A 66,749-nucleotide genomic window follows, 5' to 3' on the forward strand; every position below is an offset into this window, starting at 1 on the left:
AGCAAGCCAAAGGCGACAGCGGCAAAGAACCCTTGTAGTTTCAGTGGATACTGTTTTATTTTTTTAATGAGAGCTCATTTGTATTTCCTCACCATGTCATCTCTGATGTTGATTTGGAGAACTCCAGACCTGAGGAATGCATAAGCTGCTGAATTTACTAAGAACTCAGAGGCAGCCAGTGAAAGCATGGAGTTTTCTGCATACTGCACGTCAAACACGTTTGCAGAGAAAGGTGGTTCAGATGGAGAACTGCGGCTGTAAAACTCACCCTGTCACAGGAACAACAGTATCATTGGCAGGTTACAGTAAAAATTCCAAAGCCATTAAATAAAATCTGTAACACTGTATACAAATCAAGTAATCTACTCAAATTCTGAATATATTCAGAAAGAGAAACCTAATAATAGTTGTATCTCAGAGATGTCCAATCCTGCTCCTGGAGGGTCAATTTCCGGCAGAGTTTAGCTCCAACACTCCTGCCTGGAAGTTTCTAGTAGTGATGTGACGTTTGACACCGAGGCTTCGAAGCTTGTATCAAAAAAACGAAACATCTCACAGTGAAGCACTGTATCGGAGCTTGATTCGTTTTGCCATAACCACGTGATCGGTGACGTCCGAAGCTTCGTTTTCGCACACAACCACGTGACTGCTTCATATTCTGATTCACATAACATGAACCTTTGCGCAGATGTGAAGTATCAATTGCTTTTTAGCAAAAAATATGCCATAATACGAATAAATATTTACATGTGTTCAGTTTGTATTTATTCCCAGTTCATACTTCATTCTATAACAATCATTTATTTTGATAATATATGCCAAAGCTTGCCTATTTGTCCCCCCAAATTTTATTCAGACTCATTTATTCAAATTGTGTAAGTGAAATGACACATGAAAGACTTTTTTTATGTATAATAATAATTTACATTGTTTTATATGCTTTTCATAGCACAAACTGATTTATTACATGAAACTCCAAAAATAGCTGCGTCGTCTGGGACGCAAAGGCAGTTTTTTCCACCTTTTGACCACAAGATGTCGTTAGTGTGCACTGTGTTGAAAAGCTTCGAGTAATGAACCTTTTTACGATACACTTGAGAGGAAAGCCTCGGTGCTTCACAAAGCTTCATTTCGCCATCACTAGTTTCTAGTCATCCTGAAGACCTTGATTAGCTGGTTCAGGTGTGTTTAATTAGAGCTAGAGCTAAACTCTGCTGGGAAGGCCCAGGATTAGACACCCCTGTTGTAACTGTATGAATATGATTTATGGGAATAAAATGTTAATAAAACGTTAATTCGGGCATACACTGTGCAAATTCTGTCTGAATCGGAGCCGATTTCTGAGTTGTACGGTTCTTTTTTTTGTGTCAGGACGAATTTCAGCTTTGTCGCGCATTGTTTTTCATGCAGTGTACAGGGAAAAACGAGAGCCTCTCCCGACCAGCAATGGGATAATCAGATAAATTTCTGACGTCAGAAATTTTAGTTGCCCCTCATGAGTAGTGTTGGGGAAAGATCAGTAAAAGCAATGCATTACAATATATTGAGTTACTCCCTAAAAAGTAACTAACTGCGTTGGTTACTTTTTATGAAAAGTAATGTGTTACATTACTTTTGCGTTACTTTTTCTCACCTGGGCTGGGCTTGCTTGTTTGTTTTTTAATAACAACAAAAAGTTATATTTTTGCTAAATGTAAAGGCCCTTTCACACCAAAAAGTGAAATGAGTAAGCCTCAGGCTGAAGGAAATGCATATTTTCACATGCACAGTAGAGGGCGCATTTGTGTAATTTAATATAGCTAATTATTACAGGTTTGCATAAAAATTCTGGGATTGCATTTCACTGTTTTTTATTCATTTAAAAGGAATACTGAATGTTTTCGTGCAAGTGAGATAAATAAATGCATGTTCACATTTAGTCTAGAACTACAATAACATCATGTTCACACAGTAACACACAACCTCTGCACTTTAATTCAATCAACATGGGGACAGGAGAGCTGTCAGTCAATAAATGTGAAAAAGTAACTTGCGTTACTTATTTGAAAAAGAGACTTACATATTTTGTTTTAAATTGAAAAAGTAATGCATTATTTATCAAGTTACTTGCAATGCGTTATCCCCAACACTGCTCGTGAGGGTATTGCACAGTTGAAGCAGAGCTAAACTTAGTGTTTTCCCCTTACTGCGCCTGCCCAAAAACAGAAATTAAACCATGCTGTAGCTCGATGATTAGACTGTATTGATTGATTGACTTTGGCTTTACATCACATGCGATTTACTTGTACAGTGAGAGCTGGTATTTAACAAAAACATTGCTGAAATTGTACAGTGTATGTCCAGCTTCAATCATTATTATAAATGCTGAATCAAAAGTCCTTACCTTAATATCTAATTCAAAGCTTTGGTCTGTCACAGCCGGGGAGGATGTGAGAGGGATGCTCAGATATATATACTGACCCACAGGTACATTAACTAGGAAGAAATCATTTGTTAGTAGTTTCATTTGTCTGTAGTTTTCTAAGTAGTTTTCCAAGGATTTTGTATTTACAATGACGCCAATGACATTAATGTAATTTAGTAGCAATAGCTAAATAATACAGCCAAAATAACCCACAGTAGGGTGAGTCTCACAAAAATGTTCACATCAAATTCAAAGAAAATTGGGCCTATTTTATGATTTTTTTTTATTACCTTATTGTTTATGAAAATAATGCCACAATGCAAAAAAATTATTATTGGTCCTTAAAATCATTTTAGTTAACCATAATATGTCTTCTTTGATCTACTGTATATATAAAGATATATAATCTATATATAATATATAATTGTGTGATATTTTTGTGCCAGTACCAGGTGTTTCCTGTAGATGTCTCTCCAATTCATTGATTGCTTTTTGAATTGCTGGGCAAATCTAAAATAATAATAATAATAATAATAATAATATGACAATACAAGACATCATAAGCAGCAGATAATGGTGTTGGTTCTTTTGGTTAATTTGAATTGAAAAAAATGACAAACCTGCTTGCGTATCTTGTCTGATATTATTCCCCTGAAAGAACTTACAAATGGCTTGAAAAAAATGCTGCAGCAAAACAGAAGCATAAGTGATGGTTCTTATTGAAGTAAATGGGAACAGTGTGACTTTCGGTATACAGTGTTCTTTTAAAACATTCATTACATTTTAAGAGCATTTTAAGAAAAATATATCACTATCATTAGTGGTAGTCATAAGAGATATTCAAAATTGTTGCATGTTATCTTCAGGTAACATTTCACATCTTAGTCTTTTATGCTTTGTTAATGCTGGTCTTACCTAGCACCTCCATGGAACTGAATGTTCACACCTCCTATGTCAGCACTACAGGAAACAGTGGTGATGGAGAGATGGCCAGCATCATCTCCTAACTGCAGGAGGGTGTAGATTTTGATATTGTACACAGCCAAATCAAATGAGCCGTGATCATGGCTGCAATCATAGAACAAAAGACAATCTTATTATCCTATGAACTTCTTCATATTGCAAATGCTTTATTTAATACAATTTCTTTGATATGATGCTATCTATTGCCACAGCTCTCCCAAATTACATGATTTTTGAGCATGGAACTTTAGCTTGAGCTCCCACCATAGATTTTAATAGGATTTAGATCTGGGCTTTCAGGGGTCCACTCCAGGACCTTGATTGTCCCTTTAAACCATTTAGACCAACTTGGATGTGTGCTTGGGTTGCTGTCTTGCTGGAAGACCGAGTGGTGACCTAATGTTGTCCTTTTTGCCTGTTGATCATTTTTCCTTTTTTTTTGCAGTAAAATGCTATTACTTATGAACATAGTGACATATTGTTAAGAAACCCGTGTTGGAAATCTCAGAAGCATAGACCAGGAGACTTTGGGATATCTTTAAGCAGAAATTACTCTTTATTGAGAAACACGCTGTGCACCGCTGTGGTCATCCAAAATCTCACTAAGGCAGTGTACATTGAAGTTTATATACATTTTAGGGGGCAGTGCTTATTGATAGAGACAAAGCACCAGGGAGCCAACAAAGCATGCAAATGAAGTATTCAGGTATAGGAACCCGCTCCAGACGCTAGAGTGTCACAAATCCTAATCCAATCAGCATACCTATTCAAAGAATGGGAGAGGGGCTCCAAGAGCCATTAACGACAAAAGGTGAGAATCTCAGTAATCTGACTCATTAGACATACAATAAAGAGAACAGGAACTGGCAGAAAACTCTTGCTAGAAACTTTGCTAAACAGAATCATTCATCTGATGTGGTCATCTTTACCTTAAAATGCTAAATACAATGTACTTCACCTTAGTAATTCATGTGAGGTGATGTCAGTATGTAGGATCAACAGTTCCCTTTCAGTCGGTCACGTTCGACGTATGTCAGTAGTGACCGACGAATTGGGATATCGCTTAGAGAGCCCTATCAGCTTTGTGTAAACTAAAACAAGCCAATGGAATTGGCGTGCGATATTTGCATAATGCGCACCGCCCCCGACAGGTGTATATAAATAGGAAGCGGATGCAATCGCACTCTGTCTTTCGCTTCGGAGCCATACATTGGTGTCCTATTTTCAGAAGACTCCTTTGCTTCTTCAAAAGACTAAAACTGCCTCAGAAGAGGATCCACAGCAAACTGTGCGTGCTGGTAGTGAGGGCACTTCAGCGAGGTCGCGAGCTTCCGAGGAGCCGAGCTATAAGCTATCAACTGCTGTTTTCACAGCAACACGCCAAGAGTGAAGAGTGTGTGTTGCGATTTGGGCCGGTTCCTCGGTGTGTCAGGGAGTGGTGTACCTGACACATCTCGTCGCTCCCTGGGTGCTTCAGCACGAGTGAGTTGACTGTTTCCCCTTCTAAAAGAGCTTTACAGACGAACCCTGACAGTATGTCATTTCGTCTGTGCGTTACTGGGTGCGGTCGTTCCCTGGTCCCTGCTGATGGGCACAATCCCTGCATCTCGTGTTTGGGCGTTCAGCACGCTGAAGCAGCTTTTGTGGACGGTTCCCATTGCGGGAACATGACTATCGCTATGCTGAGGTCGAGACTCTCCTTCCTGAAGTCTCAGGAAGCGGGGGTCCCCTCCCCTATGCCCCGTTCGACCGTTTTTTCTGGCCCCGGCCGGAATGACGGTTCGGCGGTGTATAGGAAGGGTGACCTGAGGATTACGGTCAGGGCTTCCCCGCCGAGCGGAAACGCTCCACGGGCCCCTGCCGCCTCATCAGCACCGCAACCCATCGTGCCACCGTTGGTTTCTGCTGGGCCCTCTACGGACTGTCCAGCCATTACCTTTGGTGCGCCGGCGGCGGATCAGATGTCGATCTCTGCATCGGATGGTGAGCCAGAGTCCTCGGGGGAGGAAGATCCGGACGCCCGAGTCGGATCCCGAGTTGACAGCTGTGCTTTCCCGTGCCGCCTTGTGTGTTGGGCTCGAGTGGAACCCTCCACCCTGTCCCGGCCCGTCTCGGTTGGATGATTGGTACTTGGGGGGGGGGGGGGGTCGCGCTGGTCAGCTTCAGCGTCCCGCCCCAATGCCATTCTTCCCGGAAGTGCACGATGAGGTGACCAGGTCTTTGCAAACACCGTTTAGTGTTCGTGCGAGGCCTGGTCCTGCGTCCGCCTTCACCTCCCTGGACGGCGGGGAAGCCAGGAGGTACGCGAGGATCCCGCCAGTCGAGCGGTCTGTTGCGATGCAGTTGTGTCCAACGGCCACTGGCTGGCGTGGTGAGCCGCGCCTCCCGTCCCGGGCCTGTAAGTTCTCAGCCGGTCTGACTGAGAAGGCTTACAGTGCCTGTTGGCAGGCTGCCGGTCGGCCTTTTCGGCGACGCAGTGGAGAGCTTCGCCCAACAGTTCTCCGCTGCACAGAAGCAGGCCGAGGCTATTAAACATGTCATGCCACGGCGGTCCGCTGCTGCCTCCACCCATCCGCCCGTGGCCCAGCCTCAGCCTGCTCGTCGCCGAGGGCGCCCGCCTGCGTCATCCTCTGCCCCTGCTAAGTCGGCAAAGCAGCAGCCTACACCAGCCAGACAGCAGGGTGCCGGTCGCGGACGTGGTGCACAGCCCGTCTCAGCCAAGCCAGGTGGCAAACGAAAAAAGAAGTCACGGCCCTGAGACGGGCAACCTGGAGGGGAAGGTTCTCGCTCTTTGGGAGAGTATTCCATCATCTCTCCCACCCCCGGAGGAGGGCCAGGGGGAAATTGTGATGTCCAGCGGTACCCACTTTTTCACAAAAAGAGCAGTTTCCTCAAACTCCAGGTCACAACAGGGTGCATCTGCCAGTGTGCCAGGCCCTGCCTCGCCGCTCGCAGCCCCCTCCCATTCCGCCAGTAGGCGGCAGTATGATGGCACAGACCGCGTCCCGTGCGCCGTCTCCCATACGCACTGCTGCCTCGCAGAGTCCGACCACCCTCCGGGCCGCTCCCATGCCGTCCGAGTCGGGTCCCTCTCTGCCTTGCTGCCCCACCCCCGGTGCGTCTGTGGTGCCTTTGGTCCCGCTGGCTCGGAGTCTGGAGGCGTGGATCACGCTTCCCAGCCCGTCCTGCTGGCTCATTCGCACTATCAGACTCGGCTATGTGATTCAGTTCGCCCGGCGTCCCCCGGTTTTCAGGGGTGTCCACCTCACTCAAGTATCGTTGGACAGTGCACCTGTTCTCCGGGCGGAGATTGCTGTCCTACTGGCGAAGGATGCAATCGAGCCGGTCCCTCCAGCTGATATGAAGTCGGGGTTCTACAGCCCCTACTTCATTGTACCAAAAAAGGGCGGTGGGCTAAGGCCAATCCTGGATCTGCGCGTCCTGAACCGGTATCTTCACAGGATGCCGTTCAAGATGCTCACGCAGAAGCGCATTTTCGAATGCGTCCGTCCCCGGGATTGGTTTGCAGCAATAGACCTGAAGGACACGTACTTTCATGTCTCGATTCTGCCTCGACACAGACCCTTCCTGCGGTTTGCGTTCGAGGGTCGGGCATATCAGTACAAAGTCCTACCCTTCGGGCTGGCCCTGTCACCCCATGTCTTTACGAAGGTTGCGGAGGCGGCCATTGTTCCCCTCAAGGAACAGGGCGTTCGTATTCTCAACTATCTCGACAACTGGCTGATCCTGGCCAGCTCGCGAGAGCAGTTGTGCGAACACAGGGACATGGTTCTAGCTCACCTCAGCCGGTTGGGTCTTCGGGTCAACTGGGACAAGAGCAAACTCGCCCCCGGGCAGAGGATCTCTTATCTCGGTCTCGAGCTAGACTCGGTTTGCACGGACTGCACGTCTCACCAAGCACGTTCTCGTCCGCTCAGACAGCACTGCGGCCGTTGCGTACATCAACCGTCAAGGTGGTCTACGCTCCCGTCGCATGTCGCAACTCGCCCGCCATCTCTTGTTGTGGAGTCAAAAGCATCTGAGGTCCCTTCGGGCCACTCATGTCCCAGGTGTGCTCAACCGTGCAGCCGACGAGCTGTCACGGCAGCCTCCACTTGCGGGCGAGTGGCGGCTCCACCCCCAGGCGGTTCAGCTGATTTGGCAGCATTTTGGCGAGGCCCAGGTACACCTGTTTGCCTCCCCAGAAACTGCCCCCTGCCAGTGGTTTTATTCCCTGACTGGCGGCACGCTCGGCTCGGATGCCCTGGCACACAGCCGGCCCCCGGGTCTGCGCAAATATGCGTTTCCCCCAGTGAGCCTTCTCGCACAACTCCTGTGCAAGGTCAGGGAGGACGGGGAGCAGGTTCTGTTAGTGGCTCCGTACTGGCCCACTCGGACCTGGTTCTCGGACCTCATCCTCCTCGCGACAGCCCCTCCCTGGCCGATTCCTCTGAGGAAGGACCTCCTGACTCAGAGACGGGGCACCCTGTGGCACCCGCGTCCCGATCTGTGGAACCTCCACGTGTGGTCCCTGGACGGGATGCGGAGGTTCTGAGTGATCTCCCGCAAGCGGTCGTAGACACCATCACTTCTGCTAGAGCTCCTTCCACTAGGAGTCTCTATGCGCTGAAGTGGAACCTGTTCGTCGAATGGTGCGCCTCTCGCCGAGAGGACCCCCGATTATGTTCGGTCGGATCCGTGCTTTCCTTCCTGCAAGAAGGGTTGGAGCGAAGGCTGTCTCCCTCCACCCTGAAGGTGTATGTTGCCGCTATCGCTGCACATCACCACGCAGTTGAGGGTAAGTCCCTGGGGAAACACGATCTGATTGTCAGGTTCCTGAGGGGGGCGAGGAGACTAAAATCTCCCGCTATACCCTCTTGGGATCTCACCCTGGTACTTACATCTCTCCGAGGTCATTCCTTCAAGCCTTTGCAATCAGTTGAGTTAAAAGTACTGTCTTTAAGATCGTCCTCCTGGTTGCATTGGCCTCGGTGAAGAGGGAAGGGGACCTGCGCTCATTTTCAGTGGACGAATTGTGCCTGGAATTCGGGCCCAGTGACTCCTGTTATCCTGAGACCACAGCCTGGATTTGTGCCCAAGGTTCCTACCCCTCCCTTCAGAGATCAGGTATTGAACCTGCAAGCGCTGCCTTCGGAGGAGGCAGACCCAGCCCTGGCTTTGCTCTGTCCAGTCTGCACTTTGGGCCTGTACGTGGACAGAACGCAAAGCCTAGGACCTCAGATTAGCTCTTTGTCTGTTACGTAGGCCAGCAGGGAAAGGCTGTCTCCAAGGAGAGGTTATCCCACTGGATAGTGTATGCCATTGCCTTATCAGTCCCATATTGCCCATTCGGGTTCAGAGCCCACTCCACTAGAGGAGTGGCCTCTTCCTGGGCGCTCGCACATGGCGCCTCGCTGACAGATATCTGTAGAGTTTCGGTCTTGGCGACACCTAAAATGTTCGCTAGAATCTATAGATTCTATAGCCTTAGTGTAGGACCGGTACCCGTGTACTCGCTTCCAGCAGCCGGTAGACGCGAAGAGGCTAGTGTCGACTTGCAATGCCACTCCCGTCCCCTGGGCCAGATATGTGCTTCCATTACTCCAGTAGAGTTCCCTGCTTGGCGAACCCTGTTGAGTTCTTCCACCTCCTCTCGGACATTGTGGAGTGTCTGATGGTGAGCCCCTACGGTGAGCCTGTGTCTCTCCCTTAGCAGAGCCAGCTCTGCTGTCACCTGTCAGATGAGTCTCCCCCTATACTTAGGCTGGAGCCATCCCAGGGACTCCATATGTGTACTGCCCATGGCCAGTCCATATGTGTATCTTCACGTAAATTCCAGAAAAAGCGGGATATAAATAAACCACAGGTTGTTACCACTTCATGTTGAGTTTCTGATCACCCTTGTTGGGGTTTATTTGACTTAAAGACCAAAGAGGCATCAGTGTATGTGCATGGTCCTTATCATATAAGATTATGAAATTGTACAGTAAGATTTATAGAAAAAGTTATTTGTTTCCAAAATCATCTCAGGTAAAACTGGTACACTTACATGATGCCAAACTGTGTTGCCCAGCTGCCTGTGATGCTTAATGAGAGTTGACTGACTTTCACAGATACACCTGTTCCCTGTACAAACACCAGTGATGGGTCTGGCATGCGGCACTGCCTAACATGCATGCTGGAAAGACAAAAACACATCCGTTTACCATTTATGGAATATATTCATGTCAACACAGTCATTTTTAGTAAGCTAAAATAACAGTTTATTACATGTGATGCATATAGGAACTACTGATTGAATTCCATGTATTTATGTTTGAATAAATGCATTTAGTATCTGTGACAATTCAAAGAACAGTTTAATTAGTTCATTTGGTTTGATTGTCAGTGTACTGACTTTGATAAGACATATTTCACAGTGCCGATCTTGATGTCCACCCCACCACGGACCTCTGGGATTGCAGTACGCTTCAGTTCGCTTTGTATTCGGACAGACATCATCTGAGACACTGAACACACACAGAAACAACAACAGCACATATCACCTTTTTACTATCATCAGTATTAAAATATACAAGATTTCCTGTATTTTAACTCTGGGGTCTGAAGGTTTTTTTCACATTGTAGCAAAAAAGACTTATAATACTATAATACTCATTTTTTGTCATAGAGACATAAGTAATATATCAATTGAAACTATAGAATATCTTCTTTTATTTTTACTCAGAGTAAAAACACAATGTTGTGCTTTTTGTAAAATAAAGAAAACTAACATGATGCGTGATCTCTCGTCTCCCTCTAAACGAAGTCCAATCTGATAGTTCTCAGAAAATGAACTGTAACTTAGTGAATACTAATCACAAAAAACTAAACTTATGTCTAAAGAAATGTTGAAATGTCAGGTTTTAAATCGTGCAAGTCAAATCGAAAACAAAAAATCTGTGTTTATGTAATCTGTATGAAAAGAGACACATGACAGAAGTCCTTGATTCAGCTCATTATCCGCTAATGTGGCCACGCCCACGGAGCCAGTGCTATTCAGAGGCAAATTCTGAGGCAATACATGCATTAATCGTCTCAATCATGTATTTATTGTTTATCTGTATGTAAAAGCAATGGTTTGTGACATACAAAAGGGATTTGTTTTATTTATTTTGCCAAACTTCAACACTCATAATGCACTGGTTTCAAACCAACTAGTTTTTACAAAAGCCCTAGAGCTGTCAAAAGTCTATTTTTCCATCATTGTTAACTTACATACACTACTGACATTTGTAACAATACAACGGCATTTGAAAATTTCTGAAGTTACTCTTTAAGTACTCAAACAAAATAATTAAACATGAAATATTTGAGGGTTTATATTACATACGGTCAATAAACAGAATTTAATGCAGCTCAATAAATATTCATCAAGCAAGGAAAAAATACAGAGGCTATTTTCGATAGATGGTATTAAATGCCCATTAGGGGACTTATTTACACTTACTATGTAGCAAATTATTAGTTGCAGTTGATTGATATTGAATAATGATAAATATAAAGTTGTATTGATTATGATTGCTTTAATTGCTTTCTTTAGAATGCTGAGATGTTTCCTGTCTCATTATTTTGCTCCAAACTATTTCATAACAAAAATGTTCTTCATTTTTATTTAAAATAAATGCCTCTCTGAGTAAGATGATATGATATGTGATGGGAAAAGGGAGAGGAATGGAATTGGAAAAAGGCAAATTCAAACTTTGGATGGTCGCATCAAAACCTTTATCAAGTTTTCTTAAGCCCAGTTCATAACGCCAGTGACACTACATGTTGCCAGTGGCTGGTGTTTAGGTCGCTAAGGGGCGTTCCTACTACAGGTTGCCTACTAACATTTATAAGTTATTTTCACTAAAACAACATTTTGGAGGGAAAACATTATACATGAAAGGAATATGTGCATAAAAGTATAATATATTACATAAACAATACTGGTTTCATGTGATGCATCAAGCAGCAGAGAACTGTTAGATTACAAAAGAGAAAACAATCACACGTATTTCCCTGATGGACATGTCAAACTGAAACTCTCAGTAAAGAATGTTGTTAGATGTCATTTCAGAACAATGCAGTGAAGAACTTACCGCCTCCGAGACCCTTCTCTGACAGAAGAGTTTTTAGTGCCGGATAATCTGCATGTGTGTATGTTAATATCATCAGGAAATAAATGACCAGCTGCATCCTTCAACTCCTGCTGTGTAAGACAAAATATATTACACATGAGATGCTGTATTTTAACTTCTGCAGAGCTGCATTCTTGCAATTACTGATTGTACATTTAATTAGAATTTTGGTATTAATTATCAGACACATTTTTTTTTTTTCTTCGACAAGATGAAAACAATCTAATCAAAACTTCAAGTCAATTGTACTATGATAAAATAATCTGATGCATGTATTTTTTTTTTTTTTAATGTATGCAGTGTATTAATTGCATTGGTGAACTTCTTTTATTTTTTATCTTTATTTAAATGGCATCAGCAGCAGATAACACATCTAAGATGACTGTAGACTGTATGCCACATTTTCTGCATCCAAATGCCTCTTCAAGTGATTTGAACCGACACTGTCCATTTATCAGTATGTGTGTTCCCTGTAAATGGAACCCATGACCTTTATATTGCTAAATTTTCACACTGTATATTTTATTTTTTGCATTGATCAAATCATTGGCTTTACCAGAAGATCATATCAAATGACACCGTAGACATAAATCAAGTCGAATGTCAGTCATGATCCCTATATTCAGCTGCATAAAAGTCACTTCCTCAAATTATAGAGAACTGATACAAAGACCAAAACATATTTGCTTATTTGAGGACCCTGTTCAGAGACACACACATATATAGCAGTCATTATTCATTTAGTTTTACTGTTAATTGGTCTGCATTCCAACAGAAAAATGTCTTTTAATTACAGAGAATATATTTTTTGCTTTTTTCTAGTAGTGTTTATTTTTTATCCTAAAGCTATAGAAATGAATGCCTTTAAAATTGTTAATACATTTTAACAAAGTAAATTCATAGACATGCATGACAGAGGTTTGATTTCTTCACTTTCTGACATTGTGAACAGTAATCTGTATGTTGAGCTCTTGATGGTGCTCCAGTTTTCTCTTTGTATAAAACCCTTCATCCCTCAGAATGATAGAGGCTCCGTGATCTTTTGCCTTCTGAGCAGCACATCTGTATCGATTGGGAAGATGCTTTTATCCAAAGTGACTAACTGTGATTGTAAGTTTTACATTTGACAATGTATATTTCTTGGCAATCAAACCCCAGAATTTGTCACTTAATTCTACCAGTTGAGCTTCAACATATCTCTGTTTGGTATGTTTATATTTATAACCAACATGAATGCCTTGCAGGAAAGTTTGTGGAAAGAATATGAAATATTTAAGAAACACTAAGAAATATATTTATTCATACATCTAGATTAATTATAAATAATGTTCAAATTTGAACATGTGAAATTGTAAGAACGTACCTCAAATCGTACAGCACAGCAGATGTCTGAAGGGAAAGTGATTGTTTCTGTGAGAGTGTTAACTCAAAGCAGCTTTAAAGGAGCTCCGTTCTCAGAAGAGGGGCGGGGTTCAGTTCCTGCTTTGGGTGTCTGTGGGTGCTTCTCAATACTCTAATTGATGCTTCCTCATTTCCTCAGTCCTCCGTCCTCCAGCCCGTGACCTTAAAACCGATCAAACTCAGCAATCTTGAAGGACATCTCAAGATTGCACCGCTGGGAGGCGAGGAATGAGGAGTCATGAGCGAGGTACACAGGTGTGTCCTTCCCTTGAATCCTAAGCGGGTGGAGCTGAGACACGAGGAAAGGAAATGAGGGGAAGGAAACGAGGATGTACAAATAAGAAATGAAAAACACCCTTTAACATTAAAGGATAATTACTAGGGCTTTCAATCAATTAAAAAAAAAAAACATTTATTTAATCACATTTATATAACTAATCGTCATCTTCCTAAATGTGTAACGAAAATTGATTAGAAAACTTTAAGCTCTCGCTGTGGCCTGAGACTGAAGTAGAGAGAGAGAAGCTGTTAAATTATATAAAGTCTAGAGTTCCTCTTAACCCTTTCATGCACAGAGGTCACTACAGTGGACAGCTATTCAAAGAGCATTGTCTTGCATAAGCATGGGTTTTGATGGCACAGTTGCACTTCAACCTCTATATTGAATACAAGTGTATCATCCTATACATTGCCACCAAGTGGCAAGCGTTGTATGTCGATTATTTTTTTTCCTCCAAACCAAGATGGCCGATGGCCAGTCAGAAATGCCAAGTTGCTCCAGAATATCCATCCATTTCCTCTATCCTAGGAAACTCTTGCAGGTAAAGAAAAAAAACAAAAAAAAACGTTTTAGCATCTAGCAATATCTAGTGAGTCCTATCACAGTTGCATGTATATTTCAGCTACAATTCTTACTATTAATTAACTAAATAGCTGCAGTAACTTTTTTAAATGTAAATAAATGTATTTGTGTTATTAGAATGTAATTTTCATTCACATAAAAAAAGTAATGTGATTAGGTAATGGATGTGACTTTAAATGCATTACTTTACTCGTAATATCAAAAAGTAATCTAATTACATAATGCACATTATTTGTAATGCATTACTTTACTTAATGGGTTATGCATTATTACGTTATGCATGTTAGTTGTAATGCGTTACCCCCAACACTGCTCATTTCAGATGAGACTGAAAACACCTGGGTAGGGTTGCACCAGACATTCGTAAGTTCTTTCTTAAATTGCAACGTAAAGTCCTCACTAGTGGCTTAGTAACTACTAGCTAGTATTTTGTTTTGTAACTGAATTCTCTGTGTATGTTCGCTCGACATTGTGGACTTCCGTCATTCTTTAGCGAGAAGAACCGTTGATAAAGACTGTGTTTCAAGTTATTCTTCCGATAACATCTGTACGGACACAAAGACTAGATACACTCACATTATTTGCTGTTTGTTGATCTGAGCGCAGACATCATAGTGGTAACGTGAGAATCGTGAGTTTGACTGCTGAAAGTGAGGAGTTTGTGGCCCGCTTGCAGAAAGCGTGCAGCTGCATACCGGAGGAAGATTTCCCGGAGGCATACTACCGTGCAGAGGAGTTGGTGGCCCGTCTTTCAAAGAGCACTCAGCCGCACACAGGAGGAAGATTGCCCGGCGATTCCTACAGTGCAGCGGATCTTGGTTAACTGGTTATTCCATAACGGAATTCAGGTAATTTTGTGTGAATTTGTTTTTCCTGCTCAGGAGAGTGAAGAGGCCAGTTTGCTGGTTCTAAGGCCACCACGTACTCCAGCAACATCTCAGGGCTGCAACGGGGTGTGTAGTGAATGACTGGTGTGTGGGGGCCCACAGAGTTTTCTATTGATCCTTATGGTGTTATTTAGTACACTTAAAACTGTGATGTTTTTTCAGAGTGACTTTTTGATACTCTGAGTTTATTTTTGTACATTTGTCTTAAGTGTGTTTGTAACAGAGAAAAAATCCATTAATTTCATCACCTGAATTATTGCATTATTGTTGTAATATTGGGTTAATTGGTAATGTAACAGAAATGTGAGAATTGCTCACATTCTGAAAATTTTGCCATTTTCAGATAGTTTTAACTCACTGTAAAAAAAAAAATTTGCTGCGAAAACGTAAAAAAGTGAGTCAACCTGATGCATTAAGACTTTTGCGTTGTCTCAATGTATTTTAAATAATTACACATAGTAATGATACAATGTTCAGCCAACTAACACTTGCTTTTTTTTGCAATTCTGATTTTCATATTTTCCCAATTAAGATTTTTGTTTTACACCAACTACTGTTGTTCAGTTAATTTGCTTTTTTATGTTCTGTGGATGAAGAATTTTCAATTGGCAAAATCATTATGCATGTTAGCCAACTAACACTTGCTTGTTTACGCAATTCTGATTTTTTAATTTTCCTAATGATGATATTTATGTCACCGCAATTGCTGTTGTTCAGTTAATTAGCTTTTTTTATGTTTTGTGGATGAGAAATGTTCAATTGGCAAAATAAAGACAGGTCATAAAACATTTACTTTATCATTTATTTCAATTAGAAATAAGATGCTACACAAGCACAAACTCGGTTCACAATATTTAACTTTTTTTTAAAGTTGTGACACAACAGCTGCACTTTAAAGAAAAAGTCCAGATTCTATCTTCAGTAGGAACTTAAATTTTGCATACACTAAGCATACAGACAATTTTTAACACCAACAAAAATCAGTGCAATACAATTTCTCATTAAATCACTTAACTGTACACAAAAACAGCATAAAATTTGTTGGTATCAATTTAGGATTTCTCTTTGTATCTAACAATAAAATGTTTTTAATGTCTTGACATGTTCCGTAATCTAAACCCTTTCAAATTACCACATTTAAACCAACATTTAAAACACTTTTTTACAGTTTTATTTAAAAGGATAGTGTCACAAGCCGGACTAGAACTCGGGTCTCTGATGTGGTAGTTGAGAGATTTGCCACGAGACCACAGAGGTTGTAAAGGTGGACCCAAACTAAACACTTAAGGCAGAACTCCAGGCAATGTTGGTTTATTAAAAAAAAAAAGTCTTTGCAAGCCAAAAATCTAACAGAAGTTCTTTTCAGACAGAGGCATTGGTAACATGAGAGAAACATATACAAATAAAAGCTCCTCGAGGGGAGAAAACAAAACTAGAGCTCCTTAACAATGAAATAACTAAGAACACCTTACTTGAGGTAGAATGGAAGGACTAGGAAAGACTTGGAACAACCAGCAGGTAGCACACAGCCAAGACTCAAAAACCAAGTGAGGAACAAAAGGAAAAACACAGCTAAAATACCCTAAGAGAAACAAGGCACAGGTGACCTGGATAATGCTAACAAGATCAAACAAGGAAGAATAAGACAGAGGGGAACACAGGGGGCCTCTAGAGGCATGGAGACAAACTACAGGAGGTAGAATGCTGACAGGACCCCCTCCTCTAGGAACGGCTCCTGACGTTCCTTCCAGAACGCCCCGGCCTCCGGGTGCGAAACTCCTGGATCAAGCTTGGGTCCAGGATGTCTTTGGCTGGAACCCAGGAGCGCTCCTCCGGCCCGTAGCCCTCCCAGTCCACCAGATACTGTAACGAGTTCTGGACCCTCCGGGAGTCCAGTATCCGGCGCACTGTGTAGGCTGGCTGGCCGTTGATGATCCTGGGAGGTGGAGGGGGTCTGTGTGGGGGGGCAAAGGGAGAAGACAAGACAGGTTTTAGTAATGAGACATGAAATGTGGGGTTAATTCTAAGAGAACGAGGGAGAAATAAACGATAAGAAACAGAGTTAACTTTCCTTGCTATGCGAAAAGAGCCGATGTATTTCTGGGAAAGTTTCTTGGATTCGACCCAGAGGGGCAGGTTCTTTGTAGCTAGCCAAACTCTTTGACCGGCTCGGAAATTAGGAGCAGTCCAGCGGCGGCGATTAGCTTGATCTTGGTATCTTTGGGAAGTACGAAGGAGGGTGAGTCTGGCCTTCCTCCATGTTTGTCGACAGCGTTGGACAAAGCGTTGGGCTGAGGGAACGCCTACTTGTGCTTCTTCCTCTGGGAATAATGGGGGCGTATATCCAAACTGGCATTCAAAGGGGGATAGTCCAGTGGCCGAGGACTGGAGGGTGTTGTGAGCATATTCAGCCCAAATTATATAGGTGGCCCAAGACGTGGGATTATTAGCCGCCATACATCGGAGGGTGGTCTCCAGGTCCTGATTAATTCGTTCCGTTTGGCCATTTGATTCTGGATGGAACCCAGATGATAGGCTAGCTGTGGCCCCAATAAGCCTGCAGAAGGCTCCCCAGAACCGGGATGAAAACTGGGGACCTCGATCAGAGACAATGTCCAAGGGAATACCAAATATACGGAAGACATGGTTAATGAGAAGCTCTGCAGTCTCCTTGGCCGAAGGCAGCTTGGGCAGGGGAATGAACCGGGCAGCGTTAGAGAACCGGTCTACAACCACCAGGATGACCGTGTTGCCCTGGGATGGTGGAAGTCCAGTAACAAAGTCCAGAGAAAGGTGCGACCATGGCCTGCGGGGAACAGGTAAGGGACGGAGCAGTCCCTGAGGTCGCTGGTGTGTAGACTTTCCTTGGTTGCACACAGGGCAGGCTTCCACATAGACCTTAACATCCTTCTTGATGGATGGCCACCAAAACCGCCGCTGGAGAAAGTCAAGGGTGCGAGCACTTCCTGGATGGCAAGTCAAGGGAGACTCATGACCCCACTGCAAGACCCGGGCCCTGGCAGACTGAGGAACAAACAGGCGTCCAGGAGGACCATTACCTGGGTCAGGCTCATGGGCAAGGGCCTCTCGCACCACTCTTTCCAGTTCCCACTGAAGGGGTGCGACAATCCTAGACCTCAGAATTATAGATGTCAAAGGCTTCTCTTGTGTCTCAGGAGAGTAGGCTCGAGACAGGGCATCCGGCTTGACATTTTTGGTGCCAGGCCTGTAAGATAGGAGAAACTGGAATTGATTAAAAAAAACAGTGACCATCGAGCTTGCCGGGGGTTTAACCGCTTAGCCTGCTGGAGATATTCTAGGTTTTTGTGGTCCGTGAGAACCTGGAAAGGGTGCTGAGCCCCCTCAAGCCAGTGGCGCCACTCCTCCAAGGCAAGTTTTACTGCAAGCAACTCACGATCCCCCACGTGGTAGTTGCACTCAGCATCCAACAGGCAACGAGACATAAAGGCGCAAGGGTGTAATTTTCCATCTTCACCTCTCTGTGACAGGATGGCCCCTACCCCCACCTCTGAAGCATCCACCTCCACCACAAAAGGTCTTTCTGGGTGAGGGATCAAAAGAATGGGAGCGGAAGTGAAGCGGCACTTGAGATCCTTGAAGGCCCCTGCTGCCTCCGGACCCCACTGAATCTTAGTTCCTCCTCCCTTGGTAAGCGCAGTCAAGGGGGCCACCACAGAGCTAAAATTCTTAATGAACTTCCTATAGAAGTTTGCAAAGCCAATAAAACGTTGAACCTCCTTGACCGTAGTAGGTATGGGCCAGTTGTGGACCGCTTCTACCTTCTTAGGGTCCATCTCCAGGTGGCCAGGAGTGACAATGAATCCAAGAAACTGAGCCTGTGTAACATGGAAATCACACTTCTCGGGCTTTACATAGAGGTGATTGTCGAGGAGTCTCTGGAGTACCCTGCTAACATGCCCCTCATGCTCCTCCAGAGATTTAGAGAAAATGAGAATATCGTCAAGGTATACAAAGACGAACTGATTGAGCAGGTCCCGGAGGACATCATTAATTAACGCTTGGAATACTGCAGGGGCATTGGTGAGCCCAAACGGCATTACGAGATACTCGTAGTGGCCTGTGGGGGTGTTGAAGGCAGTCTTCCATTCGTCTCCCTGCCGGATCCGCACAAGATGGTAAGCATTGCGGAGATCCAGCTTAGTAAAGATGGAAGCTCCTTGAAGCAGCTCAAAAGCTGTGGCCATGAGAGGTAGGGGGTATCGATTCCGAACTGTGATCTTGTTGAGGCCCCGGTAATCAATACAAGGCCTAAGACCCCCGTCTTTCTTCTCAACAAAGAAGAAACCTGCCCCAGCTGGGGAGGTAGAGGCACGGATGATGCCGGCTGCCAAGGATTCCTTAATGTAGATGTCCATAGCCGAGCGCTCTGGGGGAGACAGGGAGAAGATCCGACCCCTGGGAGGGCAGGAGCCAGGGAGTAAATCAATAGCACAGTCGTAGGTGCGGTGAGGTGGTAAGGAGGTAGCCCAGGACTTGCTGAACACTGCCTTGAATTGATGATAAACGCTGGGTACTCGGGACAGGTCAACAGAGTCTTGAAACTCAGAACTAGGGGCTGGAGGACTCTGAAGTAGACAGGAGAGTTGGCAAGTGGGACCCCAACTTAGAATAGTGCCAGTGGGCCAGTCGATATGCGGATTATGTCTGCGCAGCCAAGGGTTACCCAGGATAATGGGGTACTCGGGGGAGTCAATAAGATAGAAGGTCTCCTCCTGCTGGTGTTGAAAGATGGTAAGTTGCAGGGACTGAGTGGCCTCTGTTACTTTGCCTGGTTCCAGAGGTCTGCCATCCAAAGCGGTAACTGCCTGGGGGTGAGGAAGAAGTTGGGTAGGAATCTTTAGTTTCTTAGCCAAGGTTAGATCTAAGAAGTCGCCTGCGGCCCCAGAATCGATCATAGCCTGGACCAGATGCTGGTGGCCTTCCCAGGACAAAGTGGCTGGAACTGCCAGGACGGCGTTAACAGGAGGACCTCTAATTTTCCCCATCACAGCCCTCCTGTTGCTGTGCGGGGACAGGCGTTTCCCGAGAGCTCGGGCAAGTGGAACGGAAATGGCCGGAAGCACCGCAGTAGAGGCAACGACGCTCCCTCATGCGACGTTCCCTCTCGCTGGGAGAAAGCCTGGAACGGCCCAACTGCATGTCTTCTGGGGAATCATGGAGCTGTTCGGGAACTGGGGAAGTTCTGGATGCAGGAATACCAACTGGAGAAACAGACCTATTCAGAGGAACTTGAGAATGTGACTCCTTGCGCCGAGCCACTCTCCGCTCTCTCAGGCGATTGTCTAGGCGGATGGCCATTGCTATGAGGGACTCAAGATCCTCAGCTGGTTCTCGAGTGGCTAACTCGTCTTGAAGTGGCTCAGACAACCCTCCTTGAAAGCAGACCCTCAGTGCCTCATCGTTCCATCCGCTCTTTGCTGCTATGGTCCGAAACTCTATGGCGAAATCTGCAGTGCTACGGGAACCCTGACGGAGAGTGAGTAGGCGCTTGGAAGCCTCCTGACCACTGACAGGATGATCAAACACTCGCTTGAATTCTTCCACAAATGCCACATAGGACTCACAACAGTCATCCTGGGATTCCCATACTGCAGAGGCCCAGGAGAGAGCCTTATCTGAGAGAAGGGTAATAATGTAAGCAATCTTAGAGCGATCTGTGGGAAAACTTGAGGGTTGGAGCTCGAAGGTGAGAGAGCACTGGGTGAGGAAACCCTGGCAGGAACTGGGATCTCCAGCAAAGGGCTTAGGAGGTGGCAGTCGGGGCTCCGCCACAGGAGAAGGTCTGTCCACACTCGGCGGTGATGCAGAGGAAGGTGAAGAACCAGGGAGGCGTTCGAAGAGCTGGCGGATGGAACTCATCACATCGGCCAAGAGTTGAGAGTGTTTGGTCATTAGCTCTTCTTGTCGGCTGAGAACGGCTGAGAACGGCTTCGTGGCGCTGAAAAGATGCCTCGTGTTGAGCAATCACTGGCAACAGGTCCTTGGAACTGAGTGTTTCTGGGTCCATGACAGACTTGGTTTTTATGTCACAAGCCGGGCTAGAACTCGGGTCTCTGATGTGGTAGTTGAGAGATCTGCCACTAGACCACAGAGGTTGTAAAGTTGGACCCAAACTAAACACTCAAGGAAGAACTCCAGGCAATGTTGGTTTATTAAAAAAAAAAGTCTTTGCAAGCCAAAAATCTAACAGAAGTTCTTCTCAGACAGAGGCATTGGTAACATGAGAGAAACATATACAAATAAAAGCTCCTCGAGGGGAGAAAACAAAACTAGAGCTCCTTAACAATGAAATAACTAAGAACACCTTACTTGAGGTAGAATGGAAGGACTAGGAAAGACTTGGAACAACAAGCAGGTAGCACACAGCCAAGACTCAAAAACCAAGTGAGGAACAAAAGGAAAAACACAGCTAAAATACCCTAAGAGAAACAAGGCACAGGTGACCTGGATAATGCTAACAAGATCAAACGAGGAAGAATAAGACAGAGGGGAACACAGGGGGCCTCTAGAGGCATGGAGACAAACTACAGGAGGTAGAATGCTGACAGATAGCTCACCCAATAATGAAAATCATGTCATTTTCTTACTCCCATGTTGTTACAAACCTGTATAAATGTATTTGTTCTGATGAACATAAGATATTTTGAGGAATGTTTGTCAGATCACGAGCCCCATTCGTTTCTATAGTATTCTTTTTTCCTACTATAAAAGTGAATGGGGCTCATGAACGGTTTGGTTACAAACATTCCTCAAAGCATCTTTCTTCATGTTCCTCGGAACAAAGACATTTATACAGGTTTGTAACAAAATAAGAGTGACAAAATGTGACAATTTTCATTTTTGGATGAACTATCCCTCAATTTTAAACAACCATTTATAAGAACAGACATGCTTACTGCAACCACTAACCTGGTATGGTATGCTGTACTGTACACTTTAAGAACAGTCTGACATCTGATGACAAGAAAAAGAGATGCCAACTAAAAGAATCCCCAGACCTTGTATCCAAGATGCACTTTAGGTCTTGTAACAAATGAACGCCAAAAATGATCCCAAAACACTGTTCTGATTTTCTTTACAACAGTTTGTTCTTCAGAGAAAGCACACGTTTGGTGCATTTGGAACTGTGATTAACAACATCGGTCACCTTCAAAACATACAGAGGTAACAAACAATTAGCCAAAGTAAGAAAACTGTTCATATCAGCCAACCTAATGAAAAAACCTCCACAACATTTAAGTTATGAAACTAAACTTGCCCTTTCATCAAGTCTTTCTAGGAGCTGTTCCATGTCCTCTCCAAATGCAGCTTTTCTAGCTCTGTATAATTTCAAGAGCTTAGGTGTAAATCTGTCCATAGCTGCCCTGAAGACATCAAGAAGGTCTTTATTCGTGATTCGGAAGAATTCCTCAGCAATCTGTTTATAACAAAAACATATTGTAGTAACAGTAACAAAACTTAAAGCATAAACCGGATAAAAAAAAAAAAAAACATTTGTCTAAACTTGAAATGCTATTCATGCAGAAACACTACTTCTTGTAGCAATATCAGCGTGAATCTAATGTCAAGTTTTCACAAGTCAGTCAGGATGTCCTTTAATACAGTCAGTCCTCATGACCCCCTCCCGGAACATTTTTGTTTTCTTTCTATGTAAGAGATGGACAATTCTGTTTCCATACTTAACATTATTTATGGTCTAAACGCCTATTATGACAGTGTTTCTCAACTCCAGTCCTCGTGACCCACCTACCACAATATTTTTTAAAGGTCCACGTGGCATCAGTAGTTCAAAAATATTATTAGAAGCAACAAAACCACTTTTGTGCGCACTGAAAACAAAACGAGTGATTTTATTCAACAATTTGTTCTCCTCCTTGGTCGTTCAGTGCGCGTTCACGAGCAGACTATGGTGTATGTTGCTGATGTCACCTGCTGATGTAGTTGCCAGTGTACAGACACAGAATACACTGGCAAGTAATGTGCGCATTTATACGTGCTGTTCAAGTATTGTTTACAATGTTTACATAATGGCTTAAATAAAAAAGGAGCAAAAACAAAAGAAACATTGGCAACTACATCAGCAGGTGACGTCAGCATATGCCGTAGTCTGCTCGTGAACGCGCAATGAATTACTTTGATAACAACTTGTTGAAAAAAATTGTTTGTTTCATTTTCTTTGTGCACAAAAGTGTTTGCCACTTCATAATATTATTATTGAATGACTGATGGCATACGGACCTTTTTGGCGATGTCTTTTATTCTTTTCTGGGAAAAAGAATCGTGAAACTAACTCAAGTCAATGGGACAGACAGAAGCCTCCTGGTTTTCATCAAAAATATCTGAAAATGTGATCTGGAGACAATCAGATCACTTGGTGTTTTAGAACGACACAAGGTTAACTGATTTATGATAAAATTATCATTTTGGGGTGAACTAACCCTTTAAGTAATAAAAACATTTCATGTGTTTCTAACAAATTTAGGATAATAAACAAACAATACAAAATCATTTAAATTAGCCTTTTTAACAAAGAAAAACCTGACATAATTACCTGTTCCTGGAGAAAAAGTGCAGGCCACCTCTGCTGCACGTCTACAACCATTGGTTGATCTTCTACTACTTCTTCTTCACCTCAGGGAAAAAGTTAATTCCATTTTTTCACTTATGACCAGTGTTGGGGAAAGTTACTTTTAAAAGTAATGCATTACAATATTGCGTTACTCCCTAAAATAGTAACTAATTGCGTTACTTCGTTACTTTTTATGAAAAGTAATGCGTTACATTACTTTTGCGTTACTTTTTCTCACTGGGGCTGGGCTTGTTTGTTTTTAATAACAACAAAAAAGTTCTATTTCTGGCAAAAAAGCCCTTTCACACCAAAAGTGAAATGAATAAGCCTCAGGCTATAGGAAAAGCATATTTACACCTGTACAGTAGAGGGCGCAGCTCAAACAAACCTTTCTAATCTAAAGTATTGTTTGCTTATTAGTATGGTTGAATTAGGTATATTGAAGGTCAGCAGCAAAGACATTGGTTAATAATTGAGATTAAATACATAAAGTATATTTGTGTAATTTAATATAGTTAATTATTACAGGTTTGCAAAAATTCTGATATTGCATTTCACTGTTTTTATTCATTTTGAGGAATACTGAATGTTTTCATGCAAGTGAGATGAGTAAATGCATGTTCACATTTAGTCTAAAACTACAATAACCATCATGCTTACACAGCGCACACAACACCCTCTGCACTTTATTTCTCTCAACATGGGGGCATGAGAGCTGTCAGTCAATAAATGTGAAAAAGTAACTTGCGTTACTTATTTGAAAAAGTAACTTAGATATTTTGTTGTAAATTGAAAAAGTAATGCGTTACTTTACTAGTTACTTGAAAAAGTAATCTGATTACGTAACTCAAGTTACTTATGCGTTACCCCCAACACTGCTTATGACCACCATGCTGCTTCTTGCCTTTTTGGTTTCATCTATCAATAAAAGTCTTTGTTATTCAAGTGAAGCATCAGTGTGGTTGCATGGATGTTCCGGGACAAAATTCACTTCTTCACGCTTTGCTTTTTTCATGGTGAAACCATGTCCATGTTCAACATACGCTTCTTGTTCACACTAACTTCATTGCAGCCTGCTGCTCTCAATTTTGAACGGTAATTGTTTAGCTTGTTCTTTAGGCTGATCAACCATCCTTCATAGCCCTTACCTTTGCCAGGCTCCTTAAGGCATGGATACTTGGAAATCAGTGCAGATGCAATGGACTCAATTTCTTGATTGTTGGGATATGCCTTTATGTCAAAAACAGTCTGAACTATTTTATCAAGAATCTCCATCTTTATGTCTCTGGTCACATCAATGCCTGTCTGTGTTTCTGCATATGTCTCATTGCCTCGTCATAGTTTTAGCTTGACATCAAATGACAGGGGTGGTATGGGGAACGGCAGTGGCCATTCTGAGGCTGTGCGCAAATACCTTTGTACAGAGGCTGTGGAGCTGGTCAAGGATCCATCAGAGTCATCAACACTAGCAGTATCAAGAGATGACACAGAAAGGCTGGTTTCAGACAATGATGAATTGCACCACTGAATATGCAAGACTGCTTTGTCACTGGGCAGTTCCGAGATGTCAGTCAGGCTGCAAAGGGCATTCCCAAAATCAGGGTCCTGAAACTGCAAGACAAACTGTCCTTGTAACTGCAGTTTCTCCTTCAGAATACTAATAAGGGACTCCACACACTGTGGCACTTCAAAAAGCTGAAGTCACCGGGCATCAGTTGAAGAAATGACAACTCGCAGTAGTAAAGCCTGTAAACCGAGAGGTAGACAGAGAAAGTTAAGTAAAAAATACCAGTATTTTTTCCAATAATAAAAAAAAAAAACTAACTTTACACATACCATCAGGCAAGTGTAATGGTGCAGGTATGTCCTCAGGGTCACAAGGACTCGGTCTCTAAGCCTGTATGGAATCAATGGGTGATAATCATTTAAGTCATCAAGATCAAGGACAACCATGTCAGCATAGTTGCTTTCCACAAGTTCATAAGATCTCAAGTGTTCAATATACCAGGCAGAAAGTCTTTTAGATACAATGGAGACTTTGTCAGGACAGAGCAACATGTGCTCTATCTTGAAGAACTTAGGCTGTCCATTGCATTGTCCAGCAGATATAATCATGTCCTTAGCATATTGAGTTCCATACAGACACACATTTTTGGACAGTGACACAGTGTACACATGAGGAAACTTTCTTTGTATAAGCACATTTCAGTTTTGCATCTAACAGTGATATTTTAACCACATCCACTTTTTCAACATATAACTCTGATTTCAAAAGGCTTTGGGTATTCAAATGATAGGCGATAATTTGCTGATGTTTAACAGAAAGAGTAAGCAGCAAATTTTTCACATTGTGAATATCACGTGCTACATTCTTAACGAATGAGTGCTTTGACTCATATCGCATAGTCCACAAGTTCACCAAAGGTCCAAAGCATTTTGTCAGTTGTGGGTAGTGGTCAATGAACTGCTTTGGCTTTAATTTGAAGTCTGGAAACGAGGAAGTCAGAAGCAAGCGGTGATCTGCCAATTTACATGACAAGTAACACAGAGTTTCTTCAGAGAGACTGTGTGATAGGACAATTTCTACAATTTCTTTTAGATCCATTAATATTTCCCATGATGGCTCGTGTTCTGGGATGCAATCCCAAATCATTAAAGGAAGTAAGCACAACAAACACCAATTTTCATGACCATTACCCCCAATTGATCCTTTAACTAGGCCTGATTTTAGAATTGCCTTTGGTTTGTTGACCTTGTCAGAGTACTTGTAAGGGAATGTTTTTATTGAGTGATTTAATCCTTCAAGAGTAATGTAACCCTTTGAGATCAAATCTCTGAGACACAAAGATAATTCCACAGGTATGACCCCTTCAAAAAAATCATGTAAAATGTCTGGGGGAAACCCACTAACTGGATGAAAGTTTCTCTGTTTGCTTAATGAACACTCACTCTTTACACCATTAACACTCTGCAGGGTGTCACTCTGCTTAAAGGGGTACTTCACCCCTGGAAAGATGAATGTGTATTTAAAATTGGTCATTTATGTAGTAGAAATGTGAAATAATTTTTGAATTTGGAGCTTTCTAGACTGAGAAAAGGCAGAAAATGTATTTTTGACTAATGTGGATGAAAGACAACAACTCCCAGAATGCACTTGTTTTGCTGCCCTTGTGAGGCCACGCCCAAACCACGCCTATCGGTTACAGGCGGCATTCAGGAAAATTCAAACAAATAAATTGTGAGTTAGTTCATACATTTACAGCAAAATGGTGCTAAATTGCTTTGTTTGTTTGGATGTACACCCAAAACCAGGAAAGGACAAGTACGTTTCCATAATTTTCCGATTAAGTTAAAGATTTGGAGTGATGTAAACAGTGGCTGCGGGCCATCAAACACCCGAAGTTTGGAGATGACACCGTTAGAGAAAACCTAAAAAACGCAGAATGTGTAGTCTCCATTTCATGCACGAGGACTACGAACCAAATATCTTTGCAATGAAGAGACCCATTCTGAAGGACACTGCGATACCATCTATATTCACTTTCCCAGAGGACGAACAGCCTGGCCTGATCTATGTCCGTGAGTAACCTCAAACGTGCATATGTATGGGCGTGGTGAAAAAATGTGGAACTACCTGCTATTACTGGCTGTAGTTTTAAGCCTCTTGCCAAAAAAGCCTCCGATGACGCAAAATGACGATTTTTGCGTCATCGGAGGCTTTTTTACAGAATAAAAATGCATAAATCTCTCATCTCGGGCTGATATGAAGGGGGAAAGCACGCTAATTCGAAAATACTAGTGGTATTCTACTAATACAAAGCTTAATGCTAAATCCTGAAGTAACCCTTTAAGCTGTTCCACAAATGAATTGTGCTCTTCAACAGTCCTCAGAGGGAAATCACTAGCCTTAACAGTTGCTATTTGATCACGACTTATCAAACAGAACCGACAGAACTTTTCAACATTAAAGTTTTCCTGGTAGCCTGCAAGACTGTGGGCTCCGAGATTATCTGCACATACACAGAAAACAGTTGGCTTCACATAATGACCAAAAGTCTCCACAAACACACCATTTTGCTCCAAAGCTTTCAAATCTTTTATCAAAGGTTCCAATAATTTGTCATAGCCAAATTTTTTAACATCAACACTCCTTCCTAAAACAGCTAACTGAACTGATGTTAAAGTAGATCTCCACTTTGCAGGTAAATTTAAGATCATCCAGTAGACAGCAGTAATTTTATGAATTTTTCTGGATGTGCCTAATGGGTTGCAAACTTCAAACTCATCTATATAAAAGGCCAAACTCAGAACAACCTCTTCTTCTGCAACAAACACATTCTCCCTGTAGTACTTCCCATCTTGAAACGAATTGTACTGTCCAGCTAAATGTTCGTTTGTAAATTTAACTTTATCCAAAAAACATGGTAAACTTAGCAGAGTTTCAAGTACCTGAATGTCTGGCACATAAACAAAGGATTCTTTCTGGGTATGTTCATAAAGATATTCTGTAGGTTCTATTAAAGGAAAGTGTTGTTTGAAATACAGAGTTCTTCTGTAGTCAGTAGACAAAATACCCTTTGCAGATATTGCGGTTAAAGTGGATTTGTCAAACACACTGAATCTGCAATTTCTTTGACAATGTTACTTTCAACATTAGCGTTGTGCTTTGTGAGAACTGATTCTACACTATGAAGGGCCTGAGATTTGGAGAACAACAAAATACTTTTAAGTTCCTCAATTATTTTCTGATTAGCATCTTTTGAAACATGGAACACAGTCTGCATACACAAAAAAAGAGATCCAATTTTTTGTTCAAGTGTTTGACTATTTACATCTTCATCAAACTGTATTCTATCATCATCTCCAATTTCGACTTCTGAAGAGATCTTTAAGATAGATGGCACTTCATTATCAATCCTCTCGAAGACCGTCTGTATTGCAGTTCTAAAGTCTTTTAGTGTATGCTTTCTGTGTATTCTGCTTCTATGAGAGCTGAACGTTGGCCGATTGTTTGTTTTAAATCCACATCCTTTAAAGGGACAATTAATTGTTTCTTTTCGTTTAAGATGATTTCCAAGGTGAATGAAGAAATGTTTCTCACTGCAAATCTCTTGGAATTCACAAAGTTCACAACTTATTGTTGAAAGTTCTTGACTGACTCTGTAACGGTTTTGGTGTGATTTAGATAGGTGGGATTTTAAAGCACCTGCTGTCCTGAAGACACAAACACACCCCGTATGAATACAAGGCCAGCTGGAAATGCTTGGGTGATGCAGCCGATAGTGCTTTAGAAGGACGTCTTCACTCGAACTGCTGAATTTGCAGTTTTTACACTGCATTAAGTATTTTTATAATCCAGGAAAATAGAAAAATGAATGAGTTACAACCTTATTTCAAAACATATTTGCACTTAAAATGGTAATATTCTTCAGCATTTTTAACTAATGTCAAACATGATAATGATGTTGTTCCAATTTATATATTTATTTTATACATTTTTTTTTTTTCGATTTCATTATACCTTTTATTTGATGCAGAAATAATAATGTATTATGTTAATTATGTAAATATGTATTAATGTTCTTTATTGTCTTACATTCACTATGGAAATCAAAATGGGTTAAGGTTTACTGCTTAAGACATAGTAGTCATTTGGTGACAACTAATTACAAAAGTGCTAACTAAAATAGTGTGCATTGATACAGACAGACAAAATATATTATCAAATGAGTACTTTAAGTCAATGTCAGTACATTTTATAAACTGATATTTAAGCAAGTACAGCAAATAACAGTCTGTTCACCTTGGAAAACAGCATGCTTCAGAGAAAAACGTACAGAAAATTACAGTTTGGTAAAAATGTAAATAAATCCTGTACCCAGTCATTGGTGAAATATTTATAGGTTTCAGCAGATTTATAGTTTTGTTAATTGTTCACATGTAAATACCATTAAAAAAAAAAAAAAAGAGTTTACGAGTTTAAGTACGAAGCTGGACAAACAAATTCGACTTCTTTTCGCGAGTAACAGTTAGTCTCATCTATTGCGTAGTCAGTGAACTTACAATGCCTTCCAAATGGCGCTTCGGTCACACACAACAAACCCACGTGATAGTTGGATAGTCTAATTTTATCTCGAAGTTGTTAATGTAAACTGCTTTTTCCAGACTTTGGAAAGAGGTCGATTACGACGTGGGTTTCGTGTGACGTCGACAAGGACACAGATATGATGGATAGATTGAATATACATTATATGCATACAGCGCTGCGCAGACTTGAACAGCGTATGACGTCAAAGTACAGCGAGAGCACAAAGCAGACGGTTCTAGAATCAGTATTGATGTACAGCGTACATCTGTGTCTCGACTACCACTAACGGTAACTGGCCACAGACTGGATAACATTATTATAAAAATCTGGTTTAACATTATGAAAAATATCTTTACATTTGTTAATACTGAGTGCAACCACCTTAAACATCACAATAGCACCACATTGAGACTTAACCTGGACTAACAATAGCCTAACAAAAAGCCTTCAATATTAACTTCGGACATTTTTTGCTGAAACCATATTTTAATTATGTACGCTAATATAACAGCGTAAGTTAACGTTAATATTTAATTTGCTTCAAGGTCCTGATTGGATTGCTTTATTGATTCCGAATCACTGGTTCATATTCAATTGCAACATATTTAACGTTACATCTCATTTTAAATTTCAAAGATAAATATTAGTATATGTCAACATTATAACTTAGCCTATCATTTTAAGATGAAAATGATAAATACCTGCCACAATAAGTCTTTATGAAAACTATGCACCCACTGCGCAAACATATTTGCATCACTGACAGATGTTGTTTGTAAAAAAAAAAAAAAAAAAAAAAGAAGAAAAACAACTCATGTCCACTTTTCATTTCAAGTGCCTAAAATTAATTAACGTTAATTACTCACCTGAAACCTGTTTCTCCCCGCTCCAAATCCAAAATGGCAGCAAGAAAACGTGGCGATGCTGATAATGAGAAGGGAAACCCCGTAGATGCATGCGCGCGCAATTCAATTAAAAAATGTTTGTTCATTCAACTTGGTTAATGATGTTGCTATAACATTTTGCAACATATTGTTGGACTAACATGCATTTTTACATAGACTCACAATATTCACAATTCATATTATCTGTAACTTAAAAAAAAAAAAAAACTGTTTGCTGAACAAAGGGTCATTTTATTTTTTACAGTGCTCCTTTTATTGTTTAATTAAATTCGTTACATTTTGTTACTTCCACCAGAGTTTTATTCATTCTAAAAGTTTATTCATATACACGTTATTCACAAGTTACTATAGATTTCATTATATATAACTTTCTAAAGGAGAAGTAATTCAGTTGTGACACCAGAGGGGCCTAACTTCAACATCGGTAGGCACATAGTAAATTAATCTGGTACGCTGCCCTTGTCTGGCTATCACCAGACCAAGCTCAATTTAAAATTGAAGGAGTTTGGGGAGTTTGCTATGTATTTCCTACTGCACAAGAGGCGAGATCAACGAGAATTATTCACGCAATTGGATAGTACTTCAACCAATCACATCAACAAACCGGGTGACGTACTTTGCAGTTTAGTTTGTATTGGTTTGTAGCATTGATCAGCGGTTTGCAGAAGCAACAATGGCATCGAGCAATTTTTGCAGGTTGTGCAAAAAAAACATGAAACGCACGTTGATGACAGATACTGAGTCCTTTCTCTTTAACAGGTAGTACATAGACTGAAGACAAGAAGAGAAGAGACACTTTTGGTTAACAGCCGAACGGGAATGGAAGGAGAGGGAAGAAGGGGGAAGAAGGGAAAAAGAGGAAAAAAAGGAGAAAAAAGGAGAAGAAAGGGATTTTGTGCACTTCTAGCTTTAAATGTATTTCTGCTCCAGTTGTTTTATAAAAAATATATTAATAGTCAGTCCATTCATTTTTGAAAGTATCCTGACATTATAACATTTTTTACAAGTGCCTATGCTATGATAAAATATATGCTTACACTATGATGCTATAGCAAAGGAAAACACACAAAGAGATAGTTATTTAATCATAACCAAACTTTTATTGTTAATCATACATGGCCAATCATTTATTAATTCCTTGTTTCTTCACATTTTAATTGTTTTACAAAACAAAACAGAAAGCAGAACTATACACATAAAATAAAACTTAAAAAATGTCCATGGCTCGTGCTTTTTTTGCAAGTGCAAAAGAACAGAAAAAAACAACTATACACATAAAGAATATTTACAATGTCAATGACTTTTATGCATTATTTACCAGTGCAAAAGAACAGAAAAACTCAGAACTATATACAAGTAAAATTCTCCAGTGTCCATGGCTCTTCATAAGTCTTTGCAAGTGCAAAAAAAAAAAAAAAAGAAAAGAAAAAGAACTATGCACATAAATGAGAGTTTTTTATTTCTTTTTTTTTAATTTCCTCCAACCACTGTCTCGATGGAGGGGCAGTAAACCACACCTTTATATTGGCTATGCCCAGTCTCAGCTGTCCTAAACTGCCCGCATTTCTTACATGTGTTGTGCGGCACATGACGGGTCAGTTTTCGAACTGGCGGAGCAGGAGCAGGAGGGGCAGAGGACAGGCTGACCCTGAGAGCCTGTGGAGCAGCAACCAGGACAGGCCCTGTGAGTCCCTGTGTCGCCACTGGCATCAGTTTTTGAACTGGTGGAGCAGCTGCAGGAGCAGGAGGGGCAGAGGAAAGGCTGACCCCGAGAGCCTGTGGAGCAGCAACCAGAACAGGCCCTGTGAGTCCCTGTGAGGCCATTGGTGTCAGCATAACCAGTTGAGCACCTGGGGGTGGAGCAGGGAAGAGTTGCCGCTGGGTTTGTGGTTTCTCAGCTGGGGCTGAAGTGATGTTCCTCTTCCTCTTCACCTGTGCCTGGCCCACAGTGCTACTGGGCAGGTGGTATTGGTGAGCCGGACCTGAATGGGGGGGTGCAGATGGGGGGCGCACATTGGCAGGGAGTAGAGGGTCAGCCGCCACAGACAACTGGCTTGGCAGTTGCAGCCCTTGCATCAGTACTGCACTGTCCTGTCTTTTTACCCTCTTGTTGTGCCACTGAACCAAGGTGGTGTGGTTCACGTCCACCAGCTGCAGGTTGATCTGCTGCATAACAGCCGCATTGGCCAGAATGCGCTGCCTGATTTTCCTGTAGTCCCCGAGGATGAGGTCCCATCTGGACACTGTGCCAGTCCCCTTCTTCTTGGGACTCTTATGAATGGCACAGAGCCTGACAAAAATTGTCTGAATCAGGCGACAACAATCTGGCCACTGGGCAAGTGGGGCAGTGGTGGTGAGTGCGTGCCTCTTCACACTCTCCACCCCTGGAGTGAACTCCTGCCTCTTCTTGGGGGACCTGAACCTCCCTGTGTCCAGCTTGCTCCGGTATCTGGCAGCAAACACCACCCTCTGCTTATCATAGTCCAGCAGGTTCTGCCAAAGAGCAACAATATTGCTCACCTAAGCAGAAAGAGCATATGATACACAGCAAATGAGAAAACAAAACATGTGCAAATGTTAATGTATGACAGGTCAAAGAGGGAAAGTAGAGAAAGTTGAATGATCCTGACCTGCTGGTTGGTGAGGGCCAGAGAGGGCTGGTTCCTAAGCTCCACAAGATACTCTGCAAGGCTGTCGACTCTGTCCATGCCTGGCAAACCAGAGCTTTCCAAAGCCTGAACGAAAAAAACAGAGATGAGCAACATTATGAGGATGGTGAAGTGGGATAAAACACAAATACAAATATACATATTCCTTGATGTCTTTTTGTTGTCCTGCTGTAACAAGTAAAAAACTTCTTTCAAGACATTAAACAAATAACCATTTAAATATTTAAGATGGTTGGAACGGGTACATTTCAGCAAGATATACAATTCTGACTTGTTAAGTAATATTTTCTCAGTAAAATCAGATCTCCAGATTTCCTCTTAGTTCAATAGAATTTGAGTGAATACTAGGGAATACCAACATGGTAGCACGGTGGCTTCATTTATTTAAGACATCATAAGCAATCCAGCATTGATATAGATCTGAATTTGTAACATGGTATTTACATACCACAGACTCCTCGGAAGATGCTGAGACACCTGGCGTGTAGGAGGCAGCAGCCAAGGTGGACGAGGCAGCAGGCTGGGTGGACGAGGGAGCAGGCTGGATGCAGGACGCAGCAGCCAAGGTGGAAGAGGCAGCAGGCTGGAACACGGAGACATCAGAAGGGCAAGGAGTCCAGGTAAGTGAAAACAAGACCAGACACTGAGGTGAGGAAAGTGAGAGTCTTTTATAGTGCTCGTGTGATGAGGGACAGGGGTCGCTGATTAGAATTCGGGTGATTGGGAACGAGTGGGCAGAGTGTGGAGATCCGGTGACGATGATCTTTCTGTGACCGTGGTGGAAACTGACTCTGTGACAATGGTGGGGGTGCAGGACTAGCTAAAGGTGTAAATCGCATGTCAGTGAGGGAGACTTGCTGAAAGAGATCCCTCACCAAATTCAACTGGAACCCGAATCACGAGCATTGACTACATTTGTAACACACACTGGCCTATGGAGGTATAAGAGAGTCATGTTCGAAATCTCTTCTGCTCCTGAAATGTAGCAACCTGTAATTCGCCAATGTAATGTAATTTTGCAGGGCATTGATGGAGTCCACAACATCTCGGATGACATTGTGGTATTTGGAAAGACTGTGCAGGAGCATGATGCACGCTTACATCAAGTACTGAAACGATTGAAAGAGAAGCAGCTGACACTAAACAAAGATAAGTGTGTCTTCAGGATGACTGAGATGGAATTCATGGGCCATGTGCTTTCAAAGAATGGATTTGGGGCAGCACAGTCTAAAGTGGAGGCAGTGCAAAAAACTCGACAGCCAGAGAATGCCACTGAGGTGAGGAGTTTCCTTGGCTTGGTTAATTATTGTGTTTGATTCATTGCCAACCTGGCCACTATTGCTGAACCTATGAGTCGTCTCACTAGGTCAACATGTACATGGCCATGGGGGAAAGAACAAGAGGCAGCCTTCAAGGCACTCTTATTACAGCCAGGAGGCAGACAAACAGGTGATCGTAGATGCTAGTCCAGTAGGGCTTGGTGCGATCCTGACCCAAGCACAAGCTGATGGTGCATACAAGCCAGTCTGCTATGCCAGCTGTGCTTTGACAGATGTGGAAAGGCAGTATTCTCAGAATGAAAGAGAAGCGCTTGCCATTTGACATTTGATATTCAACAGTGCTTTGATCTGCCTGCATTGACACTATTCTTTAAGAGCTGCTGTGCAGCCAAAATTATTTACCAGTTATCACTGTAAAGCTGCTTTGACACAATCTGCATTGTAAAAAGCGCTATATAAATAAAGGTGACAACTTGACATAATGTGGGCCTGCGAGAAGTTCCATGTGTTCTTGTACGGCAAAGAATTTTCAGTGATAACTGACCACAAGCCATTGGAGGTGATTTACTCACCAAAGTCGAAACCACCTGTCAGGATTGAGCACTGGCCTTTAAGGCTACATCCCTACAAATTTAAAGTAATTTACAAGCCTGGCCCACAGAACAACATCTGACTCACTTTCTTGTCTAACTGTGAACCCACCTCCAGTTGCAAAAGGTGACGATGAGCACATTTACTTTGTTGCAAAACATGCTCTTCCTAAAGATTCTACACCCCGTGAATTAGAGGAAATTGCAGCAGCAGACAAAACACATTGCAGTGTGAGGAAATGCATTTTGCAGAATTGTTAGAGCTTGTGTAGTCCTGATTACATGTGCATCAAAGTTGAACTGTCATGCATTGGTCATTTGATTCTAAAGGGAAATCGCATCATTATTCCTCAAGCAGCCAGTTACCGCATTCTATTGTTGGCCCATGAGGGGCATCAGGGCATTGTCAAAACTAAACAGCACCTCCGTACGAAAGTGTGATAGCCAGGAATTAATAAAGCTGTGGAGCAACTAGTCAGATCCTGCCCTGCATGCCAAATCAATTGGGCATCTCCCAGACCTGTTCCAATCACACATACTGAATTGCCAGAGAAACCGTGGCAAATTATTGCCATTGATACTTGTGGCCCGTTCCCTTCAGACAAGCATTTGCTGGTTATAATGGACTATTACTCAAGATGGGTGGAGCTGAGTGTGCTTCGTCGGATCACGGGTAGCAACATTGTCAAGTGTTTGACTCGAATATTTGCCACTTATGGATTTCCAGAGACAATTGTTTCTGACAATGCCACACAATTTACAGGGGAATTTCTTTCAAAGAAATCTTGGCACTCCATGCAATTCAGCACAGACGCATCACACCATACTGGCCTCAAGTGAATGGCAAGGTCGAAAGATAGAACAGAACACTGTGCCAAGCCATACGGGCAGCTCATTCTGAAGGAAAAGATTGGCATAAGGAAATGTACAAATTTTTGCTGGCCTATCATTCCACTTCACCCTCTATTACTGGTCGAAGCCCTGCTGAGTTATTGTTCAGTCGTCAGCTCCGTAATAAGTTGCCAGAGGTGAGCAGCATTGTTTCATCTGCAGTGGGAGATGTTTCAGTGCGACAGAGAGATTTTGTTGAAAAGTGTAGACAGGCTGCTGACAAAAGACAAGCAGCAGTGGACAGCATGATCCAAGCAGGTGATTGTGTTCTGCTCAAACAACCAAATCAGAACAAGTTGACGACTGCATTTGAGCCTGGGCCGTACCATGTTGTGGAGAGGAAAGGATCATCTGTAATTCTGGAAAAAAATGGTGTGAAGCGCATGAGACATGTTTCCTTGGTAAAGAGATGGGTTTCACCACAAACTCAGAGTGTAGACATGGATGATGCCTGGATGGGACCAGACCATGTGTCTAAAGAGCTGTCTGGACGTGTGTCAGTGGGAGAACAATCTGGACATAGACCTCAGAGGATCAGGAGGGAACCTCTTGCACTGAAGGATTATGTTAGATAGGCAGTTGCCATTACAGGTGAGAATAATCCATGGCACTAGCTGGGAGGCAGGGCAGTCTACCCTTAGCCATCATGGGAATTGATTATGTTTTATTTTATTGGACTTTGAGTTTTATTTATGAGAAGTTCTTGCAAGGACATTGAAAATGAAAAAAAATGTTTTTGAAGAATTGTTAATGTTCTAATTTCTATGTTCATTTGAGGTGTCAACAGTGTAGTGTCTGTTGGGGGAAAAAGAGGGAAAAGTTTGAGTGATGTTCATGTTAAGTCAAGTCAAGTCAAGTCACCTTTATTTATATAGCGCTTTTTACAATGCAGATTGTGTCAAAGCAGCTTTACATTGATAACTGGTACATAATTTTTGCTGCACAGCAGCTCTTAAGGAATAGTGTCAAAGCAGGCAGATCAAAGCACTGTTGAATAAATGTCAAGAATACTGTTGAATATCAAATGTCAAGTCAAATGTCAAGTGTCCCCAACTAAGCAAGCCAAAGGCGACAGCGGCAAGGAACCCAAACTCCAATAGGTGACATCAGGTGGCAAACAAGTGGCAAATAGGTGTTAAAATGGAGAAAAAAACCTTGGGAGAAACCAGGCTTAGTCGGGGTGCCAGTTCTCCTCTGGCGAACAGTGCTTTGTTTGAAATCAGGTTGCTATCATAAGTCTGATAGGATCGCAACAATCAAAGTATTTCAGTTCCATCTGGTTGAGGATCGTATTCATCACACTGGTATGGACAGTTTGTTGAGGAACTGTCGTGTCAATGAGGCCTTCACAATGGATGATCTAGTTGACTCAATCTCTGCTGATACTTCAGGGCTGCGTTGTGGTCGTGTCCAATTGAGGATCGTATTCATCACGCCGGTATGGGCGGTTTGTGGAGGAACTGTGGCACTGGCTGTCGTGTTGATGAGGCCTTCACAATGGATGATGTAGTTGACTCGATCTCTGCAAAACGAGTCACTGAAGGAACAGTATGTTGGATAAGAAAGTATGCATATTGCTTGGTTTTCTGTTTAGAATTTTGAGATGTGGTTCATTTTGATTAACATATATATATGTATATGTCTAGGAAAAGCAGGGATGTAGGATCGTGACCATTAGGGGGAGCTAGAGGAAGTAGGAAGGCTGAGGTGTATGTTGGCAGGGGAAGTAAAAAAGAAGAATGTTCACCTACATATGTGTGCATCTGATGTGATATACACTACAGATGGACTTCTCTACACACTGATGTCACAGTCACTGCACATTTTATATCAGAAGACTGGGAAATCAAAAACTTCCCTGTGAAACAAGGGATGAGAGAAAATCATACTGCTGAAAATGTGATTGTGCAGATCCTTGGGGCATTTGATGTCAAATGAACATTTTATGTTTGGTGCACACACTAAATCTGGCTCTATGTAAGGAGCTTTGTGATGTTCACGCAATCAAAATGGCGATTAGTAAACTAAAGCTGATCGCTGCCCTTTTCAGCAAGTCAGCTGTTTACAGCTACCTGCTCAAAAAGAAACAAAAACTACTCAAAGTTTCAAAGCACAAGTATGGGGTAAAATATTGTCACAGACACACCAAACTCTTATTAACTGACTTATTAAAGGATTGGAGGAACAACAGAAGATCCCCAGCAGTGAGTATTTAGAGAAGTAGAAAGATAACACAGATAATGTTTCTTTTTATTTCTAACAGGGCGAGATTAACAGAAGACATTCTTCATGAATGATTCAAGTGATTAAAAAACATCATAGGATGCGGTGAGTATACACAGGTGAATAGTCCTTTCCCCATTACAGTACAGTTAGAAAGAATTAAATAAAACTTTACTGAACAGATAATGAAGATTGATTCCACCAGTAAATAAGTGTCAAAGTAATTCTGTCAAGTCTTTTGGAAGAATTACAGGTGAGTGTGTAACTCTTAACATCGGGCAGGCACGTAAATACTATGGTGAGAACATCAACAAAGGATACACAGATCTCCAGTTAATTGTAACAGCAGAGGATCATTGATCATTCAGGACCTCAGGAAAGTATCAAACTTAAAAACTCAAAAGTCAAAAAGCTCCAACTCAAACAGTCTCAAATGTTGAATAACTAAGGTAAGAATCAAACAGTCACTTAATTGAGGTCCTTTTCAAATCCATACATTCAAAGTAAATCCATAGGTTGAGATCCAGATAATTGTAAGTTTGTTCTTCTTGACTGTTGTTATCGGACTCAAACTGATATGGCATAATTAGCATAGTTAAAGCAGTATTCAGTCTCTCAGGACTCAACGATTTTTGTAATGGACATTACATTTCCAAAACACACTCTAAGCAGTAGATCAATGACAACAGACTGGGGACGACTGACCAATGACAGCAGACTGGGCTTTTTGAAAGGCGGGTTTCAAAGGATCCTAAATTAAAACATTTTTAGTCAGAGAGTGGCTGCAACAATGTAAATTATAAGAAAAAATAGTTTTGTAAACACTAAATCATGTAAACTTACACTAGCTACACCTAAACAAATTTTTTGAACCTTTAAATGAGCATGATAAAGGCTCTTTTACACTCACACAAGGCTCTTTGAATACCAAGGTCTGCCCTTCGGTCTGTCCAACACTCCAGCTGTCTTCCAGACTCTTGTTAAAACAGAGATGTCCAATTCTGCTCCTGGAGGGCCACGAGAAAGCTTTTGGTCCCATTTGTTGATTAAAATAGTAGTGTTGCTCAGGCCTTTTCTCAGGTAGAGTGTATGATAAGCAGTCTCATGTTGGTTATGATCTGCTGATTTATTGTGAAGCCCCGGCACATCAGGGCTCTAGGCCACCATATAGATCAGGAATAGCCATATATCGAAATAGCGATTTAGCAATATATTGAAATAGCGATTTAGCTGTATAGCGAAATAGCATGATATTGGATTGATAATGACTGATAATAATTACATATTTTTTAATTAGCTTTTACACACACTCTAGCTCATAGATGAAAGACATTATGGCAGCCTTCCATGCAAGCCAGTTTATGCAAATGGTCTCCAATTAAGTAATTATGTGGAGAAGGGTGTTTTTTTTTTCTTTTGTTTTTTTGCACAGATTATTTTGTATGGATGAATAACAAACATTCTTGTACATAATAGTATGTGGAAAAATAATATGGTCAAATTTGGTCAACTTGTACATATGAACATTACAAGTAATGATTATATAATTCTTGCACTGAAAACAATTCAGCAGTTATTTGTTATTTTGTGCAGTTCATGTTTGGATCTTAGAGGCCTGTCAGGGAGTCCTGGACATCAGTAAAAATCACCACAAAGCCCTGAAAAAAGTCAAACAAATTCAGACTGTACCACTGTGTTTTCCAACAGTTTTCAAATATCAAACAAAATCCAAAACCCATAAATTACATAACATTAATATTCATTAATAGTACTCACATTTTTTATAAGCAATTGAGAATTGATCAAACTGAAGCCCTGCAGTGTGGGTAAGAGAAAACCAATCTTCAGAGCCGCTAAAATGCAAAGTAGAATAAACAGTTAATGATCAGATCGTTTTCAAACGTTGCTTTACTTGGTTGAAAACATTTTCAAGGTTATGAATACTTTAAACAATAATAAAAAAGTTTAGAATAATTAAAGTATCATTAAAATAATTTTACCATTTAGTTTTGGAAGTACAAACATCTTCACTGCCATCACTAACACTCGCTGGAATGAGTCAGTCTGTACATTGAAAGATTACACAAAGATTAGAAAACATCTTATAACGCTGATCTACCGCAGTGAATATTTGACCTGAATCATCACTGTCTGATCTCACCTTGAAATCACCAATCTCAGATGATCCGATAGTCAGCGTTAAACTGGATGCAGCATTCAGGGCAAAAGACCATGTAGAGTTTCAGAAAACTTTAAAACATTTTGGGCTTACTTAAAGGATTCATTCATTAAGAAATCAAATTTTTATTGATATTTTGACATATAAGAGGTAATTGTACTATAAAAACACTGTAAGTTTAAGCTTACAGTCCAGTCAGATTTACTGAAAGCAAGCTGCCGAAGCTCACAGACTCATTTTGTACTTCCTCCTCTTATTAGGAAAAAGGAAAAAACAGAAATAAGGTTTATCCAGTTACCATGTTAAAATATACTGCATTTTTCTTAATTTTGAGGATGGCATCTTTAAATGGACCCTTTTCGCATTTCCGGGGATTCTCAGAAGCGGTAGTTGTCATAGTTTGGTCAACTTTAATAGTGTTGAATGGGAGAGAACTGTCATGATCATTACTGGGAGTGCCCTTGTCTGCCACTAGAGGGCACTCCTACCCGGACTGTGTCTCACCCCACCTGTGAACTACATTACCCATAACACACTTCCCGGACTCATTATCCCATCTCATTGCACCCAGCTGTTTTGTGTTTCCTCATCAGTGTCTGTCTATTTATACCCTGTTTGTTTCTGCTTTAGTCATGGAGTTTTCAGTTCAGGTCACCAGTTTTTTTGTTTGTTTTCTTGTTTCTTGTTTGACTGCTTTGTGGATGTGGACCCTTGCCTGTTTTTGGATATACGACTTAGGATTACCCATTAAATATTCTGCACTTGGATCTGTCTGTTCGTCTCTGTGATTTACTGTGACAATAACAGTAAATATAATTTCCATGAGTTTCCAAAAGGGCTAAATATCAAGAGAATGAATACAGCAGTCAGAAGAGTCTTTGTATTAGAAACACTACATTTTTTTTGTCATTTACTGTTGAGCGAATACAACACAAAGCATAGTGTTTTTCATGAGCTGAACTCAAAGATCTAAGACTTTTGTACACAAAAGGCTATTTCTCTCAAATATTGTTCACAAATCTGTCTAAATCTGTGTTTGTACACAAAAAGCCTAAGGCACACTTGTGCAATAATCATGCTGTCTAATCAGCATCTTGATATGCCAGACCTGTGAGGTGGATGGATTATCTCGGCAAAGGAGAAGTGCTCACTAACACAGATTTAGACAGATTTGTGAACAATATTTGAGAGAAATAGGCCTTTTGTGTACAAAAGTCTTAGATCTTTGAGTTCAGCTCATGAAAAATGGGGTCAAAACCAAAAGTGTTGCGTTTATAATTTTGTTCAGTGTAACATATATATATATATATATATTTCACTTGCGATGTTGATAATTGTACTATCACGTCATCATAGTTTGTGAAAAGAGTAATATTTCATATTCAAAAATGCAGTGGTCATTTGCATTGAAGTCTTAATGGAGACACAATGCTTAAAACTTAATGTTTCAATCAGGGCCAAAAATAGGATAGAAAACGGCTAATCATTTCTAAAATATGAGTGTTTTTGACGTCAAATTATTATAAGTTGACCTCTGGGAACTTTATTAAAAAAAAATGTTTTTAAAAAGCAAGACTTCTAATGAAAACACAACTAAAAATGGAGCTCATTTGACGGTAAATTTAACTGAACAAATATCAATAAAACTCACTTTTTCATTTCGAAAGCTCCAGTCAGGTTTTCTTTGTCAATCAGAGCACTTCCACTGAAGCTACAGTCCTGCAGGTGGAGTGAGAGAAGAACAATGAAGTTAATTGTAAACTGAAATTCATTTTTAACAATGACATACTGATACATTTGGTGAACACATGGTTTTATATCACCGTTTGTAGTTTCTGTACAGCATATAAGAGGTCTTGCCAACTAGCTTTTTTACAACTGTGATATTACCCTTTACTGTGAAAGTGTGAGAGTTCCTCTTAGCCTGTTTTTGGTTTGTTTGTTTGTTTGTTTGACAATGTTTATGTGTGTTATTTGTGTATCCAAACACAAAACTCACCACATCCAGAGTAAAGAGAGGCACCAGTGTACCATCAGGTTTAACAGCGGAGAACTTTGCTGCAGCCGGTACATGAACGTCTATCACTCCTGAACTGAAGGAGAATAGTGGCGTCTCACTGGCGTATAACAGCACCTGCATCTCCATGTTGGGATATAATGTGCGTAGCTGAACAAATAATTTGTAAAGAAAACTCATTATTCATCTGGATAAGTATTTGATTTTACCTGAAAACTATAAAACATGGAAAAGACACAATTCAGACATAAAGACATGAGATTCATGACTGGTTTTACATCAGTAAACATAGTCATATTCTCTAGTTATTTATTGATTGGTATTTGATGTATCCAAAATAGTCAATGTTTATGATGATGTCTTTATTATTATTTCTTTTATTAATTATTCTTTATGTATTATTAATAGTTTACATGTTATTGGTTTCCTTAATCATTTGCATGTTTTTTCACTATATGCTCCGATATGTTTGAATATTTCCAGATGTAATATCTTTAGCGTCTCTTCTGTGCTGTAAGATCGACTGGCTGTATGTTCCAGTGGAATTAATTATGTATCAAAATATGTCTGTTTCCATCTCTGCAAGACATGAGATAATGCAATATAGAGAATAAAACATGAGATAATGCAACAACACCTTCTGTTATCTATTTTCAGCTCTCTTTGACACGTGACCAGTCACTCTGACCTAGCCGTTACACCAACATAATGGATATAATGGATAAGTCTGTTTGACCTTTTCTTATTAGACCAAAACAAGTTTATGAGGATGTACGTTTCCTGTAATATATAGTCTTTGCTCTTCTTTTTCTCTTCACTTTCTTTCTTTTTGCTCTTTGCTTCTCCTTCTGCTTCTCCTTTCATTCTGCAAATATCTTCTTTTGTTCTTTACTTTCTAATTTTTGCCTCTCTTCTGCTTCTTCTACTCTTTCTGCTTCTGCTTTATCTATTCTACCTCCCCTTTCCTTCTGCAAAGATCTTCTTTCGTTCGTCCTTTATACGGTGATCTTCACTCTTTATCCATTAGATACAATACTCTGGATTTTAGTAAACTACTATTCACTTGATTAATTTGTTTGTCTCTATAATTTTTACTTAATAAATGTATCATTCCTTATTTAAATGTAATCTCTGACATAATCATTGCTGGACTGTCTGGATCTCATTGGATCAGTTTGTGCATCAGTATTAAACATAAAATATTTATCTTTTTATTTTCGTTACAACGTGACATGTACATACTGACCTGTGGAATGAAGGCTCCAAACTGGCTGGTGTTCAGATGGATTGGAGAACTCTTTGGTATCTGTGATTGACACATTAAATGACACAGCTAAATGAGTGATTTAATAGTTAAAACTAAATTTTAAATTAATAAGCGGGCATGATTCCTTGTAGGTAAATAATGAGTGTAAGATACACAACTCTTCCAACACAAATTATATATAGTTTCATTGGATATGCTAATTTTATTTAATTTCTTAGTATTATTATTATTATTATTATGAGAGCTCATTTGTATTTCCTCACCATGTCATCTCTGATGTTGATTTGAAGAACTCCAGACCTGAGGAAAGCGTAAGCTGCCGAATTTACAAAGAATTCAGAGGCAGCCAGTGAAAGCATGGAGTTTTCTACATACTGCACGTCAAACACGCTTGCAGAGAAAGGTGGTTCAGATGGAGAACTGCGGCTGTAAAACTCACCCTGTCACAGGAACAACAACCAAACATCATCTGAATATATTCAGAAAGAGAAACCTATTAATAGTTGTATCTCAGAGATGTCCAGTCCTGCTCCTGGAGGGTCAATTTCCGGCAGAGTTTAGCTCCAACACTCCTGCCTGGAAGTTTCTAGTCATCCTGAAGACCTTGATTAGCTGGTTCAGGTGTGTTTAATTTGGGCTAGAGCTAAACTCTGCTGGGAAGGCCCAGGATTAGACACTCCTGTTGTAACTGTATGAATATGATTTATGACAATGAAATGTTAAGCTGGGCATACACTGTGCGATCTGTTCATCCAAATTTGAACCAATTTCTGAGTTGTATGACTCTTTTTTTTTTGAGTCGGGACGAATTTCAGTTTTGTCATGCAGGGTACAGGGGAAAACGAGAGCCTTTCCCGACCAGCAACCAGATGGTCAGATGAATTTCTGAATGTCCAAAATTTTGCACTGTTGAAACAAGGATACGAATCATTTCCCCTAAACTCACTGCACCTCCAACAAAACAAATTACACCATGGTGACACCAATATCAAGTCGGATCATATAGATCGTCTGAGCTTTGGCTTTACATCGCATGCATGAGAGCTGGTATTTAACAAAAACATGAAATTGTACAGTGTATGTCCAGCTTCAATCATTATTATAAATGCTGAATCAAAAGTCCTTACCTTAATATCTAATTCAAAGCTTTGGTCTGTCACAGCCGGGGAGGATGTGAGAGGGATGCTCAGATATATATACTGACCCACAGGTACATTAACTAGGAAGAAATCATTTGAGCTTGATTACTGTTCATCTAATGAAGTGGAATGTAATGTGTGCTGTAGTTTTCTAAGTAGGTTTCCAAGGATTTTGTATTTACAATGACGTCAATGACATTAATGTCATTTAGTAGCAATAGCTAAATAATACAGCCAAAATAACCCACAGTAGGGTGAGTCTCACAAAAATGTTCACATCAAATTCAAAGAAAATTTTTTAAATAACAATCACATTTACCATATTTATGAAAATAATGCCACAATGCAAAATATATTATTGGTCATAAAATCATTTTCTTTATGCATAATATGTTTTTTATTCTGTTTTAAAGCTGCAGTCCACGATTTTTCCTCTTTGTTGCCATCTCTGTTTGAAACCTGCAATTGCAGTCATATGCGGAACAGTTATCTGTACGTGCGTTGTGCCTCGGCACGGCTCAGCGCGGATGAATCTAATGCTTGCTGTCAGTCACCGCACAGGACCTTTTTGGATTACATTCCGCCATCAAAATGATAAGTTTAATTATTTAAGCTGCTGTTTGAAAAGGCTATAAATGATCCGCTACCAGCAACATCCTCACGTGATAAAACAGACTAGCCTGGACTCCTTCCTTTCTGTTTACGGATGTGACGTAATGACGCACAGACAAACTGCTGCTTGCTCAAATTTCCCGCGGAAATCCACCACGTCGCTCTTATTATAAAACATTATTACAAGCTTACCGTTGTGAATCGAGCTAAGATAATGAGATAGTTTTGAACACTGGCTGGTTATGTACTTGCTTAAAAATTGATTTTGGATAATTTTTAACCAAAAAAAGTTAGGGACTGCAGCTTTAATCTATATGACCTATTTATAATGCATCATTTTGTGACATTTCTATGCCAGTACCAGGTATTTCCTGCAGTTTGATCTCCAGTTCATTGATTGCTTGTTGAGTTGCTGGGCAAATCTAAAAATATAAAAAAAGAAAACAACAATACAAGATATGAGCAGGAGATAAGCAGCAGATAATAGTGTTGGTTATTATTATTATTATTATTTATGACAAACCTGCTCACGTATCATGTCTGAAATTTTTCCACTGAAAGAACTTACAAATGGCTGAAAAATAAAGCTGCAGCAAAACAGACAGAAGCACAAGTGATTCTTACTTCTTGAGGTTGATGGGGAAATTTTGTAATACCTTCATTTCATTTTAAGAGTCAAAAACAACAATCAAAAATATAACTCTGTGACTATCATAAGCACAAGTGTTGCATGTTATCTTCAGGTAACATTTCACATCTTAGTCTTTTATTCTTTGTTAATGCTGGTCTTACCTAGCACCTCCGTGGAACTGTATGTCCACATCTCCTATGTCAGCACTACAGGAAACAGTGGTGATGGAGAGGTGGCCAGCATCATCTCCTAACTGCAGGAGGGTGTAGATTTGGACATTGTACACAGCCAGATCAAATGAGCCATCATCATGGCTGCAATCATAGAACAAAAGACAATCTTATTATCTTATAAACAATCAAGTTATTTATATTACAAATGTCTTGTTTAATACACTTTCTTTGATATGATGCTATCTTGAGGGATCTTTCCCATTCCCCTTTGGCAAACTGTACTATCATGGACCTTAAGCTTAAGCTCCTGCCATAGATTCTTAATAGGATTTAGACCCACAGACAGCAACCAACTTTCATAATGGCCCAACAGCTCCAGGACACTTGCAGCAAATGGCTGATTCACTGTTCATGACTTCAACAGTGTGTGCCATCAAAGCAGTGTTCATTTAAAAATAATGAAAACTAAGAAAAAAAAGTTTATTGACAACCTTTTTCTCCGTGACTGAGACTAGACGATGACAGACTGCTTTGACACAATCTGCATTGTAAAAAGCGCTATATAAATAAAGGTGACTTGACTTGACTTAACTTGACAGACAACACCAACGTCATTAAATGATAACTGTGACTATATCAACACATTCAATATCATTGACGAAAAAAGACAAGACTGAAATGTGGCTAAAAACTCAAAACTTGACCAAAATCACACTTTGTTTTGTCGAAAAGAGAAGACAAAACATTACAGACTGTTTTTTCGAGCTTTCATGTTTACAGTTGCCAAATTTCAAGAATTTAAACCCCCAATCAGGACTTCAGCGATCTTCATTTGAGATTTTCTACTTAAATTATAGTGTCATTCAGTCGGTCTATATCGCGCTGCTCGTTTGCTTGACTAAATCTGACCAAAGTGTAGGCTGATATCCAGCAGTGGCCCTCAAACTGCAGTATGCAAACAAAATACTAAGTTTTGCCATTCATTTAATTTTACTCCAACTGAAAATTAAATTAAATTAAATCTGAGCATGTATTTCTAGCAGGTAAAATGCTGTAAATACATGACATTCAATCAAATTACCTCATCTTTCACAGTCAAAACTGCATCCACACAAGCCAGCAAATTGCGCTACATTAGTGCTGTTCTCGACAATATACCTTTGTAAAAGTAGGAATTTAGCACTTACAAAATTGTTTTTTATTATTTTTATTATTGTTTTTAATGTTGATCATTATTATACGAGTAAGAATACAATGTTTCACAAATTCAAATGTTATATTGATTTTATACAACACTTCAACAAACAGAAGGGTAATATTAAGTGATTTAGATTTTTGCTCTATTTTTCTAACGAAAGCCATAGCAGAACGTATTCGGTTACGTATGTAAGCTCAATTCCCTGAGATACGTAACAAGTACTGTGTATGGGGAACAAATACAATCACGCCGTGCCATGGGAGGGAACGACTGAACCTATCTTGGGCACCGGAGGGGCTCAGGGGATAAGTAGGGAGGCAAAAGCCGCCATACCCTCATGGTTACACATGCTAAGAGGGAGCTGGCTCCCATGAGATAACAGCACGACCGTAGAGGCCATCAAATTATGCTAAAAGGACCCGAGCATGCAACGCCGGAACGTCCAAGTTATAGAACCTGACAAACCAGTCGGCCGCCGCACAGATGTCTTTAATGAACACCACTAAACCAGGCCAACGAGGAGGCCATACCTCTAGTGGAGTGGGCTCATACTGGGGCAATCCCGGCCCATAGAGGAGTAATAAAGAGTGATAGCGTCTATAATCCAATGCGAGTCTTTGCTTTGTTACCGGAAAAGCCCCTTGGTGCAGGCGCCAAAGCACACGAGCTGGTCCAACTGCCGAAAAGGCGCGGGTCGCTCAATGTAAGTCCAGCTGACACTCGTTCCCTGAGTGATGTAGCAGGGTAATTACCTCCGCTCTGAACAGAGTCGAGGGCACCTTAGGAAATTAGCCGTGCCTGGGTTCCAGGATGACCTTTGAGTAATTAAGCCCAAATTCGAGGCAAGCAGGGCTCACGGTGAGGGCCTGCAGATCACCTACATGCTTTACCGGTGCTAGAACAGAGCAGTCTTAAGTGATAGGGGTCGAAGATCAGCTGACCACAGCAGTTCAAAGGGAGGGCCTTTGAGCGCTCTGAGGACCGATGCTGGTTCCTCCAGAGTGGGGCCACCAGGCGAACTTTTGTGTTTGTCTTCCCTGATTCGTCTGATGACCTGAGGGATCACAGCAAAAAGCATAGAGGAGGAGGCTGGGCAGATTTAGTAGTGAGAGTAGTATTCTGAGGCGAAGAGGTCGACTTCTGCCTTCCCAAAGATCTCCCAGATTCTGAGAACCGTCCGGGGGTGGAGCGTCCACTCGTCTGAGGGGACATTGCTCCGAGAGAGCGAGTCTGCTCCCAGGTTCATTTTGCCCAGCACGTACGATGCTCTCAGTGATCGCAGGTTGGGGAGCGCCCATTCTAAGAGCTGCTTTGCCAGCGCATTTGCCACCATGGTGATTTATGTAGGACACCACCGTCATAGGACTAAGATGTGGTGTTCCCTCAGGACCGATTTGGAGGGCCTGACAAACTGCTGGTTTGGAGGGCCTGACAAACTGCTAGCCTCTTTAAGCAGTTGATGTGCAGCTGGCTCTCCTGACTCGAGGCTGGTCTGCCCTCACACAGATTGCCCCAACCCATGTTGGACACATCTGTTGAGACCACCATCCTTCTGGACACCGCCCCTAGGGAAACCCACGGTTGAACCACTGTGGGTCCTTCCAGGGGTTAAACAGGCCTGATTCACCCGTGCCACCAAGCATGAGGTGGGAACTGAAGGTATAGCTAGTGCTGCAGAGGCCACATTCGTAGGGGGCCAATCTGTAGAACCTTTGAAATGCTTCAGAGGTAATGGGCTCTGGTCCCGATAGAAGCCACGAGCTGCTGAATGGCCAGAGCGTGCTCTGGCAAGACGGGCTTTGGCACGCTGCATCACCATAGGCTCGCGCAGCTCTGCCGTGCCATCATTGGTTAAAATATTTTCCCAGTTTGATCCAATGGCCGTGCAGTTACACGGCGCCATTGAAAAGGCTTCAGTATCGAGGAAAAAATTAGTTTTTCCCCAAATGCAGTATGAGTGAAGTATCGAAAGGGAACTGCAGCACACAAGCTGTGTTTCGTGAATTAATCTGTGGCTTTGAACGAATCATCAATGATTCAGTGACCCATTCATACAGCTGCTTGCTTTGATACTGAAAGAATGAATATAAACTCCTAAAAACAGTGACTTACCCCCACCTACTGCCAGTTTTAATATAAGACTCGCAGAAGGATGTTAAATCCCTCAGGGAGTATGACACTCTAAAAAGTCTAAGAACCACTGAACTAAGGAAAGAGGATATGTAGAATTGCACAAGTGCTACTGCTAAGAGTGCAATGTCAATACAGCCAAATAGCAACCAAAATTAATGTTGGTAACTGCAGTTTGACTAAAAGTAATGACTGAAAGTCAAAGCAAAAATCCAATGACTTTTTGTTGACTAAAACTATGAAAGTTGTGATTGTAAAAAGTGACTAAGACTAATCAGCTTTTTCGTCTGAAGATGAAGATTAAGACTAAATCAAAAATGGCTTTCAAAATTAATACTGCATCAAAGTACCGCAGGAGCAATTCATGAACATTTGGTTACTGTCGTAGCAGTTTCTGCAGGGCGGCTGCACGAGCTCTGAGGACGACAGCTCATCCGTGCATCTCATATTTATTCTGACACATTCAGTTCCGCTAATGCTCACAAAACCGTGATTTTTATTAAAAACTCTATTCATGTAACATTAATGCGGTTAAATGTTTGCAACAATAGCTGTAGGTTTATTGGCATCAATGAGTCTGTGACTCCCAGCATGAGATTGTGTCCCAGACGGCATGAAATAATTTGTGAATATTTGTGGCTTAAATAGCTGGAAAATATACTGTACTGCAGTTCTGTCGAGGTTTCGCCCAGGCAGGGTTATTATAGTTAACTAACAAAAACAAAAACTATTAAAACATTTATGCTAATCAAAATAAACCTGAAATATAAGAAAATAAAAATATTAGTTGAAAACTCCTGACCTTCAACCGACACGATCATTATCCTTTCATTAGCCGAGAATATTATGTTAAATTAAATTAAATTAGATTGGATAAGTGTCTGTGACCCATTAAAAATACATCAACAACAAAATCCCAGGGGTTTAGTTTTAGCCTACATGCACAAATAGCAGCATAAACAACAGAACATGAGGATTTATCATCATCACACACCTACAGTGCTTCTGTGAACCGAGAAAAAATCAGGATAAAATCATATAAAAGGAATAGGCCTATGCCTATTCATGGAATATATTTCACTTAAATAATTAACATATTAACAAAATGAAAGAAAAAAAAAAAAAAAGTAATAGACTAAGATATATCTATATGCTGTTTCAGTTGATTTTTGAGAAGCAATTCACGGAATGGAAATGGAAATTGATTTTGTTTTCTTTATTTTACAAGCAATGTTTTGTTTTTATTGAGAGTGTACAAAAATAATAAGCCTAATTAACCTTTCACATATTCTAATGGTGTTTCTCTTAGGACTATAAATGTCAGAGTACTTTAGGTTGTTTCCACTTTTAAGAAAATGCGATCAAGTGATCGCGCCGGCGCCTCACGCACACACAACATAACCTCAGTTCTAGTAACTTGACACTGCAGTCTGTTCATTGTTAAAATAAAACACAGTCAACCAAATATATAAAAAGTTACACTGCTCATTTTAAATAGTCTGTGTACAATCAAAGCGTTTAAAGGGGTCATGAACTGCATTGTTTTATTGTTTTATAATGTTTCCTGGGGTGCATTTAAAATGTTGGTGTGCTTTTTACATCCAAAATTTTCATAATTTAGAAATAAAAGCCATTTTTCTACCCTGATTTTAGCCTCTGATTTGAATGCTCTGTTATAAGGGGCATGTCTGCTGTAAGACTTTAGTGTAAACTCCCACTACTGTGATTGGCTAACATTTTTCCATTTGAAATAGCTAAGTATTACTCCCTCGAAAACTTTTAACTCATTTTTAATGTTACAGCTCTCAAGGTTAACTAATCATGAAAAGTGCTGCGTTACATTTAGATCTATGGCATTATATTTGGCTGCAGTGATGAACATTGTAGTCAATCACAGACATGTTGTTGAGCTCATGAAAGCATGATCTCGTTATTGCAACTCAATTTCTGCATACTAATGTCACTAACACTGCAAACACATTGTAACTAAGATTTCTGATCACCATTGTTGGGGTTTATTTGACTTAAAGACCAAAGAGGCATCAGTGTGTGTTCATGGTCCTTGTCATATAAGAATATGAAATTGTACAGAAAAAGATTTATCTGTTTCCAAAATCACCTCAGGTAAAACTGGTGCACTTACATGATGCCAAACTGTGTTGCCCAGCTGCCTGTGACGCCTAATGAGAGTTGACTGACTGTCACAGATACACCTGTTCCCTGTACAAACACCAGTGATGGGTCTGGCATGCTGCACTCCACAACCTGCATGCTGGAAAGACAAAAACACATCCGTTTATCATTTATGGAATATATTCACGATAATGCATTCAATTTTTTTTTTTTTTTTTTGCTAAATTATTACTTTTTGCATTCAAGCTAAAATAACAGTTTATTACATGTGATGCATATAAGCACTACTAACTAAATGTCATGTATTTGTGCTTAAATAAATGCATTTAGTATCTGTGACAACTCTAAGAACATTTTAATTAGTTTGTTTGGTTTGATTGTCAGTGTACTGACTTTGATAAGTCATAGTCTACAGTCCCGATCCAGATGTCTATCCCACCCCGGACCTCTGGGATTGCAGTACTCTTCAGTTCACTTTGTATCCGGACAGACATCATCTGAGACACTGAACACATAAAGAAACAGATACAACAGCATATATCACCTCTTAGGTATCATCAAGATCAAAATATACCAGATTTCATGTATTTTAAAGGGTTAATCCACCGATGGCAAAATGGGTTTTTAATAAAACTGTGCTGCCTATGCAGGAGAAATGTGATTTGATTCATTTATTTATTTATAAAATCTATGTTACATGACTAGAGAAAACAGAAAAAGGGGCTTTGGATTTTTTTTTTCTTTCTAAAAAGGGCCCTTTTGCCAAAACTTCAACACCCATAATGCACTGGGCTGAATCCAACTGTCCTTGAACAGGGATACAAAAATTTGTAGTTTTTACAAAACTCCTGGATCTATCAAAAGACTCTTTTAACATCATTGTTCATTCACACACACTACTGGCATTTGTAACAAAAAAAGTGCTGAAGTTACCCTTTAAGTACTCAAACAAAATACAATTAAATATTTGAGGGTTTATATTGCAGATATATTCTGTTATCTTTCAATAAATATCCATCAAGCAAGAGGAAATATACAGAGGCTATTTTTGATAAATGCTATTAAATGCCTGTAGCTTTCTAGTAATCCTGAGGCCCTTGATTAGCTTGATTTATTATTTAATTCTTTATTTGACAGGGACAATGGATAGTATAAAAACTGCCCCAGAATTAGCTACAAAGCTAAATTTCATCTGCTACATTACTGTGTGTTCGCTCGGTGGCTGGTATGAGACACTTGTTGAACACTGCAGTACACTAGATCGATATTAGGCAAGGCAAGGCAATTTTATTTGTATAGCACATTTCATACACAATGGTACTTCAAAGTGCTTTACATAAAGAAGAAGAATAAAAATAGAACATAAGGAAAGGAAATAACAGTAAAAACTAGGATATAATTTATAAAAGCTGGATGACTTGTGTTGTTAAATGGCATGCAATTAATTTGAAAATATATTGAAAATGCTATATTTCTGTTAATACAAATAAAGCTCTTTCTGGTTATGCTTTGTTAGCCACTTGACTATAGTGTTGTCTCTGAGGTACAAACATGTTACTTGCAGCAAATCAAGAAAATGTCTCAGGTTACGTATGTAACCATGGTTCCCTGAGAACAGGGAATGAGACACTGCGTTTGACATGCTTTGGGGAACGCCTCCTCATGAACTGGTGTCTGAAAACAATGATCAAATCACAACAATCCTATTGGCCAGCATCAGCCTATGACGTCATCATTGCGTGACCAGGAAGTATATAAGGAGCGCCTATAGAAGCAATCAGAACCTTATCGTCTGAAGGGACTGTTCAGCAGGCAGCCCTGAAGCATGGCTAGGAAACGCTCGTTCCCTGTTCTCAGGAAACCATGGTTACATACCAGTGGTGGCTACAGGTCTGTCAGAGAGGGGAAGCTCATTTTCGGCCTACATCATAAAATTGTCTATTTATTTAAAAGTAAATTCTGCCCTACGTTCCTTTTCAAGAAAATGGTCTATGACCCTGTCATACCAACTAGGAGTCTTTTCAAGTGACTTGACCAGTGTCCTCTCAATGGCCAGCAGAGCTAGGCTGCTTAAACAGCCTTGACCCATTGTGTTTCGGGTGTAGGACTTGAGTCGCTTTAAACAGGAGAAGCTCCTTTCTACACCTGCAGATGTAGCTCCAATTGTTGCCACTGATGAGAATGAAGGAATGAATGAATGAACGATCTAAAAAAAAAAATTAAACTCAATAAAACTGAAACAAGGAATGTGGTGTATAATTGTGTGAAATGTATGATGAAAATCAAGCAATTTCACCAAGCAAATATCAAAGAAATAGGTTGCAGCAGTTTTTATTTCGACTGAACTTGAGAAATCCGCGATGGGACTGAGCGCGAATAGCTTCAGTGTTTCCTTATAGTACAGAATCGCTGTCAGTCAAAAGGAGATGCAGTCTTTCGACAGACCCTCCAATCATCACGCAGAAGCTCGGAGTCCGGGCCAGCCCACTCCCCATTCACCCCCAGAGACGCTGAGCGTCCGTGGGCGGGACATAATCGCAGCATTTATCCAATGACCGTCTAGTTTCGAAGCGCTGAAAAAAAACGTTCAAAGCAGCCCCATTGTAGTCAATGGACGCTGGGCTTCAATAGGGAAATGCACTGTGACGCTGCGGGAATGTATGAGAAGGAAATCGAGTCAGTCGACCTGCTATATGTAACTGATTCTGAACGAACTCGTCTTTGAGATGAACGTTTTCTAATGCATTTTTAGTCAATAAAATGTTAATACAATAGTACATATTTGACCATTAATTTTGTGACATTATAAGGGAAGCCGAGCTTCCCTTGCAGTCTTAAAGAAATCGCCACTGTTACATACGTAACCTGAGACGTTCCCTTTCGAAAGGGAACTCAACACCCAGACAGCAACATAGTGTGGCCCAGATCCGGCCCACATCTGGTACATGTGGTTTACACACGGACTAGATGTGGGCTGATTCTGGCCCGACACTATGTTGCTGTCAGGGCACTGTGTTTGACATGCTTTGGGGAACGATATACCAATGCCGCCATGCTTGAGGGGAGTGCATGTCAAAAATGGCTAGACAAACATCAGAAGTAGCAGCTTCAACTGAAGTGCCAGAATAGCACTTCCTCCTACGGGTCATACATAGGATGTGAGTGACAGCATTCCTTATGGCCAACAGTCCAAGCTATAAGCCTCAAAGAGGCCTTCCAGTCACTTTTCAGGGGAACGTACTCGACCCCGATTGCCACCAGGGAGGCCAACCTGGTCTTACAGAAACCTAGCCTTGGCCAACAACCTGTCTGATCACAGAGTCTCAATTCACATTCTTCAGAGAAGATATCCAGTAGGCAGACCGCTTCTAGCAGACCGCCTAAACCCTCGTTCTAGCCTAGGCCAGCTATAGCTGTGGGCTTATAAGGCCAACACATAAGCATAGATCTGCCTGGGGCTAAGAAACAACAGCCTCTACCAACAACTCTCAACTGAGAGGAGGCAAACTCTGAGAAGACTATATTTCTACAATAAAGCTCAGAGGAGCAGAGCTCAACCCAAGCACACAATGTCAGGCGGCCTGTAAAGCCGATGCTGAACATAGATCTATCTGAAGTTAGTGATAACTAATCTTAAAACTCTAGCATTTACCAGAGGAGAAAGCAGCTTCTGTGTCTTCAGTGAATTCTGCAAAGAATGAAGTCAACACATCCATAAAGAGGGCTAACAAAGTATTACCCTTAATAATATATCGTTCCAGCCAACCTAATGGAACTTCAGGGCCCTTAAACCACATCCTATACAGAAAACCAAGGTTTTTATAAATATAAAGAGACCTGCCAAGCCAATTTCAGCAGGTCCAACTGATGTGCTTACAAACAGACATTGTGTGTAAAGCAATACCAGCCTGACCTGCTGCTGCGTATGGATGCGTTGAAGCCTGCCTATATCACGAGATAGTTGCACCCATTTCGTCAGTAGGAGGCATCGACATCGAAGAGTGGAGCATTTTACAAGTAAAACACACTCACAATAACCAACAGACAGATCCCACAAGAACTGCCTGTACATGCTCTTTTGTTCTCATGAAAGACAATGTCATAAGTTATGTGTGTGATCAGATGTCAACACTATGGGACACGATGCACACACTTCCTGAAATGTTTGTCAGATATAATTTGTCTCACCTTAATACCAATTTGATATAACTTGCTTTCAAACAAAACAGTCCCTGAAGACGAAAAGATACTGACTGTTTCTCTAGTCGCTACTTATATACTTCGGGTCACGCAATGATGACGTCATAAGCTGTCGCCAGCCTAAGGGATTGTCGTGATTTGATAATTGTTTTCAGACACCGGTTCATGAGGAGGCGTTCCCCAAAGCGTGTGAAGTGCAGTATTGAGTTCCCTTTCGAAAGGGAACAAGAGATTCAAACAATAAGACCGTGTTGAACTATAACAATGATTAGTCATTAAAGGATCAAAACAGTTGCTCACCTGTCTAATAAAACACATAACATATCAAAGCGTCTTTGGTGTTTCCATGGTTTCTAAACTGGTAAAACCGGAAATCGAGTGTAACACTAACAGGTGACGCAATGACACGGCCATTACACTGGTTAAAATAGCTGATTTTTCTGGATTTAAACATTGTTTGGAACATTTGGGATAAACTAAGTACACAATTCAACAAAATATATAACATTGTATTGATATTTTAATACATATTGTGCCTTTAAGCCCAGTTCATAACGCCAGTGACTGTCACTGCATGTCCCCAGTGGCTGCTGTTTAGGTTGCTATATAATGGGCGTTCCTACTTCTCGTTGCCTACTAATATATAATTAACTTTCATGGATGTCAATCTGTTTTGGTGATATGAAATAAGTTGTTTTTGGAGGGAAAAGTTTATATATGAAAGGAATCTTTGCATAAAAGTATAATATATTACAGAAACAATGCTGGAAACAGTCAGTTTCCTGTGATTCATCAAGCAGCAGAGAACTGTTAGACTACAAAAGAGAAAACAATCACATGTATTTCCCTGATGGACAGGTGGCTGTCATGTCAAACTGAAACTCTCAGTAAAGAATGTTGTTAGATGTCATTTCAGAACAATGCAGTGAAGAACTTACCGCCTCCGAGACCCTTCTCTGACAGAAGAGTTTTTAGTGCCGGATAATCTGCATGTGTGTATGTTAATATCATCAGGAAATAAATGACCAGCTGCATCCTTCAACTCCTGCTGTGTAAGACAAAATATATTACACATGAGATGCTGTATTTTAACTTCTGTCAAGTAATTTGACTGGTATTTACACTGCAAATTAAGAATAAAAAGTATTACAGTTGGAACGTCAATGTATTGTAATTACTAATTGTACATTTAGTTCAAATGTTGGTGTTAATTCTCAGACACACACACAGACACATTGAAATTGACATCACTTCAATTGTACTATGATAAAAGAATCAGATTTTTTATCTTTATTTAAATGGCTCCAGCAGCAGATAACAAATCTTAGATGTCTTTAGACATCTTTAATGCACACATTTATCAGTATGTGTGTTCCCTGTAAATGGAACCCTTGACCTTTGCTTGGATATATTGTAGTGTATTTTATTTTCGCATTCAACAACTGATCTGCTTTACCAGAAGATCATATCAAATGACACCGTAAATGTTAATCAAGTCTCATTTTAATCATGATCCTTTTGTTCAGCTGCGTTAAAGTCACTTCCTCAAATTATAGAGAACTGATACAAAGACCAAAACACAGTTATTTGAGGACCCTGCTCAGACACACACACACACACACACACACACACACACACACACACACACGCACACACACACACACACACACACACACACACACACACACACACACATATATATATATAGATGTGTTTATAACCACAGGCATTATTTTTTTTAGTTTTACTGTTAGTTGGTCTGCATTCCATGCATGACAGAGGTTTGATTTGTTCACTTTCTGACATTGTGAACAGTAATCTGTATGCTGAGCACAACAATGATTTCAAATAAAGACAGCACATCTGTATCGATTGGGAAGATGCTTTTATCCAAAGTGACTAACTGTGATTGTAAGTTTTACATTTGACAATGTATATTTCTTGGCAATCAAATCGCAGAATTTGGCATTCAATTCTACCAGTTGTGCTTCAACATATTTTTGTTTGATATGTTTATATTTATAACCAACATGAATCCCTTGCAGGAAAAAAGTTTGTATAAAGAATATTAAATATTTGATAAACATTTTCTTATGAATTTAATATTGAATTTAATATTTCTTATGAATATATTTATTTATGCATAGATTTATTTTTTATAATGTTCAAATTTTGAGCATGTGAAATTGTAAGAACGTACCTCAGGTCGCACAGCACAGCAGGTGTCTGAAGGGAAAGTTGATTGTTTCTGTGAGAGTGTTTCCTCAAAAGCAGCTTTAAAATAACATTATTCACAGAGGAGGGGCAAGAGTTCAGTTCCTGCTTTGGGTGTCTTTAAATATTGAAGGATAATTACTTGGGCTGTCAATTAAAAAATAAAAAAAAAATCTTTCTAAATTCATAACAAGAATTATGTTGTCAGCAAAAGATAAGCTTTAAGTTTAAGTCTAAGGTTAGTTTTCCCCTTAAATCCTCCTTCTAAATTGACTGTAAATCCACAAATTGAAGCTGATATTTTAAAAATATCCCTGTCTTTGTCACTTTTTTCAACCCTAATTATTTTGCATCCCTGTCCACCAAAATCCCTCTCAGTGCTGGGTATGTTACTCTAAAAAAAAACAATTAATTACTAGCTAGAAATTACATCTTAAACAGTGTAACAGTGTAATGTACATCAAAAGTAAATGTAATCCTTTACTTTTTCAAGGGAAAAGTATTAAATTACAGTAATTGATTACTTAGTAATGCAACCCAACACTGATCCCAACCCAATGCATTCCTGGCATTGACATTGGCCAATAAAAATCTGCAGAATAATGACAGGACAAACTATTTTGTGCATCTAAAAGATACAGTCCTCAGTAGACTACATAGATCAGCTGGGACACGAAACATTTGCGACATTTGGGAGGCCTAAGTGTAAAAGAAGGTAGATGTATGTTACAATACAATATAGTCACATTCTAACAACGCTCTCCCACATATATTCTGACTGCGCTTATTTCCATTGTTGGTGTAAGTAGCAGAGTGTGAGGACAGACAAGAAACAGCATTTGCCAACAAGGTTGCTCATTTGCAGCCAAGAATAACAGACAACCAAGATGAATTCATATCAAATTGTGAAATATTTAGTAAATTCTTGCATAATCTCCTAAAATTAAAAATGATCTATAAAAAATTGTCTTCCATTCTTGTGTGAACTGATTGCTGGTTTTCATGTTGTGTAGCAGGTTCTTCTACCTCAGAATGTGAACGGCTTCATGGCACACTGCCATTAGGGGAAGTCTAGGGACTTTTACAGTGAATGGATTGAACATGTTTCCTACTGTGGCTTTTTGTTTGTTTAGTTTAGTTTTTGTTTTGAATTGAATTCATGAGATATCAGTCTGAATTGGGGGTGGGTGTCATAATGTAGATCTGAAAGTACTTTGTGGACGTGGTGGGATCCAGTAACAAAGAGCTTGTAAATGCAGTAATGCATTAATTTATGGGGCTTCCCTGGATGATTGCCTACATTGGCTTTAGGATGGTCCAGCACTGTTTTCAATGTTGATTCATTTAAGTAACTCAGATATGCCCACATGACATTTTAAATGTCTGTTTCTAGTTAACAAATTTGTCTAATATATAGTGCTAAAAATACATTGTAAATCATTGCCATCTCTCGTCATGATGCTATTTCAAGATAAAAAATAACAGCATATTATCCTTTGATTTGAGTTGAGCATGTTTAAACCATAATAATGGTGCCAATGACAAAAAAAGTTAAACATCTGAAAAATAATCAAATGATAAACAACTGAAAGTGAAAGAAATACAAATCTACATGAATAAAAAAAGGCAGACCACTGCTGAGACTCTGTCAAAGGATACAAGTCGTAACATGAGGAAGAAACTCAAACAAAATCACAGAGAAAAACATGCACAGCTAATCTACAAAAATAGTTTCTACTTTTATTTGACTATTTTATTAATTATACCTTTGAGGTGCTGTGTTTCTATGTTCATAAGTAAATAATTTCATTTTATTCATATATTTTTAGGCTTCCGATTTCTTGATTTTTACTGGTGTTTTAACCCCCTTCAATACCACTTTTTCTTTATGATTTTGTTGCATTAACTAAATAGGCCATTTTTGTACACTTATGTGCAGTTGATCAATCACCTGAAATACACACTTTGTGTTTTGATGTAACTTTTACACCACTGGGGCGCATGTTTATGATCTCACCTATAGGCCCCACGGACAATTTGACCATGATTGAAAATAACTGTTTATAAGAAATTTTTCATTTAAAAACCCAATTTAATCATCTCTACACTGGTTACCTATTAAGTTACGTATCAATTATTAAGTATTGCCCTACAATCCTTCACGCTTCAAGGGTTAGTTCACCCAAAAATGAAAATAATGTAATTTATTACTCACCCTCATGTCGTTCTTCACCCATGAGACCTTCGTTCATCTTTGGAGCACAAATTAAGATATTTTTGATGAAATCTGATGGCTCAGTGAGGCCTCTATTGAAAGCAAAGCCATTCAAACTCTCAAGGACCATTAATGTACTAAAAACATATTTTAAGCAGTTCATGTGAGTTCAGTGGTAATCTTAATAGTATAAAGTGACACAAATACTTTTTGTGCGCCAAAAAAACCCAAAATAACGACTTTTCAACAATATCTATCTGGGCGAATTTCAAAACACTGAAATATGATTTTTGGAAGATAAGTTGCTGTCTAATATAACACCCAGGTCTATAACTGTCGAGGATGGAGTAACAGTATATCCTTACTGAGGGATATTGTATTCTAAGAGATTCTGTGTACAGGTTTTTGGTCCAATAAGTAATACTTCAGTCTCATCTGAATTTAATAGAAGAAAATTACTGGTCATCCAATATTTTATATCTTTAACACACTCTGTCAACTTGGATAATTTAGAGATTTCATTTGGATGTGTTGAAATATATAACAGTATCATCAGCATAACAGTGGGAACTTATTCCATGTTTTCTAATAATATTATGAAAGGGCAGCATGAGATTATGTTTAGGTGATGTTTAGCTTGACCCCAAAGGAGTTTAGTAAGTGTAACGAAGTGGGACTGAGGCAGAGATCCAAGTGCAGCATTTTATTAAAGTAGAGTGGTCGTACAGGCAGGGTCAAAACAGGAACAAACAGGAACAGTAAGGAACAGGCAGAATCGTAGTCAGGGTACAGGCAGTAGATAGAGGCAGGCGGATATCATTCACAGAACAGTATACAAGGCAAGGGTCAGGACAGGCAGCAACTGGTCAAAAAACAGGAACAGGCAAGATCAATCACAGGCAGACAGGATACAAGGAAACGCTCAGAAATGTCACAAGGAATCAAGACTTCGCAAACTGGTGGTGTGAGTGAGTCATTTTATAGTCCAGGTAACCAGGTAACTGGGCGATCAGCGGAGACGTGACGTGACTCTGGGCGATCAGCGGAGACGTGACGTGACTCTGGGCGATCAGCGGAGACGTGACGTGACTCTGGGCGATCAGCGGAGACGTGACGTGACTCTGGGCGATCAGCGGAGACGTGACGTGACTCTGGGCGATCAGCGGAGACGTGACGTGACTCTGGGCGATCAGCGGAGACGTGACGTGACTCTGGGCGATCAGCGGAGACGTGACGTGACTCTGGGCGATCAGCGGAGACGTGACGTGACTCTGGGCGATCAGCGGAGACGTGACGTGACTCTGGGCGATCAGCGGAGACGTGACGTGACTCTGGGCGATCAGCGGAGACGTGACGTGACTCTGGGCGATCAGCGGAGACGTGACGTGACTCTGGGCGATCAGCGGAGACGTGACGTGACTCTGGGCGATCAGCGGAGACGTGACGTGACTCTGGGCGATCAGCGGAGACGTGACGTGACTCTGGGCGATCAGCGGAGACGTGACGTGACTCTGGGCGATCAGCGGAGACGTGACGTGACTCTGGGCGATCAGCGGAGACGTGACGTGACTCTGGGCGATCAGCGGAGACGTGACGTGACTCTGGGCGATCAGCGGAGACGTGACGTGACTCTGGGCGATCAGCGGAGACGTGACGTGACTCTGGGCGATCAGCGGAGACGTGACGTGACTCTGGGCGATCAGCGGAGACGTGACGTGACTCTGGGCGATCAGCGGAGACGTGACGTGACTCTGGGCGATCAGCGGAGACGTGACGTGACTCTGGGCGATCAGCGGAGACGTGACGTGACTCTGGGCGATCAGCGGAGACGTGACGTGACTCTGGGCGATCAGCGGAGACGTGACGTGACTCTGGGCGATCAGCGGAGACGTGACGTGACTCTGGGCGATCAGCGGAGACGTGACGTGACTCTGGGCGATCAGCGGAGACGTGACGTGACTCTGGGCGATCAGCGGAGACGTGACGTGACTCTGGGCGGTCAGCGGAGACGTGACGTGACTCTGGGCGGTCAGCGGAGACGTGACGTGACTCTGGGCGGTCAGCGGAGACGTGACGTGACTCTGGGCGTTCAGCGGAGACGTGACGTGACTCTGGGCGGTCAGCGGAGACGTGACGTGACTCTGGGCGATCAGCGGAGACGTGACGTGACTCTGGGCGATCAGCGGAGACGTGACGTGACTCTGGGCGATCAGCGGAGACGTGACGTGACTCTGGGCGATCAGCGGAGACGTGACGTGACTCTGGGCGATCAGCGGAGACGTGACGTGACTCTGGGCGATCAGCGGAGACGTGACGTGACTCTGGGCGATCAGCGGAGACGTGACGTGACTCTGGGCGATCAGCGGAGACGTTGACTGGTGTTGCTGTTATGGGAGCCGCCATCTTGTGAGTGTCCTTTGGCGCGGCAGCCATTACATGATTAAGCGTGGTGTCGCATTCCTCCGCGACACCCACAGTAAACAGAGAGCCAACAGTCAATAAAGCATAATCCAGAAAATGACTAAGTGAAGAACGGGGTCCCTCACGAATCAACTGTGACTTGAGTGGCTGATTAACGCCTTCACAGAAAAAGTGTATGAGCACACAGTCCGGCAGGTCTGAACAATATGCAATATTGAGGTATTCTGTGATGTAATCCTCCAGTGAACGTGTGCCCTGCGTACTCCATAGCAACAACTGATCAATGTCCATACCGTAAAAATGTCCTCCGGGGAAGCTGCTGGATCGAGGTGGCGGCGAAGTCTTCTGTAACGAAGTGGGACTGAGGCAGAGATCCAAGTGCAGCATTTTATTAAAGTAGAGTGGTCGTACAGGCAGGGTCAAAACAGGAACAAACAGGAACAGTAAGGAACAGGCAGAATCGTAGTCAGGGTACAGGCAGTAGATCGAGGCAGGCGGATATCATTCACAGAACAGTATACAAGGCAAGGGTCAGGACAGGCAGCAACGGGTCAAAAAACAGGAACAGGCAAGATCAATCACAGGCAGACAGGATACAAGGAAACGCTCAGAATTGTCACAAGGAATCAAGACTTCGCAAACTGGTGGTGTGAGTGTGAGTCATTTTATAGTCCAGGTAACAAGCTGCAGCTGGGTGTGGTGATTAGTGAGGAGTGATTGTGAAGTGAGTGCAGGTGATGAGCAATGGAGGATCATGGGAAATGTAGTCCAGAGTGAACATGAACAGACTGTGATCGTGACAGTAAGTCTGTAAATGCAAGTATTAATGCATCATTTGTATTATCTCTGTGAATATAAAAATCTCTGACAATCAGGGTTTTATGAACGTTGACCAATAGGTCTGAGAGAAAATCTGCAAGTGCTTTTAGAAATTCAACATAGGTCTATACGCGGTAACCAGAAGCAAGAGATAGCAGGGATTTTTTCTTTTATCTGAAAGTGTAACATTTATCACTTGGCACTTGAGATTTTTTTTCTTGATCCTATAGTAGATTTATTATTTGACCTCACTATTCGGAGAATAGACAGTCTAAAGTGGACAACACACAAATTACTATCAATTAAGTGGGAAAAACAACAAAGACTGTGATTTGAGCAAATCACAGCACCTAATTTAAAAGCCAGCTGTTACAGCCCATAACAAAATTATATCTAGCTCATTTAATTTTATAAAATTAACAATGGTTAAAGACTGAACATATAAATCAATCACAGATAACTTGATGCTGCTTAAGACTTTGATTCACACCTTCCTTTAATCCAACAACAACAAAAACAACTGAAACGGCAAATAACACAAACTGATAATTCACAAAATATGTTTACAAAATTATATTAATGGTATTAAAAACAAAGAAAAAAAAACAGTAAACAAAAACAGCCTGACTACACCTGTTCTCATGAGCAGATCTTACCTTAACACCAGATGGTCTTCTGGGCCTCTGCTTCCCTCGCTGCACTTACCAGATAACCTAAAACCTGAACTGAAAACAAATCCACTTCCCGTTGCTGATAAAAGATGACAATGAAGAACATTAGATATAAAATTATTGAAAAGATCAACGAAAGCACAAAAGTCCAAATAAATCTAGAATGAAAGATGCAGGCTGGCAGAGTAGGTGTAAAGGTGTATCACGGCTCACTCTCTCTGGCCTGAAGCATGCCAGTCCCTTGGTCTCTGGTCTGTGTTATTTTGTCCAGTTTTGTCTCCACCTTCCAAACACCATGATGGCCGGATTTACACCACTCTGCGCTCGCAACCACCCTGCAGAAGGCACACGGATCTGACTTTGACCGGGAACGAGCCACCGTACCTGGCCTGGGGAAGGAGGTCAGAGAGCATGGAGGTCCTCCTTCTCTCATGAATTTTGTAAAGCAGCCATGAAACTGTATTTTACATTGTGGTCATTAGAATGCGGTTCTGTTATTAATGAATAACTACACAGGAACAAATGAGTAACTACTCTTAACTAACAGTATTCTGAAATGAAACTCTACTCACAGAAAACAAAGTTCCATTGTGAATTTGTTCCTCATATTTTCATCTTGTTGACAAAAAATGTTTTGGCAAACAATAAAGAAAAACTTGCCTTTCCAGATAAACATCTGACAGTGATTTTTTCACTATAGTTAAACTTGTTGACAGTCAGTTTTGGTAACACTTTACAATACGGGTGTACTAATATGCATGAATTCATGCTTAACTAATGCACAGATAATCATGTGTTAACTAAACCATTAATTAATGATTACTTATGATAAGGGTGGAACTCCTACAGGGGTTCAGGCTGTAAGGTTTACCGAGCGACTAAAGAAACTTCATCAGTAAAATGTTAGAATACTGTACATTTCTTGTCTATTACCACCCACTGCAACTTATACCAACGACGGAAATAAGCGCAGTTATAATAGCATAATAGCGTTGCTATAGTGTGACAATATTGTATTGCAATAGGGAGCACATTAATGTTAATACTAAATCAAAACTAGTTAGCACATCATTTGTAATAGAAAAGGTTTAATGACAATATCTGATTATGGTTACACTTAAAATAATTATAAAATAGATGTATGAGATGATAAAATCATATACCATTAATTGTACACAGCATGTATGAAAAAAGTTACCTAAGAGAGAGAAAGAAAAATAGAGAGAGAGAGAGAGAGAGAGAGAGAGAGAGAGAGAGGGCAAGTCAGTGCCCGAGATCCAAGGAAGAAGAGCCTAGAAAAGAGCCCAGAGCAACAGTTAAAATCTTCTTTTATCCCTTCCTTGACCATGTGACTGAAACTCAAATGTGAGACATTCAAACTGACCAATCAGAAGATTAAAACTTCCCCCAATGTACTAAAGGTGTGACCATTTGTAGACCCCCGATGTACACACATCTTGGCCTACAGGCCTTGATCACTATCACCTTTGTGCCTCCCAAATGGCCCTTGGCAAGAGAGAGGGGTGTGAAACAGTAAAGCAAATGTCTTTGTTCATTTTAAAATATCTTTGGATATTTTCAATTCTTACAATGTCATTATGGGTTTTACACATGCAGTGAGTGTAATGTCAAAGAATGTGTTTGAAGGATGGGTAAGTTGAGCTGCACACAAATATCAGCACACCATAATCTGAACTGCTGATCGCTGTTACACCATGCGTGACCATTATCGAGTCATGCCACAACAGCTCCCTACACTAAACATGACAGACCATTGTTCATTTGTCCTTCATAACAGAAGTTACGCAAGAGCTTGGAGTATGTCACAAATAGAATGTGGCATCAGTTTACTATCAGGTTGTGTTGTGTTGTGTAGCGTCGTGCTGCATCCAGTGTAGTATCACTGACTATAATCATCGGTTCTACTGCTTTTGTCCGGTCTAGACCCAGTGTTATGAAATGCATAACCTGATATTGCTGAGTTCAACATGTTCCTGGGTCAACATTTTTGATGATCCTGGAACAACATTCAAATCAACCGATCAGATTTGAGAGACAAGTTTACAGATTATGTCAAGTTTAGGCTTAAAATTTATCCTTATCCCTTAAAGGGTCATGAAACCCCCCTCTTTCCGCTCAAGTCTAGCTCACAATCTTTTTGAAAAATGCAACTTAAATGGGCGTGGTGGCTGTGAGAAGAGGGGAGGGGAGAGGAGAGGAGAGGGGGGAAACTCTCATCGCCAGTAGCCCATACATATCGACTGTCACTAAAAATCAGTGGTAAAACATTTAAAAAAAAAAAAAAGAAAAGTTAAAATCTAATGAAATACACTGACACTTTATTTTTGTCTTTTCAAGAGTTACTGAATGCCCTGCTACATATATCCTACAGTAATTGTTATTAATGTACATGTGTAATTACAGTCATTATAAAATATATAGTTGTTTATATACACACTATACATGCATATATTTGAAAAAAAAAAAACCTTGCGTACATAGCATAGATCTACGTGCCGAACCTGCAACACGCTCAGTCAGTCAGGCTGCGTGTCGATTGGAGCAGAGCAAGCGACCAGTCACATTTAACTTACGCGCGGCTCAACTTCCATAGGAATGAACCGAAAACACTCGCGCTTACCCGCTCGCTCCGCGCCAACGGACACGCACCGTCAGTCAGTCAGTCTCTCTCGCTGTTTAGTGCCGTTAACCGTCCTCGTCATTGGAAAGATCCACGTGGTGTCATGAATAATTAAGAGAGTGTCTTCTCAGTCTCGTTAATAATTATGTAACA

General features: G+C 41.0%; 2 protein-coding genes and 1 long non-coding RNA gene across 5 annotated transcripts in view; all 3 read right to left on the minus strand.

Annotated features, from left to right (window-relative positions):
- Window positions 1-13,089, minus strand: part of LOC137036092 (bactericidal permeability-increasing protein-like) — a 16,491-nt gene extending 3,402 nt beyond the window's left edge. The window contains exons 1-9 of one of the 2 annotated variants that reach the window (XM_067410061.1): window positions 12,893-13,089; window positions 11,491-11,597; window positions 9,765-9,876; window positions 9,417-9,545; window positions 3,320-3,472; window positions 3,025-3,088; window positions 2,854-2,914; window positions 2,384-2,475; window positions 93-269 (exon numbers count right to left, since the gene is read on the minus strand). In XM_067410061.1, coding sequence (XP_067266162.1) covers window positions 93-269; window positions 2,384-2,475; window positions 2,854-2,914; window positions 3,025-3,088; window positions 3,320-3,472; window positions 9,417-9,545; window positions 9,765-9,876; window positions 11,491-11,587 — 885 coding nt within the window. In that variant the 5' untranslated portion in view covers window positions 11,588-11,597; window positions 12,893-13,089. Of the gene's footprint in view, window positions 1-92; window positions 270-2,383; window positions 2,476-2,853; window positions 2,915-3,024; window positions 3,089-3,319; window positions 3,473-9,416; window positions 9,546-9,764; window positions 9,877-11,490; window positions 11,601-12,892 lie in introns of both variants that reach the window. The other variant, XM_067410060.1, reaches the window with a different exon arrangement.
- Window positions 13,090-32,674: 19,585 nt separating this feature from the next.
- Window positions 32,675-33,496, minus strand: LOC137036103 (uncharacterized). Its single transcript, XR_010897140.1, has 3 exons — window positions 33,401-33,496; window positions 32,914-33,018; window positions 32,675-32,803 (listed from the first exon to the last, which is right to left on the minus strand). It is a non-coding gene; the product is annotated as an uncharacterized lncRNA (long non-coding RNA).
- A 4,351-nt stretch (window positions 33,497-37,847) lies between these two features.
- Window positions 37,848-57,858, minus strand: LOC137036093 (bactericidal permeability-increasing protein-like). 2 transcript variants are annotated; one of them, XM_067410062.1, is made up of 16 exons: window positions 57,816-57,858; window positions 56,554-56,663; window positions 51,809-51,920; window positions 51,426-51,554; window positions 45,943-46,095; window positions 45,674-45,737; window positions 45,512-45,572; window positions 44,527-44,618; window positions 43,663-43,839; window positions 43,379-43,438; window positions 42,115-42,282; window positions 41,767-41,834; window positions 40,098-40,140; window positions 39,937-40,000; window positions 39,713-39,789; window positions 37,848-39,594 (listed from the first exon to the last, which is right to left on the minus strand). In XM_067410062.1, the coding sequence occupies exons 2-16, from the start codon at window positions 56,648-56,650 to the stop codon at window positions 39,544-39,546; spliced, it is 1,416 nt and encodes a 471-aa protein (XP_067266163.1). In that variant the 5' UTR covers window positions 56,651-56,663; window positions 57,816-57,858; the 3' UTR covers window positions 37,848-39,543. The 2 variants fall into 2 exon arrangements, with proteins under 2 accessions (XP_067266163.1, XP_067266164.1); XM_067410063.1 differs by having other exon boundaries at window positions 56,554-56,660; window positions 57,816-57,853.
- Between the last annotated feature and the right edge of the window lie 8,891 nt (window positions 57,859-66,749).

This window comes from Chanodichthys erythropterus, chromosome 14 (assembly GCF_024489055.1).
Source record: "Chanodichthys erythropterus isolate Z2021 chromosome 14, ASM2448905v1, whole genome shotgun sequence".
Lineage (NCBI taxonomy): Eukaryota > Metazoa > Chordata > Actinopteri > Cypriniformes > Xenocyprididae > Chanodichthys > Chanodichthys erythropterus.

Coding starts and splice junctions, on each gene's coding strand:
- LOC137036093 (XM_067410062.1), bottom strand. CDS start 56,650: ATGCAGCTGGTCATTTATTTCCTGATGATATTAACATACACACATGCA. Junction 51,921..56,553: donor AGAGAAGGGTCTCGGAGGCG/GTAAGTTCTTCA, acceptor TTATGTGTTCAG/TGTCTCAGATGATGTCTGTC. Junction 41,835..42,114: donor CTCTCTTTACTCTGGATGTG/GTGAGTTTTGTG, acceptor CTCCACCTGCAG/GACTGTAGCTTCAGTGGAAG.